The 72,089-nt window shown below is 35.0% G+C and overlaps 2 protein-coding genes across 2 annotated transcripts; one reads left to right on the forward strand and one right to left on the reverse strand.

Annotated features, from left to right (window-relative positions):
- Positions 1-12,948: 12,948 nt before the first annotated feature.
- LOC131641345 (G-type lectin S-receptor-like serine/threonine-protein kinase RLK1) lies at positions 12,949-15,667 on the reverse strand. The gene is made up of 3 exons (XM_058911651.1): positions 15,557-15,667; positions 14,787-15,460; positions 12,949-13,897 (listed from the first exon to the last, which is right to left on the reverse strand). The coding sequence occupies exons 2-3, from the start codon at positions 15,257-15,259 to the stop codon at positions 13,225-13,227; spliced, it is 1,146 nt and encodes a 381-aa protein (XP_058767634.1). The 5' UTR covers positions 15,260-15,460; positions 15,557-15,667; the 3' UTR covers positions 12,949-13,224.
- A 20,201-nt stretch (positions 15,668-35,868) lies between these two features.
- Positions 35,869-39,636, forward strand: LOC131641344 (G-type lectin S-receptor-like serine/threonine-protein kinase LECRK1). The gene is made up of 3 exons (XM_058911650.1): positions 35,869-35,975; positions 36,106-36,498; positions 38,400-39,636. Exons 2-3 carry the CDS (start codon positions 36,242-36,244, stop codon positions 39,544-39,546), a joined length of 1,404 nt encoding a protein of 467 aa, XP_058767633.1. The 5' UTR covers positions 35,869-35,975; positions 36,106-36,241; the 3' UTR covers positions 39,547-39,636.
- The last annotated feature ends 32,453 nt before the right edge of the window (positions 39,637-72,089 follow it).

Here is a 72,089-nt window from a genome sequence, read left to right on the forward strand (position 1 = left end):
TGTAAACAACACTTCAACTTCAATGCATGTGGTAATAATTCCAGACATCAGAGTAATGTTGTTGATTTTGTCCACTCACCAATGGTTCCGCTTTTAACCAGGTTCTCTTTCAAACCTTGAATCGTCACTGGCCCCCTCTTTTGAACCTGAGAATCGTCACTAGACTGAGGTCCGCACATCTATCACTGGCACACATTGTCACAGTATAAAAATTAAAGTTAACCTATTGATTAACTTAACTCAAAAAGCAAGAGTCGCCATCGAACTTTATTATTTCCAAAGGATAGGGAAAATATCAATAAAACCCAACAAAAGAAAAGATTTGGTTACGAGGGTTGGTTCTGTAAGGGGAAGCTATTAGCACCCCTCACATCTATGGTACTCCATATGAACCTCATGAAAATCTACATTCTTAGGTTAAACTGATATGTTTGTAAAACGAATGAGGTGATGAGAAAAGAAATCTTTTTATTATTTTTGTATGCTCGGAAAGACATCACATCTTGTGCCTACATACTCATTATGTGTAATAGGGAAGTCAGAGCATTTACAGTTCGTGTAAAAAAGAAAACACAAAAGTTTGTTTATTTGTTTTTAGTGGAAAAGACATTTTATTTCCTTCGAGTGGACAACACCATTTTCCATCCATAAGTATGAGGGAGTGTGTATTTGCATCATCTTGATATAGGGAAATTTACTTGGACTATCTCACAAGCATGTCTCAACATTCAAGTGGAAAATATCAATCACTTCAACCACATCTCTTAGGGGATTAGGGTTTGCATCACTACAAGAATTGGACTGAGGCTTTCTTTTATGAAAATGATTTAAAATAAAAAGTGCAAAAAGACTCAAAAAGAAAGTTTGATGATGTTTTTCTGTTTTACGGGGTTTTGAAATTGGTTAAATATGCTTAAGTTTTTAGCATTTATTAGAAAAATATTTTTGAGATCACTTGAGAAATATGGCCTTATCTTCATTGACAGACCCATCATTCATAACGTAATAACGTAAAGGCTTATGGTTGCCATTTCTTCAATAAATCCAGACTTCTCTTCAGTCGCTTCAGTGAATGTATCATACTCTAACAGTAACATAAATATCATGTTGCAGATTATATCTAATTTAAGCTCAGAACCTGAATCGAACTCATCACTTGAAATTTCCTCATCTTCACCTATTTTGGCCTTTAGTTCTTCATCTTTCGCCTCAAGTGGAAATGGGGGAAATATTCTTTGATTGGCAGGCCTTTTTGTTGACAGACCTTCATTCGTAGCATAGATATTGCTACTTTTGCTCAAACTTCCTGCTTCGAAAGAAACTTTCTTTTTCCCTGATGCCTTCTCCATTTTGTGCTAGTCATGGGATTATTTTCCAAATAGTTATTGGAATTATAAGAGTACTTCTTAGATATTTGGGAGTTGTCATGGTACGAAGATCCTGCACCGATTTCAATTAACTTCCACTTGCCTCTGTCAGCTGTTGATATGCCTACAGGTTCAATCCTCTCCTTAAAGGGAACAATGAAAGGAGGGACATATGTCATGCTTTGCAGGGTTTTTTGAAGCACACCTCTCTTGTTGAACAAAAACTCTCTACTTTATTTGTCGACCACTTCTTCTTGATTGATAAGGTTTTAACTTTTCTAGATCCTTGGCAGCCTCCTTATCAAAGACGACACTGCAACATACCCAGAGCATGACCTCAAAGTCTTTTAGCCTACACCCATTCAGAAAATCAATAAGTTCTTACTTAGCTTTAAGAAAAAATACATTCATCTAATCTTCTTAACTGGCTTATACCTCATTCGTGTCAATTGTCATCAACGATATCAACCACTAGCACATCTATAAGCTCGACAAGATATCCTTTTCAACTCTATGATTAGCATTTTCCTCTACTCGAGTCTTTTTCTTGCTGCAAACTTTAGCCTCCTATGTTTCAAAGAATTCTGCACAAGATCCTTGAAAATAATATATTGAGGTTTTTCATGACCAAGGAAGTTATGAAATTTTCAAAATCCTTTTTTCTTTCTTTTTTCTAAAGGTTGTGTCTTAAGCCCCTTAGGGATTACGATTTGGCCATTAGAGACTAAAAGAACAAATATTTTATCACAACTATTAACATGAAACATGTACGTTTTAATGATAAACTTCTCGGTTTTAGGCTTGACATGATTTTTCTTGTTCTGAGGTTTTAGTAATTTACATATATAGGAGGTCCTTGGTTTAAATCTACTGCATTAACCTTACTTTCTTTGACATACTCACAATCTATGTAAGATAAATTTTCTATTTCATGTACTTTGACATAAGCTACTTTCTCTTTTTTATTGTACTTACTTAATTTGGCTTTTTTAGCCTTCAGACGTTTAACTTGCCGAATTCTATCTGCTAGCTGGGCCATGTCTCACAAGTATTGAGTATCTAGCTTCTTCCTTATGAAATAGTCAAGATCCCTACAGACAATTTGACAAACTCATGCTTAGGCACTTGAGTGAAGTACCTTGAGTTCATTATCCAAACATGTTGAGATAGTCGTCTATTGTTTCTGCCACCTTTCGCCTCACACTAGCTAAATCCTTAAGGCTAATCTTAGATTAGGCCCATGTAAAAATACTCATGGAACACCATTTCTAGTTGATTCTAATTAAATATGGAATTTGGAGGTAATATGGTGAACCAAGTAAAGACATTCTTTGTTCAAGAATTCGGGAAATACTTCATTTTTAGATTTCTATCATTGGCTATATCACCGGTCTCAGTCTAATACCTAACAACATGTTCGACTATGGACTCATTGGTATCACCAGCAAATATGGTGAGTTTGGGGACTTTCCACCCTCTAGTAAGTTCAGTTTGTCGCACATATTTCGATAGTGAAGATACGTACAATACAACAAATAAAGCTTTTCAGGACGAAGCTTTCATGTCATCCATAAAAAAATCTAGGTTTTATTCCAATATATATATATATATATATATATATATATATATATATAACTTGTTGCCTCGATTTTTATAAAAACCGAGGTGATATACCATTCAAGACATGCTTCAAATTCCAGCTAATGCACTTTATGTTCTTATTTGTTAACAACTATAAAATAAATGATTTAACCCTTTGGTTTCTTTGAGAAACCGAAGGGTTAAAATAATCAGATTTTACTATAAATACTCGCTAAAAATATTTTACCATAATACTATCTTATTTGTAGCCACCCCACCGTCAAATGCATCATTTTTAGGATGTATTGCAAAACTGAAAAAAATGTTCTCTACCTTGAACAAAATATTTTTTTTTCATCTTTTGCAATCCACCTCAAACAACGATGTTGATGTTGTTGTTGTTGTTGTTGTTGAAGGTTTTGAACAACTAGGATTTATTCCTAAAAGTCTTTATTGATGTATTGCAAGTGCTGAAAAAATATTTTTCAATTTTTGGAACAAACACCTGATTAGAAGTTGGATGCATTCCAAGCATGCAAGTTATATACGCTAGTGAAATAATTGATAATGATAGCATCAACAATCAATCTTGGTGAAGGCATGTCTGACATTCTAGACATGTCTCTATGGCCTTGTATGGGACCTAAACATGCTTCAATTTTTATATTTCGGGTAACAATCTTGATATTCTGCGAAAAATTGTTGCATACAATGTATTTTTGATATTCTGGGTAAACAATGTAACCATTTTAAAAAAAAATACTATAACCCCTCGGTTTTATTTTAAAATCGAAGGGATAGAGTAAATGGTTTTATTTTAAAATCGAAGGGTTAGAGTAAACTAAATTTTTTATTTAAAAAATGGTTATATTGTTTACCTAGAATATTAAAAATACACTGTATGCAACAAATATTGTATGAGACCTTTGCTCAAGCTGTAATTGTAATATTATGGGTAAACTATATAATATTATGGGAAGATTTGTTTCATACAATGTATTTTTAATATTCAGGGTAAATAATGTATTTTTGATATTTTGGGTAAACAATGTAACCATTTTTAAAAAATACTATAACCCCACGGTTTTATTTTAAAATCGAAGGGTTAGAGTAAACGGTTTTATTTTAAAATCAAAGGGTTAGAGTAAACTAAATTTTTTATTTCAAAAATGGTTACATTGTTTACGTAGAATATTAAAAATACACTGTATGCAACAAATATTGTATGCGACCTTTGCTCAAGCTGTAATTGTAATATTATGGGTAAACTATATGATATTATGGGAAGATTTGTTTCATACAATGTATTTTTAATATTCAGGGTAAATAATGTAACTAGTTTTTTTAAAATAAATTTATTATACTCTAACCCCTCGGTTGTTTTAAAACCGAAATGATAGTTAAGTTTTTTTTCTTCCATATTTTCAATCAACAATATTAAACAAATATTTGTCGTCCATTTAAAGGTTATCAACGCTCAAGAATCCACCATTAGTGATTCGCGTGAAACCAATGGGACTTCTATTATATAAGTTCTCTTATGATATTGGAAATCTAAATGAAACATATGAAACATACAGAAACTTAGAAAAGTTCTCTTCGATGGATTCCAAGAGCAAGAAATCATATGAGTTCAAGGTTTGTTCTATTAAACTTTTATTTGTACCGAAAATATTTTTTATTATATATTTTAATTATCTTACCTTTTTTTTCACCAGAAACAAATACATGCAAGATCCGTACATGAAAGAGTTTTCCAGTATTTGATCTTGTCTAGAATATCAAGGAATTAAAGATCCAACGTATGATCTTCATGGATAATTAATGTAATATTCTTTGTAAGTACTGCAACGAGTTTTTTAAAAAAAAATGTAGGGTTAAATACTATTCACCCCCCTGCCAAAGTAGCGAGATTCGGTTTTCCTCCTTATCACCCCCCTGCTAGTCTAGAATATCAAGGAATTAAAGATCCAACGTATGATCTTCATGGATAATTAATGTAATATTCTTTGTAAGTACTGCAACGAGTTTTTAAAAAAAAATGTAGGGTTAAATACTATTCACCCCCCTGCCAAAGTAGCGAGATTCGGTTTTCCTCCTTATCACCCCCCTGCCAAAGTAGCGAGATTTGGTTTTCCTCCTTATTAAAAAAAACGTTAGCCTTCGCCCCTTAGAAAACAAGATTCTGTTTCCAGGAACCCCCTATTCCATGCTATGACTGGGCGCCTGATTTCTTTGTTTGGCTGCTGACGTGGCTTCCTTTGAAAAGGAATAAATAAGTTGCACAACCCAGTATTTGAACCCAGCACGAAGGGGTTCACATGCATTCCCTCTACCACTAGGCTATAGAAGCTTTCATGTTTTACATATGGAAGGATCTGTATATGTAACATATTTTCTACTTTTCTACTTTTTTTTCAATAAAAGTATATATTCATATTTATAATGTATTATTTATTTATAAATTTATTATTAATATGTATATATTACTTTATGTATTATTTATTTATTTATTTATTTTACATAAACGTTTTTTTAATAATTTTATTTAAATGTTTTTTTAATAATTTACGTTTTTTTAATAATTTTATTTAATTTACGTTTTTTGAATAATTTTTTTTTAATTTACGTTTTTTTAATAATTTTATTTAAATTTATTATTAATATGTATATATTACTTTATGTATTATTTATTAATTTATATAAAAGTTTTTTTAATAATTTTATTTAAATGTAATATTAAATAATTTATATAAACATTTTTTTAATAATTTTCATAAACATTTTTATTCAGTTTTTTTAATTTATATAAAAGTTTTTTTAATAATTTTTTTTAAATGTTTTTTTAATAATTTTATTTAATTTACTTTTTTTTAATAAATATATAGATTTAAATTTTTATATTTTTTAAAAACATATATTTTTTAAATTTTTTATAAACTTTTAATAAATATAAACGTTAATAAAAACGTTAAAAACGTTTAACATTTTTAAATAAATTTTTAAAAACGTTAATAAATTTTTAGATATTTTTAAATATTTTTAATAAAAACATTAATAAATAAATATAGATTTAATAAAAAAAAAGCTGTACATACAAATTTTTTTTAACATTTTATAAAAACGTTAATAAATATTTAAATGTATTATTTAATAATTATATTATTATAAAATATATAAATGTATTTTAAATGTATTTTTAAATATTTTATAATTATATAATTATATAAATGTATTTTTAATGTATATTTTAAATATTTTATATATATGTTAATAAAATAAAAACGTTAATAAAAATGTTTTATAAATTTTTTAACATTTTAAAAAAACTGGGCAATTAAAATAGTTATTAAAATATTTAAATGTATTTTAATTAACGGTTTTTTATAAAATATTGAAATATTAAAACTGTTTATTAAAATGTTAAAATCATTATTTAAAATTATTAAAAAAAATGTTTATTAAAATCTTTATTAAAATATTAAAATCATTATTTAAAATTATTAATATTTAAAATATTTAAAATACATTTATATAATTATATAAAAAAACGTTAAAATATTTTAAATACATTTAAACATAATTATGAAAAAAGTTAATTAACAACGTTAATTAAATATTTTATAAAAAACATTAATTAAAATACTTATAAATATTTTATAATTATATAATTATTAAATAATACAGCTTTTTTAATTTATATATTACTGAAAAAGTTAATAACAAACTAAATAAAAGAATGAAGTATTATTGAAAAACTAAATAAAAGAATGGAATATTATTATATAGAACATTTTTGCAAATATAAACAACAAAACATGCATGGTTTGGTGGTAAGCTAGTGGGAATGTAACATTAGTGACCTGGGTTCGAAACATAGGTTTTGCAAGTTTGATTATTTGCAATTTTGCAAGCTTTCCAAAACCATGCCCAGTCAGCAAGATTCCCCTCGCCCAGTCAGCCAAACAAGGGACAGGGGGTTGGGGTTCCTGGAAACTGAATCTTGTTTTCTAAGGGGCGAAGGCTAATTTTTTTTATAAAAGTACAGAAATTTGGGTTCGAACCCATGCCATACTAAACCTATACCTTAGTGTTTTAAAAATCAAGGTGTTAAGTCATTACTTTTCATGACGCCATTCGTTTCCTCGATTCTTTTGCCGAGGTGTTAAGTTCAACGTTAAGGCCATTTTGGGCCAAAATCAGTCCGATCATGTTAGTTATATTTTTTTGGAAGTTCCTAAGTATTTGGTCGGCATCCTGGTTTCTTTGCATCAAAACTACCTCAAGATCATTTTTGCCTTCGTTGCCTTCAACTACCTTCGGTGGGGGTTGTTCGACAAGTGCCAAATTATTAGGTACTAGTATTACTGGCGCTTGGGGCGTACCAAAGAAGTCAGAAGATCTGCCTATTTGACGGGCCAATTACTCGTAACTCTTGTTTGTATTTTGAATTAATGGTTTGAAAATAATACATATATGTTTCGCAAGCATGTTCACCATCTCATGGTTACTTTCATCCATTTGTTGCCTCATGGATAAAAGGGAATTCATAGTTAAGGTTGGCATACCTAGATGGGCATATGCAATTCCTCCTTGTGGTTGTGCCATTTGACCAAGGTTGTGAATGGCAGATCTTGATGCCAAATGTGGATTTAGGAGTGACGCTATTGTCGCAACATTATCTGCAAACATCGAAGCGTAGATTTGCAAACCTACCATCATGGTAGTTATCATGCCATATGTGTAATCTCTTGTACCCTGAGGTAGCATAAAACTTGGAACATTAGGGATCCTAGGATCCCCTACAATGACATGAGTAGCGTTGGGGTAGTTGGGATATTCTCTATTGGTGGTAACTAAACTACCACTCCTGGAATTGACGTCGAAGTGGTTACTAGGATTAAGATTGAGCCAATTATTCCAATGGGATTTAATGTTCCTGGAGTTCCAACCGTCGACGAAACCAATGGTTATGTGTGTGTAGCATTATTTTGAAAAAGGGAAGTATTTGTTGGATGAACCATTTCAGCCAGAATCCTACCACTTCTTTAATGCATAAGAAACCTTACATTGAAAGTATTTCATGTAAAAATGAAAATAACAGAAAAATATAACACTTTCTCGTAAAAGTTTGAAATTTAGCACAAAAAGTCTCACTGGGCGTGCCAATTTGTTCGTATGTGTTTATAGCAAATAATCACGAGTTTAGTTCATTTGTGATATTAACTTGAAAATTCTTGGAATCAATCTGTGCAAAATAAATGTACAAAGAAAAGTGTCCCCAAACTGAATTTAAAAGTTTGTTCGAAAACAAAATGGACACAAACTTTAATTGGAGAAAATTTTGGATTAAAGTAATTAACGAATAGTGCAATAAATGACATTAAACAATAAACGTAGTAAATGACATTATAGAAAAATATTTCATTTTAGGATAAATGAAAACAATAAAACAAAGGGACGCAGCCTCATACATGTTCCTCACAAGCTATTTCTCTCTTTGAATTGGGTACTCTGGTTCTCTATTGAAATATATGAATTTTGGAACCTTGATTACAATGTATGATTCTTCTATTTATACTAATCTAAAGATAACCATTTTATTCATAAAAAAATGACATGTATCGAGAACATGCAATTCAGTCTTTTGAAGAACCTCCACATTGTAATATCGACGGATGGAGTAGAAGTCTTATGATATAACACCCTTCTCCCGTTGAAGGAGAAGTAATATGCCTGATAGTGATATCGACGGATGGAGGATTGCTTAAAATATTGAAAACAATGTAGTTAGGTCTGGACGAACCATATGAAAATATATGGACATTATAATATCGAAGATAATAATAGTATATGTGAAATGAAACACCTCCTCAAATATGAAAATTTGAAGTTATGATTGAAAAATAAATGAGATAAAATATATTTACCAAAGATGTAGTATTAGCAAGAAAATGTGAAAATGAGTTTCAAAAATCCCAAACTTGAAATAAGAAATAAAGAAAGTGGAAATGTAAAGACAAACGAGTTATGGAGTCACCTAGAGGGGCACCTGGCTTGAGAAATACTCCCTCTGGTCCTTATTATAAGAGAAAATCCACTTTTTAGATTCATTCAATGATTAATATATCTAGTCCATATATAGACCAAATACATTAATCACTCTATGAATCTAAAAAGTGAAATTCCTCTTATAATAAGGACTAGAGGGAGTAATATATGGGTACATTTTTTAATGAAATTATTGAAGTCTAGTGTCTAAGGAGTAAGACGCTCCATTCCTACACCCACAAGGGAATGATTGCAAAACAACTATGTTAAACGAAAAAACATAATAATAAGGAATAATTTAGTAGAGGGGGTTATGACAGTAAATCAAGAAAATAAGATAGTTACTACAAGGTAGGAATCAAAATTGATTGCAGAGCCAAGAGTTGTCATAGGAAACAAGCTTCACTTCAGTCACACATAATCAGGCTTGGGGGCAAGTGTTCCTAACCAATAAGAAAATGTCATGTCTAAACTCGGCATAAGATGATGGTGTTCGATGTAACATACAATAACAACAATTCAAAAATGTGTTTAAGATGAAGTTTTTTAATTTAACACATACAAGAGACATGTGGTTTTTCTTCTAAATAACGTTTATGCAGCATCCTAAAAATATGATATTGCATGCAATGCTAATTTGTAGTAATACAATAAAAAATATAATAAACCATTGAAATTTATATTTAATTTTTTGAGTGACATGTATCACTAGTTAAGAGAAGAACTAAGATAAAAAAGTGAAAAATAAGATCAAAACTACATTTAAAAGGGAAGAAACTTTAATCAGAAGAACCATAGAGGTAGGGATTTGGAGGAATTTCAACTTTAATAATTCCTTCTAGCATTAACAAAACATTCTTCATTGGGGCCTAAGAGATGGATCTTCTTGAGTGCACCAAATAGAAATCATGACAAATTTTTGCAATCTACTCATATCATTGATTGCCTCATCATCATTTACCAGAAGAATGTCCATTTTTCCAATCTTGTAGCAGTCATATGCCCAATGTGTTAAAATCCTTTTTTCTTCAATAACATTATCACTCTCTACATTTTTCCTACAACAAATAATCTCTAGTAACAACACACCAAAACTATAAGCATCAACCTTAGTAGTAATCGGTGCACTTCTAAACCAATCAGGTGCAACATAACCTTTGGTTCCTCTAATTCTGGTTTTTGTGTGACTTTGATTAATCAATAAGAGTTTTGCTAACCCAAAATCAGAAATCCTAGCATTGTAGTCATCATCAAGAAGTATATTTTGTGGTTTTATCCCGTCAAATGCTTAAAAATTTCTATGTTTAATATATTATTATACTAATTGATTTGCATAAAAAAAATAATATATGAAATTATCATAATATGATTTAGTTTCCAATTCAATAATAATGATTTAATACAATTTTTTTAAAAGAGACACAATATATAAGTTACAATTGCTTTATTTATGTCATTTTATTTATCGATTTATATTATTACCTTAAAATTAGTGTTATATTACCAAATTTGAAACATCATTTTTCACTATTTGTTATAAATAATAATCTACATATCTAAACATTTCAGATTTTTTTTTATCAAATTAATGCAATATTTTTTTTGTTGGGTAATATTTTTTTTAATTAAATGCTCCATATATTTTCCAATTTAAAAAATAAATTTTAAAATTTACCATCAACATTTTTTTACCATTAAACAGAATAATTAAAAATTGGAAACATTCAAATATTAAATACAATAAAAATTAAATATAATAGCTATGAGTGAAAGTGGACACATTAGACACATCAATTTTCAATTTAGTTTCTATCTCCATCACATATTTATGTTAAACATATTTTCAATTCGTTAATTATTATAATTTTTATTTATTGGAAACGAAATAAAGACATCTAATTGAATATTATATTATTATCTAATTTAATAACATATATCAAAATTATATTTATTATACTACTTATTTGTCTTAAAATAAAAGTTATATTTGATAAATTATTATTTATGTAAACAATATTTGATTTATAAATTATATTTAAATTAACAACAATTATAAATATATTTATTAATTTTGATTTTATGTATTTATTACTACCACAATTCATTAATGACTCTTATGATATTTGATAATCAGAAATAAAATAAAATAAATAAAATAAAATAAATTGATAAACACAACATAGGAGTAGACAATATAGTGATATATTATGATATTACAAGTACAGCACAACATAGAAATAGACAATATATTATCTACACAATGAATGCATTTGTTTGTAGGATTTATTGGTTCATTATAGTAGTGTTTGAGAATGAAACTTCCTTCTAATCAAACTAAATGCCAAAAAAACAAATCAAAAATTATAATTTCATAAACCTCAAAATAAACAAATAAAAAAATTATAATTTCCTAAACCTCAAAATGTTCTCAACGTAGTTAAGAACCAAATATTCCAAAAAACGTGATAGAAGAAATGAAACCACAAATCGCAGATGGTGGACAAATCGAAATTTCTATAATTATCCTATTCATAGTAGCCTTGTCACCTCAATGATATGAAAATATAACAAATCCAATTATAATAAAAACTCGTTTGTACTTCAGCCTCCAATTTTGGGAGTTTCCCATGCTTCACCTTCCTTGCTTAGCCATGTGTTATGGCTTCATAGAGCTTCAAAACCTAATACAAAATAAAATAAATTGATAAACACAACATAGGAGTAGACAATATAGTGATATATTATGATATTACAAGGACAACACAACATAGAAATAGACAATATATTATCTACGCAACGAATGCATTTGTTTGTAGGATTTATTGGTTCATTATAGTAGTGTTTGAGAATGAAACTTCCTTCTAATCAACAACTAAATGCCAAAAAAACAAATCAAAAATTATAATTTCATAAACCTCAAAATAAACAAATAAAAAAATTATAATTTCCTAAACCTCAAAATGTTCTCAACGTAGTTAAGACAATAATCAAAACCAAATATTCCAAAAAAACATGATAGAAGAAATGAAACCACATATCGCAGATGGTGGACAAATCGAAATTTCTATAGTTATCCTATTCATAGTAGCCTTGTCACCTCAATGATATGAAAATATAACAAATCCAATTATAATAAAAACTCGTTTGTACTTCAGCCTCCAATTTTGGGAGTTTCCCATGCTTCACCTTCCTTGCTTAGCCATGTGTTATGGCTTCATAGAGCTTCAAAACCTAATACAAATAACAAAATCGATAGATTTAGAAAAAAAAATTGTAAAACCATTCCAGAACCAATAGATTAAAATTGAAAAAAAAAACAAAGGACTCATCAGTGGTGAGTCACGCGAAGAGATGGAAGAGGGAACAAATTAAGTTTTGGAATTACAAAAAATTTGCAACAACAAACAGATGGAATGACAAAAAAAAAATACATCTTGAAAAACAAATATGAAGAAGAAGTGATACTGTTGCTTAAAAGGCTGCAAGAACAAAACAAAATTTACTTGATTTTTTAAATCAAAATCAAAACCAAAAATAAAAATTGTACATCTTGTAAAACAGATAGGCAGAAGAATGAGAACCTGAAAAAAAGATGGAGTGAAGAGTGAATTTCCATTGGTTTAGTAGTAGATATATAACCTAAGAAATGTATAGAAATGTTATAGCATTTTTCGGAGGATTTTATGTTTTCAACGTAAAAACGGTTGATCAAAATCATGGGAAAAGTATATGTATTGAACATTACATTTAATATAGAAATTTGGAAGGCCAAAAGTTATTGCATTTTTAGGTAGAGGATGATTTTATGTTTTCAACGTAAAAACGGTTGATCAAAATCAAGGGAAAAGTATATGTATTGAACATTACATTTAATATAGAAATTTGGAAGGCCAAAAGTTATTGCATTTTTAGGTAGAGGAGGATTTTATGTTTTCAAAGTAAAAACGGTTGATCAAAATCATGGGAAAAGTATATGTATTGGACATTATATTTAATAGGAACATTAACATTTAATAGCTAATAGGGTTTTGTAATATATATTTTAGAAAATAAAAATAAAAATAAAATCCCAACAAAAATTAAGAGGGTGACATATCACCCGTAATTAATGTCAAATCAATAATATTGAGTTATTTTGTTAAAAGTCTTTTCTACCCATGGAATAAGAAAAGTTTTAGTAGTTTTTTCAGAGGGCTTTTAGTGTAATTTCCAGATACTTTTGTTTTTATATATTAATAATAGATAAGGAGAATCGTAACTTGTCAAATATCAATTTGTCACCAACATTTAATGGTTCATTGTATGGATCAACGACACCACTTTTGTTGTAAACGTCATTTTGAGTATTGTAGTATGTATTTGTTGGAAAGTTTACTAGGTTAAAGAGTAAACCATGTCCATTTTTCTGCAAACAAAGTTCAAACAATCCACGTGAGAAGTTGAACTCTCCTTGTCGAGAATATAGGCACCTATTTGAATTCAATTCTTGACCAAGAACTAATGTGTCAGTAGAATCACTGAAACTATTCCATAATATAGCACTATTTTGGTCTAGTAATTGAAAATTTCCATCATCCTTCATTTGACCAATTGAGATTTTACTTGAATTAAAATATGGTGATCTCCATAACTCTAAACCTTTAGGGTTGGTGAGCATTAACCCATAAGAGTCATTTAATACCAATCTTGATCCCTTAGGAGCAGGGTTGTCTCCATTTGCATACCAAATGATGGAATCATTTAGTATCTTGTTATACCATATTGCTAGTAAGAAAAGCTCATTCGGAAGTTTGTAAAACCCAAATGCAAAATCTTCTAAAGAAGAGAGCCATCGATTTGTCCCATTGCCAGCAGTGAGAGAGTAGCCTACACTCACACTTTGATCAAAAGAACCCGTGCTACAGTATAAGAATTAATAAAATTAATAATACAAAAATGTTTAAAAATATATATATCTCTAAATTTTCAATATAACCCTAATCATTTTATGTAAATTATATTTGTAAATCAATATTATGCGAATAATTTCTAAGTTATTTTACATTACTATGTCCTTTTGACAAATATTTACACCCAACGGTTAACAAGATAATTTAATAAATTTTTTTACTAAAATATATTATAAAAGTATACTTCATTATAATTTATGTAAATACTTATAATTGAGTATCTATTCAAGTGAAAATAAAAGTTTAATTCAATAAAAGAATTTAATATTTTTTTTTATAAATGATTAGTATTTTAGTTATTTGATTAGTAATTTCTCTTTCGTTAGAAATTGAACCGTAATCTTTTAACTCATTTTCTCTTGGTGTTGCTTCCACAACTACCAATCAAGATAAAATTTGGGAACATGACAATAGAATTAAAATCATCCATCATTTTCTTCAATAACTTGACAAAAGAATTATTCACAAAATCAAAGAAAAAAGAATTCTCTAGAGTTATTAATTTCTCTAGATGATAGGTCTACTGTTAAAGATAGATTTGCTATATTCTAGTATGATCAATTTGAAAATTTTGAAATGATATTATTTTTTCTAGTTCATCGGTTGGAAGAAAATAGAATTTTACATTAATCAAAGATAAACTCATTAACATAGTTTATAAAGAGTAACACATCTTATTTTAAAAGTTAGTTTTGTAAGGATTAATTGAAAGTCAAATTGTAATAATTTGATTCACAATAGTAGCGTATAAACAACTTTTTAATTAAATTTATGAATAAAATTTTGAAAGAGTTTGTAATAAATGATAATAGATAGAGAGAGAATTGCATGGTCTAACCTGGAAGCTGGGCAAAATATGATTTTGTAAAAATTAGTTGAGCAAGTAAATGTTGTCCCATTATCATAAGGGTGGCTATAGGCTTGTGGACACGCTGTCTTGAAATTGAGAGAATGAGCACTTGGGTCGCAAGTCTTTAAAGTTGAATTGTTACTCTTCAAACAACAAAATTTTTGCAAATTTTCTCTAGAGCATGCTCCCTGACATGCCACAACACTCTCATTTACCATCACCTTAAACTCTGTTGGACACATATTATTAATGTCTGTAGGGCAACCTGCACTGCTGCAATTCAGTCTGTCACCAAAAACATCAACAGGAGCCACCGCTATGGGGATATTGAAACCTTCTGTAACACAAATGTTATAAAAATCAACACCATTGATGCCTAAATGGAATTCTGCTAGTGTGGCTAGCGGCGCGCCTCGCATTCCAATGCATGACTGCTTCCCAGTACCGCAATCACCGGTCATGCACGAGAAGTTTCCTCCGGTGGATAAATTATTAATGCAGTGTGTTCGGCCCCAAACGTGACCATTCCAAGTCGAAGGAGCCCAAACTGTGGAACTGTTGCCCGTGTCTAAATGGAAGTGATTAAAAAGACTTGTGTTTCCAGCTGTAGAAATTGAAGCTGGCCATACTCTGAATTTGCATTGGTTCACTAGAATGAAATCCTTTTGAAAAATGATGTTACCATGCTTATTATTTAGAATATATTTATAATAGAGTTAAAATGAATAGATATCTATAAGCTTTTATGTGGTCATTACCTGATACCGGTAGAAGGAGGATTGCTAAGAAGATTGAAAACAGTGTTGTTGGGCCTGGCTGAACCACATGCAAACTTATGGACATTATAGAGGAGTGGGATTATGAAGATTTGATGTTTTTGTTATTTTCTCATGAGTGATTTATTTATTTATAGGTACAACTTTGTGCATGGGGATAGTTGAGTTCATGGTTTTAAATTGCGGTTGCGGTCGCAGATGCGGTTGCGGTTGCGGGTGTTGCGATAGCGGTCAATGCGGTTGCTGCGATACGCATTGCGGCTGCTGCGGTGTGAATATTTATCGGGAGAAATTTGAAAAACACCATTAGAAAACTCTAAACATTAATGTTTTACGTTACAATTCACATGTAAATTGAGTTTTTGAGTTCTCAAATGTTGAGTTATGATGAAAATATGTGAAGAAACATGAGTTAAGGTGTTTGATATGAATTCTAGTGTTGTGAGACGTGTTATTACAAATCACACCGCAATTGCGGCTTGATGCGGATGCGGAGACTACCGCATCAGCAATATTGCGACTGCAATTGCGGTTGCGGACCGCAATTTAAAACCATGGTTGAGTTACTGTGTTTCATTTCGTTTCAACTTAACCCATGAGTCACATGTACTAGTCAAATGTCAGGCCTACCAATTACATCAACCGGCCCAACGAGAATATATATATATATATATATATATATATATATATATATATATATATATATATATATATATATATATATATATATATATATATATATATATATATATATATATATATATATATATATATATATATATATATATATATATGAGTTTAAAGATAGTGCATTGTCGGTGTAAATCAGTTTTACACATACAACCAATCAAAATGCTTTAATTTGCCATGTAATTACATTTTTTTTAAAATTAAAAATGGGCTTTATTCTGATGCATGTCTCTCATTGGTTGACAGTGTAAAAATACTTTACACTATCAGTGCATTTCCTTTTTTCCACATATATATATATATATATATATATATATATATATATATATATATATATATATATATATATATATATATATATATATATATATATATATATATATATATATATATATATATATATATATATATATATATATATATATATATATATATATATATATATATATATATATATATATATATATATATATATATATAATGGAACTGAATTTTCCAACAAAGTTGTAGGAGACATTTTTTAAATAGAAAATGGAATTGTCACTAGTACAAAAATATTAATTTACACCTGTTTTTTATTAAATTTACACCCGTTATTTTTAATAAAAATCAGGTGTATATCCACAGGGTGAGAAATATCTAACGAATTTACACCCGTTATTTTTAATAAAAATCGGGTGTAATTGGACGTAATTACGTTTTTAATTACACCATGTTTTAATAAAAATCGGGTGTAATTGGACGTAATTACGTTTTTAATTACACCATGTTTTAATAAAAATCCGGTGTAATTGGGCGTAATTACGTTTTAATTACACCCTGTTTTAATAAAAATCGGGTGTAATTGGGCGTAATTACGTTTTTAATTACACCCTATTTTAATAAACATCGGGTGTAGATACGTTCTTAATTACACCCTATTTTAATAAAAATCGGGTGTAAATACGCCATTTATGAATGAACAATTATATTATATTTAAATCTATTTACACCCTATTTCATATACACCATTTAGTTATATTTCATTTTCAGTCATAATATTTCAAATACTATAAAATCATACACATAAAAATCATATTTTAACTAAGTCATAATATTTTTAATATTAACCAAAAAATATACAAAATCATGTACAGTCATAATATTTCAAGTACTATAAAATCATACACATAAATATCATATTTTAACTAAGTCATAACACTTTCTTCATATATAAGTTTTTTTCTTCTTCTTTGGCTTTTGTTTTGGCAACATTTCTATGTCTTTATCCTCTTCAACCATTTGCATTTGATCTTGTAGATTTTGCTCCTCAACCTTTTTATTTTCAACCAGTTGCAAAAATATTTTAGCCCAAAGTTGCCCAAAGATATCTCAAATGTTGAAACAAATATTAATTTATAAATGATACATAGAAAAAAATAATTAAAAATAGAATAAGATATTTTCACGAAGTCCTTTAATTTTGTTTCTAATTGTAAAAGTTCATCGGCAACAACATTGTTAGCTTATTGAAGCACACAACAACAGACAATCACAAGCATACAGAAAGGGCACAGAAAATTATGAACCTTTGCTCTCTGCCTTAACCTTCAAAGCCAAATTCACAGCTGCATCAAAATACTCTGCTACCTTAACGAAATCCTCCTCAACAAATCCCCTTGAAGTAAGAGCCTTTTTCTTATATGAAAAGTTAAAGTAGTTATCGGGTTACCTTTTTCTTCAGATTCACCAAAACTAGATGATTTCCAGTCCCACCGGAAACAAGTTCATAGCCTTTCTCACTCAAAGCCTGCAATATATTCAGTGTTAATTAATACACAACAGATTAATCTCTTTGGTCCAACAAGGAGACTGGCTCTTGTGTTGATTGACTCCAGTATCTATGAGAAGAGACTGCTGAGTTATCCTTTCTAATGTACCTGTGCAAATTTTGAGCTATTGCTGAGAACCTGCTCTTGATATGCTCTATACTCTGGAGTTGTAGCCTGAATCCACAACAGAAAAATCAAAAGATATTATCACTTAATGAATATGCATTACATATGGTACACACACTCAGTCAGTATCACTATAAAACTCGGTCACTCTTCAAATAAACAAAAAAACGTTAAAAACTTTTCTCTAGTTTTATGATTTCTATCAAGAAATGCATCATGATAACAAAGTCTATCGATTTAAGCTACATGGTACTCAATAGTGCTTTGCGCGAAGAGGTGTATTGGGAAAAATCCTAATCACACGTAGATTGAATATAGAACCCAAGAACAATTAACAACGACAACAAGAGAAAGTTGAAGGTACAGAAAAGAAATTTACCTTTTGTGACATTAGAATGGTTAGTTTATACCAAGCAAAAACTTCTTGTGTAAGTTCATGCCTGAGAGCAGCAATTTCAACTTCTGTCCTGCACCCCGAGTCCATCATTTTAACTGATTCTAATTACCTTCAATCCGGACAGAAGTTGAAATTCAAGTTCAGATTCAAACTCAAATTATAGTTTCGAAAAAATCTATACTTGACACTTCCAACCATTGCTCCTGTGATGTTGTTAGGATTTCTGTTAGGGGTGTCGCGCCACTTCCAACCACCAGTGCATGAGTAATTTTTGTGATTATTTGGAATTGATGCACCTCTGTGAAGAAAAAACCTGCTATAATCAGAAAAGGGTAATGTGAATATAAAAAATTCCAACTTCCTTTCAAGTAGAAAGCATTAACTTGAGAAGTCATCAAGCCAGAATTAGAAACCTCAGTATCCTTATGTAGAGGTTGTCCAAATGCATCTGATAAAACAACATCTAAAGAAAAATTCCTGCGACATGATGTCTGTGCCAAATTATATAAAGGCAAGGATGAAAATAAAGTTTAAACTAGATGGGAAAGTTAACAGCATTAAAAACTTGGCATAACTTGTAAAGATCTCAAAAGTATAATCATATGAAAGAAAATGGTGATTGTCAATAGTTGCATTTCTAGAAATGCAATCAGTATGTGAACACTAAGAATATTAATAATTACTAACATTTCTAGAACTACAATCAGTATTGTACCTAAATAAAGTAGCTCCACTTTAATTGGGTTTGGCCTGTCATATTGCAAAGATTCATAGTGAGGTATACTTACCTATGTCTTATATTATAAATGATAACCATACTTATCTACATGTCAATTGAAGTCCCCGTAGTTAGAAAAAAAGTCCGAGCAGCAAGTCTCTAAATGGTCTTACGTCTGCTTGAATCTGGGTCCTGAAATTTGTCTCTGCTAGGATTGCCCCAGCTAAAAATGCTCTAAGCTGCATTGCGACATTACATTCAATTGTCACACATGTATTCAATTTTAGGATTTTCCATAATTCCAAAGTCAACCCAAGAATGAAACATTGTATTGAAAAATATTGAATCGTATCACTGAAGCCCAGTTTCTGAGTGAGTAGTAAAGTCCCAGCAATAGTCAGCAAGCAAAGAGCAACAAAAGCCTCTGAACTTCTTGTATCTGCAACAACCTGAATTTCTTCAACACTTCATTTAATATAACATTCATTTATTGGAAACATATTATCAATTAATTTAGTTGAGTTAAAAGTATACCTATCTAAAGCAGCTATTTATATCATAACTTAAAAATAGTTAAAGAAATAAACTAGCTACTCCTAACTAGCACATACTCCTATTGTTGGACAATAGTTTCTTCTTGTTTTTTTATAGCCTAACTAACAAATTTGGAATCGAAATTAAAAACCTGTAAGAGAATAGTGATGGTCTCAATTAAGCTCCCAAGCGCGCCGTAGTCGATCCTCCGAACTCCAAATTTCTGGTTTGACTTGGTTCACCGCTGCATCAACTCTTGTTTGCTCAAATATTTTCCAATTCAACGCATTAATATTCAATCTTAGAGCCACCCAAATGCAGACAACCATTTCACATGTTTTTATGACATTGCATAACATGATAAGTTACTAGAGGAACCAAAAGTGCATTGTCAACATTAAACCTAGAACTTACTCATTGTCTTGCTGCTACAAATTGAAAATACAATCACTAATGATCTAAATAACAGGGGTGGAGGGAATAAACAGTCTAATAAAAAATACTAACCAATTCTTAGACGAGGAAATTCTCTATTATCTCTAAAGTGGTAAATAACACTCTTCAGCCTGGATAATTGAAAACAGGAGTAAAGTAAAATAATAATTATATACAAAATTACAAATTATATCATATCTCAACAATCATGTATCTCATCACATTATCTACAAATATAAGTACACAAACAATATAACCTGTTAAAGTTTGACCAGCCCAAGTTCTGCTAGGTCCTTAATCATGTTCCTCTGGAAATCAGTCAAAGTATTTATATTATATGCCTAATCATTGAAAAAAATCAAGTGTCAGAGGCACATTAAATTGCAGTTACAAAAGAGACCAAAACAAAACTTGTAGAAGTAATGACAATATAGAACTTAGTAATTTCATGTACAACAGATTCTTAGCAAGGCACAAGAACATATTACCTCCCCAATGGCATGAAAACTAAGCTCAAGCATGAATGATATCAAGTCACCTGCATCAACACCTCTCTCCGACACCAAAAGTAGATGATGAAGAGCGTGTAGGAATCAAATAGCAAAAAACATGTACATTTAAGGTCTTGTCAGCATGACTTGGGCTTACAAGTTGCAACAAGAAACACTAGTTCACCATAAAACAAAGTCACTGGAGAGTTTAGACTTCATTTTAGTAAAAATTTAAACAACACGTTGCAGATTAATTAATTCAAATAATTTGCACTATATAAGAATCCTAAAATAGTGCAGTGCGGATATAACAATTTATGGCCCTTTGACAAGAAAAAATGTTAGACATCTAGGCATAACAAAACAGGATAATCCTTCTCTGTCACCTAGCCAACACTCTAGTCTCTAGGCATCTGAATCTCGAAATACAGAAGAGAGCTGCTTGACATTATTGAAGCTTCTCTACTATAGGTTTGCTGACTAGCCACTGAGTATTTATAAATTTTGGGCAGGTTCAACACTATTTGGCTAGGGCTAGGCCCTAACAACACTACATTCCTCCAAAGGAACTTTGCCATAAAGGAACATAAATTGATTGAGGATCATAGTAACCTGTCTGATTTGTATGTTGAACCATTTGACCAATGTCTAATCCAAGTCCTCTCCATTCTAGGTAACTGACTTTGATCTAGCACCTGCTTTAGTAGATACTATTCAGTTTCAACCTACCGTTCCAGCTCTAATGGGAAAATACCCTACCTGTTCCCTTCTCTTTCCCACCTTTAAATAACAAATCATAATTCGCCAACCACAACCTGTTACAACAATGAATATCAACACAACAACAATTCCACAGTAGAAATCAAACAAAAAAAGAAAGAATTCAGTTCAGGCATTTCATCGAACACTTGGTTTTCATGTTAAGAAATGACGAATTTGTTAATAAACCATAATTGAACAACAATCACACAACATCAATCGAAGAAGAGAGATGAAGAAGATTGAAACTTAAATTCACTGAAAAAAAAACGCACGTACCGAATTCCATCATGAATCCGCGTCGGCACCATATTCATGTATCATTCGTTTCTCTTAACTTCATTCTCATTTGCTTGTTCCATTAATCAGCATATGCTCTGCCACGAATTGGATTTGGTCGAGGAAGAGATTGAAAAGGACGTTAGATAAGCACTTTTAGTCTATGTTTGGTTGGTCGGTTGAAAGCATCAAAATCAATTCTAGCCCAATAAAATCAATTCCGGAGTGGTTGCAATTTCAAAACAGGATGCTTGCTTTTTCTAGTTCAGAATTAATTTTTTATGAAGCTATAATTCTTAGTATTTTTGAAATCAATTCAATGAAATACATTAATATTAATATTTTGAGTTATAAAATTAAATAATTTTTTTTAGTCTAGTTAAATTTACACCCGTTTTAAATTTAAAGGGAGTAATTGAGATCTAATTATAATAATACTTTTTAGTTTACACCCGTTTTTAAAAAATAAGATGTAAATTGTCATGTGTTAATACTTAACATGACATTTTATTTACAAAATTGCCACTGCGTTTCTTATTTACACCCGTTTTTAATATATTGGGTGTAAATGTTAAAATTATATTGTACTTTTTGCACTAGTGTGTAATTCAAATCTTTTGCGTGTTTTTTGTGAGCAAGATATTATAATAGGGAGAACAAAGGGATCTCCAATCCGATTACACGAGAAAGCGGGAAAATCTGGGAAAAAAGTTACAAACCAATTACAATTACGAGAGGAAAAACAACGGATCCTTATAGAACTCGTAAAAAGAAAAATTGAGATGTGTAATTTTCCCACAAAACGTCAACTTCCAAACAAGCAATTTGATATTCCAAACAGTATTATTAACACTCCACTTATCCTTTCGGAAGCAAACCCCATTTCTAAGCAACCATAGGGTCCATGAGGTTGCAAGTCACACAACCCCCAATTTTCTATCTTTCACCTTGTTAATTCGGAAGAACCGGTGCCATTCCAAAAAATTCGACAAACACTCTTCCTCACTACCCTCCCCTTTACCGACCCACAAAGCTTCCTCCCTCCAAACTTTCTTAACCACCCAACAACTAAAAAAGAAGTGTTGCATATTCTCCAAACAATTACCACATAAAATACAATTTAAATTGTTTAAAGAGAAAGGAATACCTCTAAGCACAAAAAAGTCCTTTGTGGGAAGCCTATTGTGAAAAAGTCTCCAGCCAAAGGCCTTGATTTTGAACGGAACCTCCAACTTCCAAAGAATTCCAAACGCATCATCACACCTATTTGGTGGACCAAAAGGAATCCGCAAACGCTCATAAAACGCATAGCAAGATGCAATCGAAAAATCCAAATCCGTATTTCCCATCCAAACCACTGAATCCTTGCCTTCCAACAACCCATCAAAAGCCTCCAACCTCCCCTTCAACATACCAAAATTCACCAAGGACGCGGTGTCCCCCAAAAGGTCAATAGAAACTCCAAGATCTCCCCACATCCACCTACCACCCACCCAACCTCCCATTGCCACCACCGAAACTTTCTTCAAACTAGAGGCCTCAAATAAATCCAAAAATTTCTCTTTCAAAGAAATTCCTTCCAACCAAATGGAATCCCAAAACGGAGTGATAAAACCATTATGAATGGTGAATCTACTACATTCGACAATGAGATCAAATAAAGAAGAAGAACCAATCTTTAACAAATCCTTCCACCAAAAGGAAAAAGAGGATGAAACTTTAAAATCTTTTCCAACACTAAACGCATTTGAAGATAAATCTCCATAACGCGTTTTCAAAATATTGTACCACAAAGAATTTTGCCCTTTAAGAATTCTCCACCTCCACTTGTTAAGAAGAGCCATATTAAACAAAGTAATATTTTTCACTCCTAACCCCCCTTTAACAAAAGGTAAATTCACATCATCCCACTTTACCCAATGAATTCTTCTCTTTTCCTCCACTCTCCCCCATAAAAACTTACTTTGAATGCTAGTAAATTTCTTCACCACTTTCCTCGGCATTTTGAAAAAAGACATAGTAAAAATTGCTAAATAACTAAGCACGGACTTCAAAAGAGTAATTCTACCTCCCAAATTCAAGAAGCGATTCTTCCATCCTTCCAAACGATTCTTCATATTTAACACAAGAGGATTCCAAGTAGCTTCCTTCCTAGGATTGAAAAGTGAAGTTATTTTTCTTATAGGAATTCCAAGAAAAGTGAAGTTATTTTCTTCCCTCCTACAAGACAAAAAGATAGAAGCAATATCCAAAAAGTTGTCACTAACATTAATTCCAATAATTTTTCTTTTGTGATAACTGATTCCAAGACCCGACACAATATCAAAACCTCTTAGAATAGCCTTGATAGCCCACACTTGCTTCCAACTCCCCTCTCCTATCAATAAAGTACCATCCGCAAATTGTAAAATATCAACACTACACTTTCTCCTTATATTGAAACCAACATATTCACCTATCTCTACCGCCTTGCTAACCATTCCCTTCAACGCCTCCGCTACTATGACAAAAAGAAACGGCGATAACGGATCCCCTTGCCTTAGACCTCTCTCTACCACAAATTCTTTCGTAGGGCTTCCATTCACCAAAACCGAGATTTTACTCGAAAATATCAAGGCTTCCATCCACCTTAACCATTTACCACCGAATCCCATCTTTCTCAACATGTATCTAAGAAAACCCCATGAAACATTGTCGTAAGCCTTCTTAAAATCAACCTTAAAAAGTAAACAACTATTACCTTCCTTTTTGCAAAATCCACTACCTCATTGGCCACCAAGACACCGTCCAATAATTGTCTACCCAGAATAAACGCGGTTTGACAATCGAAAATAACAGAGTCCAACACCTTCTTTAATCTCGAAGCCAAAAGCTTGGAAATGGCTTTATACACGCATCCCACCAAACATATTGGCCTATAATCATCAAGATCCAAAGGATTAGATTTTTTAGGAATCAATGTCAAGAAAGAAGAAGTTATAGCCTTTTATAAAATTGCTCCATGGTGAAAGCATTTAAAACAATTATAAAAATCCGCCTTCAAAACTCCCAACAATTTTTGATGAACAAGAATGAATATCCGTCGGGCCCCGGAATTTTTGATCCCTCACAATTCAAAATGGCAACTTTGATTTCCTCCTCCGAAAAAGGTTCCTCAAGAAAAGATGCCCAAGACCGGTGTTCCCCTAACCAACCCAGAAAACTTCTTTTCGAAATGATTTTTAACTTCCTCTTTAACCTCCTCTACCGAATCCACCAACCCTCTATCCGTCAAAATAGAGCCAATGTGATTTCTCCTCCTCCTAGCTTTCACTACCCTACTATTTATATCTCCATCATTCAACCATTTTAACCTCGCTTGTTGGACTAGCATATTCTCTTTTATCTTTAAATTCATCCGAAAATGTCTAGACGCCCTCTTTTTCCTTTCCACTCCCGAGTTAGATTCCACACGTCTTCATCATCAACCCTTTCATCACCTTCATTAATAGAACGCACATCATTCTCTACCGCCAAGTCGAACTTACCAAAGATATTGATATTCCACCATTGAAGTCTTAATTTTAAAAGCCTCAACTTTTCCTTTAGCATATAATCGCCCCTTCCACCCACCTTGATAGATAATCATTCCTTCTCCACAAAAGAAATAAAGTCCTTATTCGAGAACCATTCATTGTTAACTTTTAAAGGCTTGGGTCCCCAATTATACTTATAAAAAATCAACCATATCAGACAATGATCCGATATATCACGATCCCCAACAAATTGCTCAACCACTCCCCACTTGCTAACAATATTATCCGCGAACCAAAAAACGATCAATCCTACCCGTCTCCACCAAACCAAGAATACTTCTTCCCCTTGCAAGGAATATCCACCAAATTACTTGAATCAATGAACTCCGAGAATTCCCTCCATTCTCTACTAGCATTCAACACCGAGCCACCCTTACTTTCATTTCTATTCTTTACTGCATTAAAATCACCTCCAATGATCAACTCTCCGTCCGTGAAACGAGATTTAAGGGCCAATAACTTCCCCCATAATACTCGCTTCTCCGTGAAGGAACACGAAGAATAAACATTAATAATATAGTACACATCATTCTTCTAAACAGCTTTCACCCCTAAAAACCCCTCCCCCCCAAAACTACAAAGAACCTGAACATTGTTAATGTTACACAATGATAACAAACCCCACGATGCTCCACTTGAAGCCATATACGAAAAATCAATACAATTATTCCTCCAAAATTACCAGCCATATACTCAGAAATCAAACTTAATTTAGTCTCTTGAATAAGAAAAAAATCACCATTACCTTTATTCATAATGTGACTGACCCGTCGCCTCTTGATACCGCTGTCTCCCCCACGAATATTAAATGAGCCTATAATCATTGAAATATTTTGTTGTTCTCCTTCCTTCCCCGCTTTCTATTATTTTCCGCTCTTTCCATCTCATTGATACTGATGACATAGTCCTTCAATGGGTCCACGCCTTCAACCCTCAAATCCTCAATAATCTTCCAAAGTTTCTTTCCAATATTAGAACCCAAACTATCCTTCAACTTCCTGTTGCTTCTAGCAATAATAGATTCTTCATATTGACCTCCATAATGCAGCCCACCCTTATCTCCCTTTATTGCCCTTTGAGAAATTGAGTCTTTGAAAGAAACAGAAGAAATAGAATCTGAATAAGAGGAAAACTTAATTTTGTAATGTTTTTGGCTATGTAAGATTGGTCATTTGGTAACTTGACATTAATTGAATTGACTTCACTTAGAGAATGAAACTATGAACTACTACGTATATGTGATCATTAGCTCTTGAAATTAATTGTATAGGAGTCAAGAGTCATTAGCTCTTGAATTTAATTATATAGGAGTCAAGAGTAAAACATTTGTAAATGAAATCATGGTGATTACCTTTGGTGTTTACAAATGAATGATATATGAGTCAAGAGTAAAACATTTGTAAATGAAATCATAGTGATTACCTTTGGTGTTTACAAATGAAAGACCAGTAAATGTGGAAGAGCCAACTTGATTAGAAGTTGTAGAAGATAAAACTTAAACAATAATTGAATTTTGAAGAAGATTCACAAGCTTCTCAAACTGTCCTTTGTTGGTGCACAAGAATCAAAGATGATAACAAAGAGAATAAACAAAAGGAATAACAGCGCAAAAGAATGAGAGAATAAATATTTTCGTATATTAATGATAGCTACTACAAGGCTATTTATACAAAAGAAAATTTGCCACATAATCCCTAATAGAATAAACTTAGTGAACAAGTCTAAGGTACAAATAGTACAATACTAAGAAATACTAAAGTACCCTTACTAACTAAATAGCTAAGCTAACAGGACCTAGAAGGTAGAACTTTTGGTCAACACTATCTTTTGAGTAACCATCAGAAGATCAGTCCACATCAAACTTCTGATGCTCATCTTCTGAATATGAAATACTCTTCGATACCATCCCTTAATTCATAGCTGACAACACCAATTCCATCCCTTAAGAGAAGAAATTGATTCGTCTTGATTGCCTTCGTCAGAACATCTTCCAGCTGCTTCTGGGTGCTACAATGCACAACCTCTAATGTTCCATTTCGGACTTGGCTTCTCAAGAAATGATACTTGGTCTCAATATGCTTGCTTCTTCTATGTAACACCGGATTCTTGGCAAGATTGATTGTAGACTTGTTATCAATCATCAGCTTCAGAGGCTTCTTCACTTTAATCTTCAGATCTTCTAATAAGTTCAAAAGCCACACAGTTCTTTTTTTCTAGACTCCAGAGTAGGCTCATGATTCATTGTAGTCAAGTGCATATTGTATGCTTGTCATTTTTTAAACTAAATACTATGCATGGTAGTGTTGGCATCTGATGTCTTTGTGATCTCATGTTTTCTTCATTGCTATACTTACTATGTATAATTTATTCATGTCTAAAAAAATATCCGTATCGGATGGTTTCTTGTGAGTATTGTAGGTGGATACATATTGAAATAAGATGATTACTGTCGACGAAGACAGAATGGATGCGACCCCTGGTCTAAAAGATGAAATTCAGAATGTGAAATAGATTGATGTTATTTCGGTTGAAATACTGCTTAGGTCTTTTAAGTCTCAGCTACTTATGACTACGGGTGGCAATAAAATTCATTAAGGCAATATTCATTCAATCCATCCAATATTTTATCCATCTAATTCATCCATTAAACAAAAAATTGTTTAATGGATTGGATCCAATCCATCCATTTAACTATATAGATGGATTCAATCCATCCATCTCATTTAATAAATCCAATGGATCATATTTTATTTTCTAAAACTTTCATATAAAATTGTTTATTTTTTATTTTAATTTAAAATCTCACTATTTTTTCCTTTTTTTTAAAAAAATTTTATTTTAAATATATCTCGACTTTCTTCTCTCTCTTAAATATTTGATTAATCAATTTATTTTATATAGTTGATTTTATAAAAGTCTGTAACTAAAAAAAAGACATAAATATCTAATTAGATATTGAATGAGATAATAAATTTGTCCTATAGTGATAATAGTGTTTTCTTTCATTTTTTCATATGCGAAGAACTAATTTAAATCTATATATAGCACAAACCAATATATGTAGAGAGAGATTTGTAATAGTTAATTTACTGAGATGATGAAAAAGCTGTTGAGAAATTTTCTTAATTAATCAAGACTTTATAATGATCTCATCTTCTTTTCATATAATATATATATATATATATATATATATATATATATATATATATATATATATATATATATTATATATAATATATATATATTGGAGGTGGGCCCGCCCCATGTTTATATATATAACTAAGTATATATATGTGTAAAAGGAATGTGACGTTTAGTCACATAGTATCACAACTGTGTGACAGTCACCACTTGCAAAATTGACGGACCGCATGCAATTGAAAGGAGACGTCTGTCTCCTACTTTTTAGGGGGCCACGTCTCCTAGTGGAGACGCCCGTCTCCCCATTTTTCTCAACTACGCAACACACGTTTTCAGTCTCCTCTGGGCAGTCAAGTAGTGTATCTATAATTACGGAGAAAAAAAAGGACCAGCTAGAACGAGCAGTTACCACAAAGAGCACTATATAAAGAACCAGATATTCACGTAAAAGGGGTTGGACCATGCTTAGTCCTAGCCACCATTTTTAGTTAAGTATTATTTCCCTTTCATTCCAGCATTTTTAATTCCAGCTTTTATTTCTACTTTCGTTCATATTTTCTCACAACAATTTCTACACCAGAAATTGTTGTGAATCTTTAACGGATCTAACCTTACGTTAGATTTGGTTTTTAATTTCCTTGTTTAATTTACACCGAATAATTTCTGAAGAACAATCCAACCAACCTGTGGTGGAAGTTCAAGTACTCCAAGATTCAAGTTTTATTTCAGATTTATATTATTCAGGTTTATTATTTAACGCCTTTATTTATTTATATTTATTGCATGATATATTATATGCCAATTAATATGCCTAATATTATGAACCGAAATTATTTATGCATGTTTAACCATATTAATATGGCTGGCTAATTTATTTAGATGTCGGTATGTAAAGTAATTTAACCGTAGGGATCCGAAATAAATTGGCTTAATTATGTTTTATTAAATGTCACTTGTTTTTGGTTTGTATGTCTAATTTAATTAGTAAGTCTTAAAACCAATAGAGCGAAAGTTTGAGGGGTTAAGACGGTCAAAGGTTAAAATCAATAGAGCGAAAGTTTGAGATCTTTAACTGGATAGTAGACATAGGACATTAGTTTTAAGGATGGTGAAAGCGTATTAGAACTAATTAGAACTTATTTATTTTCAAAAAGTGTTTTTAAACCCGCGCGGGATGGCGAAAGCGTACGTTAGGGATATTAGCATATTCCGAGTCAACAGAGCGAGAGTTTGAGATTAGGAGATTTAAATAGATAACGACTTCATAAAACAAGCATTTTATTAACTATGTTGCTCCACTTTCTATGTGGGACTATTCATGAAGCATTTATTGCCATTCTCACATTTGTCATTTTGGAACATAACTTGATGGAATTAATCCTCATAATTTCCAACAATCCCCCACTTGTTCTAAAAATGACAAATCTAATAATTCCAGAAATATAATATAAAGAGTGTTAATAGAGTTAGGTATCTTTCGATTTAAAACTTAACCTTAATGAGGACAACACAAAGTTTAATCAGAATATTAGGTAGCAAAGCTTTTAAACCATGAATCCATATGATTAGACCGGTGTCGCCTTACACACACTCTTTAAGGGTTCTTCCTCTGCATAACTCGCTTAGCACTTATTTATGGCCATGTGCTATCCTGTTTCATGAATTTTCCATGACAGAAACTCCAACTCTCATTTTGAGACGGCACCATCTCGAAATTCACATAGGTGAAGTTCATATTGTGTCCTTTTCCACAAGACACATACCCTTGGTATTGAACTTCATTAAGAGTTTTTTTTAAAGTAAACTCAACCCTCGTTTCAAAGTCAACATTATCACGAAATGTTTGACACTTATCCAAATCAACGACTTGTTGTTACCCATTGAAAATCTTGAAGTTAATGTTCTGTTAACATAAGATTGGGTTGCCACCGTTGTCGGAACTCTTACTCAAGGAGTTTCAACCCCATGCCTCTCGAGGTTGTTTTTACTAAGTCTCTGGCCAGTGGCTTAGTAAACGGATCAGCCAAATTATAGCTTGTTCGTATATATGTGAGTGAAATGATTCCATCCTTAATCAACTTTCTCACGAACGAATGCCTAAGTCCTATATGCCTAGACTTTCCATTATACACTTCGCTGAATGCTCTTGCTAGAGTGGCCTGGCTATCGCAGTGTATCATAACTTTTGAAACATTGTCTTTAGCCAGTGGAACTTCCAAAAGAAGATCCCTCAACCATTCTGCTTCTTGACCAGCGGAAGCGAGAGCCACAAACTCTGATTCCATGGTCGAAAGAGTGATGCATGTTTGTTTCTTGCTCCTCCAAGAAATTGCTCCTCCAGCTAGTGTAAATATCCAACCAGTTGTTGATTTATGATCTCCAACATTTGATATCCAACTCGCATCAGTATATCCTTCTAATATGGCAGGAAACTTACCATAATGAAGGCCTAGATTTTTGGTCTTCAGTAAGTAGCCAAAAATTCTCGTGATTGCCTTCCAATGTTCATTGCTTGGATTGCTAGTAAATCTACTCATTTTACTAACTGCAAAAGATATGTCAGGTCTGGTACATTGCATTAAGTACATAAGACATCCGATTGCACTTGCATATTCTAGTTGAGCCACTGCTCTTCCATCATTCTTTTCAAGCTTGATTACATGATCAAATGGAGTGGTTACTTCCTTGAATTGTAGGTGTTTGAACTTATCAAGCATTTTCTCAATATAATGTGTTTGATTAAGTTCATAACCCCCACTATTTCGCTTGACTTTTATTCCTAAAATTGTGTCAACAAGTCCAAGATCTTTCATCTTGAAAGTGGAAGTTAGAAATTTCTTTGTTTCTAAAATCCCATTCATTTTGTTGCTAATTATTAGCATGTCATCAACATAGAGACACAAAAATATTACAGTGTCTTTGTACACTTTTGTATATAGGCACTTGTCGCAAGAATTAGGAATAAATCCATTTGACAATATTGTAGAGTCAAATTTTTGATGCCATTGTTTTGGTGCTTGTTTTAATCCATATAAGGATTTGACTAGTTTGCACACCTTTAGTTCATTTCCAGGAAGTACATAGCCTTCTGGTTGTTCCATATAGATTTCCTCATCGAGATCTCTGTTTAGGAACGCTGTTTTAACATCCATTTGATGAACTATAAGATCATTCAAAGAGGCTAAGGCAAACAACAATCGAATTGTGGTTGTCCTTGCTACTGGTGCATAGGTATCAAAGTAATCTATACCTTCCTTTTGTCTGAATCCCTTTGCCACTAATCTTGCTTTATAAGTGTTTAAGGTACCATCACTATGATATTTCCTTTTAAACACCCATTTGCATCCAATGGGCCTTGATCCCTTTGGTAAGTCGACAAGTTCCCAAGTGTGGTTGGACATAATTGAATCCATTTCATCTTTGATAGCATCCTTCCAAAAAGAGGAGTCCCTGGAAGTTATTGCTTCCTTATAAGTTTTAGGATCATCCCCTACTTGAAGTATGACCGCAATACTTTGAACGAATTTTGTACTATTGCCTTCGACCAGATAAAACGAAATGGATTGAGAATCAATTTCGTCTGGTCCTAAGTTCTTTGTTTTCCGGACTCTTTTGCTTATCCTTGGTTCGGGTTGTGATTCAATGATCTGAGGAGTGCCTTCAGGTTGTATTTCTACAATCCGAGAGGAATCTTCTTCACAAGATTCTTTATTTGTGGCCGACTCCGATTCTTTATCCTTAGTGATAAGATTTTCAAAGAATTCTACATCCCGGGATTCAACAATAATATTAGACTCTAAATTTAAAAGTCTATATGCTTTACTATTTTGTGCATATCCAACGAAAGCACATCTTATCCCTCGAGGACCCAACTTGGTTCTCTTAGGATCCATATTTTTATAGTAAGCGACACACCCCCACACTTTGAAATAACCAATATTCGGTGTCATGTTTTTCCATACCTCATATGGAGAAATACCAGTTTTCTTTAAAGGAATTCTATTTATTATGTGACAAGCAGATAGTAACGCTTCGCCCCATAAATTGAAAGGTAATTCTGAATGCATTAACATAGCATTCATCATCTCTTGATATGTTCGGTTCTTTCTTTCGGCTATGCCATTTTGTTGCGGTGTTCTAGGCGCCGAACATTCATGTATTATGCCATGTTCTTCACAAAATGCATCAAATTCAGTAGAGAAGTATTCACCGCCCCTATCACTTCTAAGGACTTTTATACTTCTACTTAATTGATTTTCTACTTCTGCTTTATAAATCTTAAAGGCATTAAAAGCTTCATCTTTATGCTTTAAGAGATATACATATGTGTATCTAGAAGCATCATCAATGAAAGTGATGAAATATCTGTTTCCCCCACGGGTTAACATGCCATTAAATTCGCACAAATCTGAATGTATAAGATCAAGTAGATTTGTCTTTCTTTCAACACTTTTGAAAGGCTTTTTAATCATCTTTGATTTAACGCATAATTCACATTTGTTAAAATCATTGATGTTACATGATATTATTCCAGATTTAATTAGTCTCTTCATTGAACTAATACCAGTATGTGCTAATCTATTATGCCATAAAGAAACAGAATCAAGCATATAAGCAGAATTAGAAATTTCATTAATCATATTGTTGGTAATACATAGTTTGATCATTCCCTCAGCGGAATATCCTTTTCCAACAAATACACCATTACGGGTCAATATAAGTTTGCCCGATTCATAAACAGATTTAATACCAGGTTTTCCCAATAAATCCCCACTAACAAGATTCCTATTCATGTCTGGGACATGAAGCACATTGACAAGAGTAATTTTCTTTCCGGAAGTGAAGTTAAGTTCAACCGATCCAGTTCCAACAACCTTAGATCGTACTTCATTTCCCATTTGTACCTCTTGTCCATCATTTGTCTCAGAATAGGTTTTGAATGCAGCCCTGTCATAGGAGACATGCACCGTGGCACATGTATCGTACCACCAGCCCTGAACTTTGCCCTGGATTGCCATAATCTCGCTGACAGTAGCGATTATGTCATCATTTGAATGAACAACATTGATCTCATTCTTTGATTTGTTGTGCTTGCAATCTCGAGCATAATGTCCAGGTTTTCCACAAACAAAGCATCCGATCTTTGGACCTTTCTGACCCCCAGAATTCTTGAACTTGTTAAGTTCCTTTTTTGGTCCTAGATGACGCTTGTTGCTATCATGCTTCTTTCTTTCTTTGTTGGTCACAGCATTGGCTTTGGAAAGACCTGCAGATTCTGATTTTTCCCTTGCCTTCGATTCCTCCTCGATTCGAAGGTGTTTCTGGATTTTCTCCAAGGAAAAATCCTCGGAACTGTGCAGCAATTTCTTTCTATAGCCTTTCCACGAAAGTGGCAATTTTGCAATGATTGCACCAACTTGAAAGGTTTCTGGGATGTCTATTTTCACTGCTTTGATTTTGTTCACTAGGACTTGCAATTCGTGCACTTAGGGAAGAATTGGTTTGGCGTCTACAAATTTAAAATCAAAGTACTTAGAAATTAAAAACTTTTTCGTACCTTCTTCTTCGGCCTTGAATTTAAACTCGAGGGCTTTCCATATCTCAACCGCGGAGGGATTGTCCGTATAGAGGTCGTAGAGACGATCAGATAATGTATTTAGGATATGTCCACGACACAGCAATTCGTCCTCCTTACGTTTCTTACGTTCTTTTTTGACTTCGTCAGAATCATCATCTGTTGGTTCTGGAATTGGCGGCAAATCAGGATCTAAGACATATTGAATCTTCAAGGCAGTCAGAAGGAATGTCATCTTGTCTTGCCATCTGGTGTAATTTGTTCCATCAAAGCGATCCAATTTGACAAGATCCTAGTTCATAACTTTGATGCTTGAAACTGCAGCGTCGGAAGCCATTGAAGAACTAATACTTTTAAGATTGTTAGAAATATCGGTGAGATCGAATGGATCCAGGCTGAATCGCGAACGGAATCACTTTCCTTAAAAGTATTTCAAGCACACTCTCGATTGTCTTAGAGTTGGAACGGCCTGAATACCCAGGATAATTCAGCCTTACTCGAGTCTGCACAAGACCGGTGAAGAAACTCGAATGCAAGGAAGCTGTCTGGATAATATATTAGAGGATAATGATTTTGTGTGTGGATTCCGAAAATAACAAGCTTGTATTTATAGCCCATGCAAAAGTGTGTTTCATAAGTTGCAACTCTTCATGAAACAATATTATTTAAAATATATAATTGCAATGGTTCATAAAAATACAATGCACCACTTCATGGAATGTTATGTATTTTGAATTCAAATTCAAAAATCAAACTTTAGGCAATAATTAAAACATATTCGCAGTATGCCGGCCGAAGGCCGGGTCAAGTGCCGTCTACAAGCCGCCACTAGCGCCTCTACGCCCACGCCCGCGGACCCGGTCCCGGAGCCGGTGTCGCCACACCGGCGAGGGTGTTTTTGGTAGAGACAAGTGGAATAAGGCTTGGGACCACCACATATGACTATGTGACACTTTATCCTCTTTGGCTCTTTTGGAATGTACATTGTTCCAAGTGATATATAAATGCTTTTAAAGTTTGCTCCACTTTCTATGTGAGACTATTTATGAAGCATTTATTGCCATTCTCACATTTGTCATTTTGGAACATAACTTGATGGAATTAATCCTCATAATTTCCAACATATATATATATATATATATATATATATATATATATATATATATATATATATATATATATATATATATATATATATATATATATATATATATATATATATATAATGAGGAATCAAATTACACTCGAATAGTTACAGCATAAGTTACACTCACTCAATAACTTCACATCGAATAATTATTTTTCAAAATTAACCGTTGGATTAAAACATATTATCGTATAGATTATACGTATAAAATTTAAGATTAATCTATAATAATTTACTATGTCTTCGAATTAATGTTATATGAAAGTCTATTTTAATGTTAATCTTTGTATATCTTGATGACATAGTAAATTATTATAAATTAATCTCAAACTTTATATATATATATATATATATATATATATATATATATATATATATATATATATATATATATATATATATATATATATATATATATATATATATATATATATATATATATATAATTTGTTGGGCCGGCTGATGTAATTGGTACGCCGGACGATTGAACTAGTACATGTGACTCATGGGTTAAGTTGAAACGAAATTAAAAACACCAACTCAACTATCCCCATGCACAAAGTTGTACCTATAAATAAATAAATCACTCATGAGAAAATAACAAAAACATCAAATCTTCATAATCCCACTCCTCTATAATGTCCATAAGTTTGCATGTGGTTCAGCCAGGTCCAACAACACTGTTTTCAATCTTCTTAGCAATCCTCCTTCTACCGGTATCAGGTAATGATTTAGACCAAAAGTATTTCATGCTAGTGAACCAATGCAAATTCATAGTATGGCCAGCTTCTTTTTCTACCTCTCGAAACACAACTCTTGAAACCAACAACTTTAATTTAAAAATGTGGGACAGGTTCACAGTCTGGGCTCCTCCAAACTGGAACGGCCACGTTTGGGGCCGAACTCTCTGCAAAAATAATTCAGCCACAGGGGGAAACTTCTCATGCATTACTGGCGATTGCGGTACTGGCAAGAAATCATGTGATGGAATGCGAGACATGCCTCCTGCCACACTAGCAGAATTCCGTCTAGGAAACAATGGTCTTGTTTTTTATAATGTTGATGTAGTAGAAGGTTTCAATATCCCCATAGTGGTGGTTCCTATTGGTGTTTCTGGTGAGAACGTGAATTGTAGCACTGCAGGTTGCCTTACAAACATTAATAATATGTGTGCAAAAGACAATGGGACAAACACTTTTACTTGTTCAACTAATTTCTACAAGATCATATTTTGCCCAGCTTCCAGGTTAGACCATCAAATTTTCTCACTATCTAATATCATTTACACACTCTTTAAAAATTTTATTAAAAAAATGTTTATCTGCTAGTATTGTGAATCAAATTATTACAACAATTTATTCCTACTTTTTAAAGTAAGATGTGTTACTCTTTATAAAAAAAATTTATGGCTTTATTTTTAATCAAACGTGAAATTTGATACAAGACAATTGTTTGATTCCAGCCTTCAAAAAAGACAACGATAGTAAAAAACGGAACTTCTGAACATCATCAACTTAGCAAGATCGTAGAATATAAAATCGTAACTAAGATCGGAAGATCCTACCTAATTATATATATTGTAAGATAGGGAGATTAACAAGATCGTAAAACATAAAATTGCATGATATATGTTACTAGACAAGTGTACCAGTGATAAAATGACTCTTTTTCAAATTCTTTAGACATGTATGTTGAGTTTTTATATGTTATTACTACCACATGGACAATTTGTTAGACATTATGGACATATTTGGCCAATTTCTAGTCATTAGGGACATTTTTTTCCAATTCGACTACAACAAACGATTCTACTTAAGATTGGGATCGTTGAGGGTGAGTGAGATCGTAAAATCTTAAGATTTTAAGATCTAGATCGAGATCTTGACAACCATACTATAAACAATCATGTCTATAATATTCCCCACTATCTTAATATTATCTACTCTATTACCATAACTTTTATCAATACGCTACTTCCAAACTCCATAAAAGATCTAAGTTGCGGCTAACTTCAATAGAGAAGCTCTCCATCCTTTCCCTTTGCTACACCGAATTAACCAATTAAGTTCTTCATCCCATTCTTTAGGGATATGCTTCACTTGAGTCCAATCAAGTACTTTGCATCAAATAATCTTGAGGTCACAACAACCATAAAATAAGTGATTTATGGTCTCCTCTTTTGAACAAAAACAACTGTTACTGTTAACCAACCAGGGCCGGCCCAACTCGTTTAGAGGCCTAAAGCAAATTTTAAACTGAGACCTTTAAAATATATTTTAAAATATTAATTTTGTGGTTGCTTAAAGTTGAACTCAATACCAAAAGAAAAAGAGGCCTATATTTTAACAACTCAACAATAATAATATATGTAACTCAAGTGTCATTATATATTTTTATAACTAAATGAAAAAATTTGAGGCCTTTTTTAAGCCTAAATTTTTGAGGCCTAAAGTCCTAGCTTGGATAGCTTGGCCCTTGGGCCGGCCCTGTAACCAACATTCCATATATACTTGAACAATCTATGTTTGGTGGCTAATCCACCATGGAAAGCAAGCCATAATGTCATCAAAGTCTTAGGTCTTGCAGCATTGTAGTGGAATACATTACGCTAAGACACCTTTAGAGCATTTGCTTGCATCAGCTTATACACATCCTTCCTTCTAAACCTATCATTGTTTTGCAACTGATCCCTTAATCCAGAGGGATGCATACAATATTCCACGCAATGGGACTCTTTATGCTTATATGAGAACCACCGGGAAATTTGAATTTTAAGTAAAAAAATGCTATTTTTCTTTCACATGTATTTTAAATTAACTGATGAACTAGAAAAAATAAAATCATTTTAAAAATTTTAAATTGATCAGACAACAAATAACCTTAGACCTATCATCGAGAAAAATAAATAACTCGTGAGAATTCTTTTTTTATTTTATTTTAGTGAATAATTTTGTTGTCAAGTTATTGAAAAAAATGGATAATTTTAATTCTATTGTCATGTTCCTGAATGTCAGTTCAGTTTGTAGCCATGCAGGGACAATAGGAGAATAATTTTAATACTATTGTCATGTTCCCGAATACCTTTAACAATATTTATTTTTAAATTTTTTGTTTAGATTATTAATTTTATTAATTTTTATATTGTAGCATGGGACTTTTCGATCAAAGTGTGAGTGTAGACGACTCATTCACTGCTGGCAATGCGACAAATCGATTGCTCTCTCCTTCAGGAGAGTTTGCTTTTGGTACTTTGATTATCGTCATGTCAATTATTTTGGGATTCTCCATCGCTATAGTTATAACATTGGTTGGCGCAATTTTTTATTGGTACAACTCAAAGAAGAAAAAAAGTAGCACAACCAACAAAAAAGTTGATAGAAATTTGAGAATTTTTTCTTTCAAGGAAATTACAAAAGTAACAAACAATTTTAGGGAAGAATTAGGAAGAGGGTCTTGTAGCATTGTATACAAAGGAATTGTAGATGTGGATACTTGTGTCGCAGTTAAAAAATTGGACAAGTTATTTCAAGATAGTGATAAGGAATTTCAAACTGAAATGAATGTGATAATCAAAACTCATCATAGGAACCTTGTACGTCTTCATGGGTATTGTAGTGAAGATCAACACAGGATTTTGGTGTATGAGTTAATGAGTAATGGTACTTTAGCAAGATTTCTTTTCACACCTTTGAAACCAGACTGGAACCAACGAGTTCATATTATCATTGGGATTGCAAGAGGTCTTGTTTACTTGCATGAAGAATGTTGCACCCAAATAATCCACTGTGACATAAAGCCACAAAACATCCTTCTTGATGATGACTACAATGCCAAGATTTCAGATTTTGGGTTAGCAAAACTATTATTGATTAATCAAAGTCACACAAAAACCGGAATCAGAGGAACCAAAGGTTATGTTGCACCAGATTGGTTTAGGAGTGCACCTATCACTTCTAAGGTTGATACTTTTAGTTTTGGAGTGTTGTTATTAGAGATTATTTGTTCTAGGAAAAATATAGAGGATGATACTGTTAGTGAAGAAAAAAGAATTTTAATTGACTGGACATATGATTGCTACAAGACTGGTAGAATGGATATTCTTTTAGAAAATGAATATGAGGCAGACAAAGATATGAGTAGATTTGAAAAATTTATCATGATTTCTATATGGTGCACTCAAGAAGATCCGTCTCTAAGGCCACCAATGAAAAAGGTGTTATTAATGCTAGAAGGGATTGTTGAAGTTGAAATTCCTCCAAATCCCTACTTGTATGGTTCTTCTAATCAAAGTTAGTTCTCTTTTAAATTTAGTTTTGATGTTGCTTTTCACCTTTTCTTACAAAGTGTATTTGCTCATTTTTGTTTTTCTCTAAATTAGGGAACATACCACTAAAAAACGAATATATTACGTCTATATTTTTCAAAAAAAAAACACTTTCGTTATATATTTTTTTAGCAGTGCATGCAAAATTTCTTACGTTTAAAAAAATATATTTGTTCACATTTATTGATATTACAATCTTTAGAGTTTTTAAGACTTTTAATTTACAGTAACTACAATTATCTTTTAACTATCTGCTTGTCATATTTTAGATTATAATAATCTACCTAAAGAATTATGGTAAATTTTTAGATATATAACTTTGAGGTAACAAATTAGTCTTAGTATATATGGATAATTTATTATGATAATACAAGATGTTCTTTTGTTTTAGTTGAGATCTATATTACCGATCGCTGGGCTTGGTAGGGAGGACCACGGTTCGATCCCCCGCAACTGCGATCGGGAGGGGTTTGACCCACTTGATGCCAGAGCTGATCCCCCGAACAGGACTATACCTGTGGTGATAAACAAAAAAAAATCTATATTACCAATTAAAATTAGGATTCACATCACTCTCATGCTCTCCTTGCACATTGTCCATAAATAGGAGAGACCAAAACATTATCTCCCTTTTCTTTCCATCTCCTTTGTTAATTTTTATTCTCTGTGTTAAAAAATCCATATTTTGCATTGATCAGAGGATATTGAAAGAAGAATTTAGAAGAAAAAATGTGAGTTCGAATCATTGGAGATTAAAGATAAAATAGTAGTTATAAAACTCTTTATATTTCTATTGTTTAAGCCAAATTAGGGCTTATATGGGGTGGATTATTGAATTCATTTTTATTCTTTAGGTGAAGGGGTCTCTCCTCTCTTGGTATCTGTGAGTTTATTTTGTGACATATGTCGCGGGGAAAAATCGTATCCTTTTTTCGGGATGAGACACCTGATGCCTTCTTTGGGCTCGAGTGCTCAAAAAAATGATTTTTCTTTTGTTCCGACCAAACTTTTTATTGTTTCCAAAGTAGGAAAAGGAAAAAAGCTGCAATAACCTTAAAAGTGGGGGGAGAGATCTTTGGGTAAGAGGGTTGGTTATACGAAGGGAAGGTATTAGCACCCAACGTATCTATAGTACTCTATAGGTTTCTTTTCTATGTTTTTTTCATTCCATGTTATTGAGAGGTTCTGTCGTGAGATAGGTGGGACCTAAGGTGTTTGTTTGATTATGCCCGCAAAGATCATCGCGATCCTCTGCATACATATCCCTTAGAGGGAATCAGAGCATCTGCAGCTCGGGGTCTACGGGTGCTAAGGTTTGAGTGGTTTGAGGGAGAAGTTTTGCTCGCCAAGGATACGACCTTGTGCCTACGTATTCTCAAAGGGATGTTGAGAAAGTCAGAGCAATCGTAGTTCCCACTTATGCTAGTGGAAGCAAAGGAAAAGAGACAAATGTCATCTCAATGTTCGATGTATCTAATCTATATTATCACATACATCTGTTTGATTTTTTGTTTGAAAATCTTTTCATTATAAGCCACTGGGCCATGCCACTTATGGTGCTTAGAATGATAAAGATGTTTTTTAGCCAGCCTTGTGGCAAAAACTTTCAATGAAGTCAGCCTTGTGACAAAAAGTTTTGATTAATCAGCCAGCCTTGTGGCAAAAGTTTCAATGAAGTCAGCCTTGTGACAAAAACTTTGATTAATCAGCCAGTATGGTGGCAAAAAGGTTTGATTGACTAGCCAGCCTTGTGGCAAAAAAGTTTGATTGATTGATTGATTGATTGATTGATTGTGATGATATAGATGAGATACTCCTATCATAGAGATGATAAATGTCTAATCTCCTAGGGTATTTGATTTGGATATTGGGGATGCTTATAAGAAGCCCGTGGGTCCTTGTACGAAGCCCAAGAGGAGGCTATTCGAGGGTCCTTGCATTGTAAGCCCAAGAGGAGGCTATGGGAGGGACAATCCAGGGTCCTTGCATTGTAAGTCCAAGAGGAGGCTATGGGAGGGACAAGTCGTTTGTACAAAGCCCAAGAGGAGGCATGGTATAGTTGGTTTGAGCTCTTAGAGCGATTTCACCGGGAAACCATACTCTATGTCCTAACCTAAACTAGGGAGATTCTTTGCACGAAGCCCAATAGGAGGCTATGGGGAACCTAGTGTTGTACTAAGTTGAACAAGTATATAACATAATCATAAGTATGAACAAGTACGAACAAATATGAACAAGTACATGAACAAATATGAACAGTTATACATATATATGACAAAGTGTGTGTATAAAATGGAGTTTATGAAGGAAATATACCTGTAAGCATGATCCATTTGTAAACACGGGGGCTCGGGACTTATACTCGGGGAGAGACCCACTTGAGTTTATTCAAAGCTATGTAAACAGGTATTTACAAGGGGCTTGGGACTTATACCTACATGGAGGCCCATGGTATTTTTTGGGAAGATTTAAAGAAAACCTTCATTTTTGATTTGTTGTTCAAAGTTAAAAATCAAATTGATCGAGGTATGTACAAAAAGGTGAATGTACAATGAAATACCTAATTTCATGTACGGGAATGGGACTTATACCTACGTGGAGGCCCATGTTTTATTTACATAAAACATGGTTGATTGTTTTTTGAAGTTTTATTATTTTGAAAATGATTTGAAAACTGTTTGAAAAGGTTTTGTTTTGAAGAAGTTTATTGTTTAAAGAAAAACTGTACAAAGAAAAAAGGAAAGGGACTTATACTCTCTAATATTTGAGAGGCCCCACATCGTTTTGAAAATCAATTGATCAATCAAAGAGATTTAATCAATAGTTTCTTTTGAAAAGAAAAATAAAAAAGAAATGGTTTATCGTTTTGAAAAGAATCGTGATCGCTTGTTTTAAAACGGTTTGAATTTTGACAAAAGTCATTTTTATTAAGTTAAAAAAACAAATTTTAAAGCTTAATTAAGACCTAAAAAATTAGGGTTTGATCACAAAAATATTTACAAGTGATTAGGTTTGAAAAATCAAATAAAAACAATATTTAAAGTATTTAAAAACACTTAAAAACATGTCATTTTAAACCTATTTAAAAATGTATTAAATAAATATTTTTTGGTGATTTTTTTTGGTATTCATAAAATATATATATTAAATGAGGAGTGTACAAAAAATGAAATTAAAATGAGTTAATTTGATTGGTTAAAATGATTAGTGAAGTTGTTAAGAAAATGAAAGAAAAAAAAGTGTTAAAAAAAATGGTTTTGTCTCCACTAGGGCTTGAACCCACGCCCTCTTTCTCACCAGCCAAAACACTTGCCAATTGGACCACGCGCGTGGTCTGTTTAACATTTGCAATGAATGAATTATATTTTTGAATCAATTCCTAATTTCAGTTTCAAAATATGGCGCCAAGAACACAACCCTAACTTGAATTTGAAAAATCTGAAAACTGAATCATTTTGATCAAGTGAATAGCCTATCTTGCTCAATTTTTCACAAGGAACATGATGGTATCGTTTAATTTTATTTATTTTCACTCTAAGATCATTAATTTTCTGATGAACACGAAGAACCCTAATCTTATGATTCAATCTGAAATCGTGTATGTGCAAGTTATGATGCAATTGATTGAGGGTTAATGATCCTCATGTGTGCAGAAACAAGATGGTATGTTCATATTTCATTTATGATGCATGGAGAATAGAGTTTGAAGTTCAAGTGTACTTACCTCAAAAATGGAAAAACTGGAAATCGAATTCTTCAGTAGAGGTGTTAAAGAAGTTGTTTGATGATCTGGATAGCTTCAATGGACCTTAGGGAAGGTGTTTGAATGCTTGGAGTGGATTGAAAACATCTGGATCAGTTGGTGGAATCCGATCTGCAGTAGGACCAAGTATGAATCGAGCTTGATGATTCTGAGGTTATTGGCTATATGTGATGGATTGTATAGTTCATATGTGATATATGGATGATGTTAGAAGTGATAGTTTGGACAGATATGAGCTAGAATGGATTTTGGCATGATAAGGCTAGTGTTATGCATATTTGGGAAGTGAGGTAGTGATTTTGAGGTTTAGGTGTTTTTGGGGTGTGTGGATGGATCAAACACATCCCATATGATGTTTATGAGTTGTTGGAACCACCATCTTGGCCAGAACTTCAATGGTTTAGAGGTTGGGATTTCTACCTCTTTAAAACTTAAGAAACTTGCAATTCAAGAAAGAAAGAGAAAACCTATAATTTGTGAGGTTTTGGTGTGAATTTGGAAGTGATTTGAACCTCTATTTATAGGCCATGGATTCTGAATACAAGCCCTTGCAAGTTGATCAAAGAAGTGATAATTTGGCTTAAGAGATAAAAAGGAATCTTTTACATTTAATGCAAAATGGTTAAAGTAACTTAACCATGGTCATTCTTCAAGCTTCTTATCCTCTTCCATTCTGATCTTCAAATCAGAAAATATCTTCAATTATTGTCGTGATGCATCATTACTTGCATTATTTGGCAAAATGGTTCATAACTTAGTGAAAATGGCTTGAAATTTCAAGTGAAAATGATCACTAAATGCATAATTCAAAACCATAGCTATGCTCCATATTTTTTCATGATCTTGGACATTTTGGAAAGCTCATATTATGTACTTCAAAACCCTAGTTGAAAGTTTCTTCAAGACCCTTAAGGAAATGGGTGAAAAAGATCCATGAACTTTGAAGAAAATGAGATTTTAAGTGAAATTTTCAAAAGATACCAACTTTGAAGCTCCATATCTCTTAAATGGTTGATCTTATGGAAAAAAATTATATGTGACAAAGTTGTTCATTGGATCAAAATCTACAACTTTCATGTTGGAAGTTTTTCTTCAGTTTATAGGTGAAATTTTGAGTTATTCCCTTCCAAAGTTTGGAAAAAACCATTGAAAAACACTTAGAAAATTTTCTAAGTATGAAAGTCAAACTTTTGACTTTTTGATTCTTGATTGATTTTCTTGATTTTCCTTGATCAAATGACTTCATATATCATATATTGATGATTTGAAACTTCAAAAGTCATGGTTGACCAAAATTCCCCAAAAGTCAATGGTGATCTTGTACAGTTGACTTTTTCAGACGAATCGCGTTTCTGGAGATTTCAAATGAATCAAGCTATCCTCATCAAATGAGTGGTATGAATGGATCATATTGAGGTATTGGAGGATATTGAATCATAGTTTGAGTTGTGACATCATGTCCTGATTAAAAAGTCAGTTGTTCAGATGAATTAGGTCAAAAACCCTAATTGTCGACCTGATGAAATTGATGACTGTGGATCTTGAATTGAGATGTAATTTCCATTGGATGTTGTCATAGGGATTATTTGAAGATGATTGAAACCTTTGATTGACTTCCTGGGGATTTTTAGGGTTTCCCAAATGTGATCCCTGATTTCAGTCCCTGATAGTTCAAAAACCCTAATCTGATGATTTGAAATTTCACTGTTGATCAATCCTTGTGTAGGAGATGTCTTGAGCCAATAGATTAGGCCAAAATGATGCACTTGGGGTCTTGAGGTCATTTCCCAAGTCATTAGGTCAAATCCTGAGCAAAAGTCAGGGGTGTGCTATCTTCAGTCAAAACCCTAATTTGGTTGATTCAGTGCCTTTGAGCTTGTTGAAATGAATCTTTGGGGACCAAATGTTGATTGTTGATGAAGATGATTCATTTGAGATGAAGGGGAAACAAAACCCTAATTGATTGTTGCTTGTACTAATGAGTGATTTCTTGTTTAAATCCTGCTGAGTCACAAGTAACAAACACAGGCTATGCAATTTGTTAGAGATGCAAATGATGCATATGCAAATGATATGAGGTGGTATCTTAGGTCAAAAATTGGGGTATGACAGATGCCCCTATTTAAGTTTCTTCAACCTGAGATATGAAGATTGGAAATCTTCGTTTTGATAGGGTGGAAGAGACTTAAATATCAGAAGACGCGAATTTTGGACCTAAGATACCAAAATTGCGAATGATGCAAGGATATCTTTACCGAGGGGATATCAGGAACTGACTCCACTGGGGACAAGAGATCGGGAAAGATGTCTCAATCCGTTTTAGGAAGAGAACCCGTTTTTTGGGAAAGCAAGTGTATGCTTCACCAGGGAATGATAGCTTTGTAAGAAAAGCTTACCTATCGACATTATCGACTATCAGCACAGGGATAGACTTGTTAATAATGCAAAGGTGAAAGGTATGAAACTGTATTACCGACTATCAGCATTGTGATAGACTTGACATGGTAAAAGAGTTTCAAAGGTTCGGTTAATATTACCGACTATCAGCATGGTGATACACATGTTTAATAATATAACCAAAACAAAAAGGTTACCGACTACCAGCCTTGTGATAGTGGTTCTGAAGACAAGATCAATTATCAGCCGAGTGATAAAATGATTCTGGAGACTTTGTTAGGCAAATTACTGGTTATTCATCCTTGTGAACAGTAATAAGGCCCTGATTGTCAAATGGTCTTCATGATTGATTTCCTTGAGAGGAAAAAGTCTTTTGAAAGAGACATAAGCTGCTCAGATGATGAGGCTATTGCTTATTGTCTGTTTTTCACGACTCTATTTGAGGAATTGGTATTTTGAATCTCTGGTAAAGACAAGGTTCTAACCATGAATGAATTGGAAAGAAACAGTCAAACAAGACTTTGTTCCCAATGAGGAATGAACTCGACTGGGGATTTTCTCCTTCTTTTTGAGAGGAGAAACTAAAGCAACCTTCTTCCACGAGGAATGATCTCAGTGAGGAACTGTAGAAAGAAGATGTTCTTTCTGCTTATGGGTGACAACCTACTGGAGAGATGACATGCCCATACCTGTTTCTTTTTTCTTCTTCTTTTTCTTCTTTTGCTTTTTCTCTTTTTTTGGGATAGATATATCCTGAACAAGTGATTTTAGGCAGACATTTGAAAAATGCAATGATGCATAAATGATGCAAATATGTATGAATGATGAATGTCATGAATGTCGCATGCATGCTAACAATACTGACAGATAATGAAGTATACTGGAGAGGGACCGACGTCGCAATACAACCAGATACTTGGCAAATGTTCTTCAACACGGTGTAGATAACACAGGTGATGAATGGTGTTGCGTGCTTTAATCTTCTCTGAGGATGATAAGCATCTTTTCTCACTAAGATGGAAGAACTTCTTCACTGGAGATAGAAAAATCTTCGTTACTGGGGATAAAAGACCTTCTTTACTGGGGATAAAAGACCTTCTTCACTGGGGATAGAAGAGCTTTTCCTATCATAATCTTTGATTCATCCTATGGGGATAGCTGTTGATGTTCCTTCTGTTGTTCACAACTCAAAGGAAAGTTTCGCTTTTATTTTGAAAAAGGAAAGTAAATTCATTTAAAACTTCTTTTTTTCTCTTTTTTTTTTCTTTTCAAAAGTGAATAACACAATTAAAGCGTCATTTTGCAAGCTAGAAGAAATCAAGAATTGCAAACAAATGGGCACAAGGCTCAAATTTATTTAATAGGATGGTAATCAGCTAAAGGCGTGATTCCATGGAGTATTTACAAAAGTTGGAAATGGTAATTATGCGGAAAAGGCTACATTGAAAGCAATAACCACTATTCCCCCTAACAACTTTGAGTTCCAACTGTGCTTGTCGCTTCAGATTGGCGATGATTTGATTGTAGATCCTTTGATGAAAAAGACTCTTCAGGTGACGAAGTACGGACTAATGCAGTTACTTTGTCATAAATCCCTAATTTTTTGCCTAGATTGCCCTTTCAGGTTTTCAATCTACCAGGATGAATTTTTCTGTTTATTGTCTCTAATTTTTGCCTGGACCGCCCTTTCAGGTTTTCAGTCCACCGAGACGCTCATTTTTGCCTAAGTCGCCCTTTGCGGGTTTTCAACTTACCGAGCTGTTCTTTTGTTCTTTTTTAGACAAAGTATTTCTTGACTGCATCAACATTCACAGGATGTGGGAGTTCATCACCATCCATGGTTGCAAGAGTCATGGCGCCGCCAGAAAATGTTCTTTTGACAACATACGAGCCTTCGTAATTAGGAGACCATTTGCCCCTAGAATCTGGTTGAAAAGACAAGATCTTTTTAAGCACGAGGTCGCCTTCTTGAAATTCACGAGGTCGAACCTTTTTATTGAAGGCTTGTTTCATCCTTGCTTGGTATAACTGTCCATGGCATAGAGCAGTCATACATTTTTCTTCGATTAAGTTCAACTGATCGTATCTGCTTTGACACCATTCAGCCTCTGATAACTTAGTCTCCATGAGGACTCTCATTGATGGGATTTCAACTTCTACGGGGAGCAAAGCTTCCATGCCGTATACTAGAGAAAAGGGAGTTGCCCCTGTTGAAGTACGCACTGAAGTACGGTACCCATGTAAAGCAAATGGCAGCATTTCGTGCTAGTCTTTGAAAGTGACGACCATTTTCTGGACGATCTTCTTAATGTTCTTGTTAGCAGCTTCAACAGCGCCGTTCATTTTTGGTTTGTAAGGAGAAGAGTTATGATGCTCAATCTTGAATTCCTCACACAATTCTTTCATCATTTTGTTATTCAAGTTTGAACCATTGTCAGTAATGATCTTGCTGGGAACACCATATCGGCAAATGATGTTATTCTTGATAAACCTCACAACCACTTGTCTTGTAACATTGGCGTAAGATGCTGCTTCGACCCATTTGGTGAAGTAATCAATTGCCACTAAGATGAAATGATGACCGTTTGAAGCTTTTGGTTCGATCATTCCAATCATGTCGATACCCCACATGGAGAAAGGCCACGGAGATGAGAGAACGTTGAGTAGAGTCGGTGGCACATGGATCTTATCTGCGTAGATCTGGCACTTGTGACATCTCTTCACGTGTTTACAACAATCAGATTCCATTGTCAACCAATAGTATCCTGCTCTTAAGATCTTTTTGGACATTGCATGTCCATTTGAATGAGTTCCAAAGGACCCTTCATGCACTTCATGCATTAACATGTCTGCTTCGTGTCTATCCACGCATCTGAGCAAAACCATGTCGAAGTTTCTTTTGTATAACACGTCTCCGTTCAGGAAGAAACTGCCAGAAAGCCTCCTTAGAGTTTTCTTATCTTTGTTTGATGCCCCAAGTGGGTACTCTTGAGTTTGAAGGAAGCGTTTGATGTCGTGGAACCACGGTTTATCATCGATGACTGCTTCAGTTGCAAACACATAGGCGGGCCTTTCAAGGCGCGTAATTCTGACTGTAGGCAGATCGTTCCAATGATTGACTTTGAACATGGAAGATAGAGTAGCCAAGGCGTCTGCCATTCGATTCTGATCTCGAGGTATATGATGCAATTCAACCTTGTTGAAGAAAGTCAACAGACGTCTTGTATAATCTCTGTAAGGAATCAAACCAGGGTGGTAAGTTTCCCATTTGTCTTTGATTTGGTTGATCACAAGGGTTGAATCTCCATATATGTCGAGGATCTTGATCCTTAAGTCAATGGCTTCTTCGAGACCCATGATACAGACTTCATATTCTGCGATGTTGTTGGTGCAATCAAATAGCAGTCTGGCAGAGAATGGGATATGAGTACCCTTGGGAGTGATGATGATTGCCCCAATTCCATTGCCAAAAGCGTTTACTGCTCCATCAAAAATTAGGCCCCATCTTGATCCAGGCTCAGGACCTTCTTCAGGTAACGGTTCGTCACAATCTTTCATCTTCAAGTATAAGACATCTTCATCAGGAAAGTCAAACTTGAGAGATTGATATTCATTAATTGGTTGATGCGCCAAGTGATCGGCGAGAATGCTTCCTTTGATCGCTTTTTGGGCACGGTACTCAATGTGATACTCAGATAACAGCATTTGCCATTGGGCAATCCTTCCTGTTAATGCAGGCTTTTCAAAGACATACTTGATCGGATCCATTTTAGAGATTAACCAAGTAGTATTGTTGATCATGTATTGGCGGAGACGTTTTGAAGCCCAAGCCAAAGCACAACATGTTTTTTCGAGCATGGAGTAACGAGACTCACAATCTGCGAATTTCTTACTCAGGTAATAGATGGCATGCTCCTTCTTACCGGTTTCATCTTGCTGTCCAAGCATACAACCCATGGATTCTTCCAACACAGTAAGGTACATGATTAATGGTCTTCCTTCAACCGGAGGAATCAATATTGGTGGTTCTAACAGGTATTCCTTGATACTGTCAAACGCTTTCTGGCAATCTTCAGTCCATACAACCCCTTGATCTTTACGGAGAAGCTTGAAAATCGGCCCACAAGTAGCAGTCATTTGAGAGATGAATCTGGAGATATAGTTCAATCGTCCGAGAAATCCTCTTACTTGCTTTTCAGTTTTTGGTGCAGGCATCTCTTGAATAGCTTTGACTTTGTCGGGATCTACTTCAATACCTCTTTGGCTGACAATGAAACCCAAGAGTTTTCCAGATCTAACCCCAAAAGTACATTTATTAGGATTCAAGCGAAGCTGATATTTCCTTAGTCGTTGAAACAACTTCAAAAGGTATTCAATATGTTCTTCTTCTGTGCTGGACTTGGCTATCATGTCGTCCACATAAACTTCAATTTCTTTATGCATCATGTCATGAAAGAGAGTAGTCATCGCCCTTTGGTAAGTTGCGCCTGCATTCTTCAATCCAAACGGCATCACTTTGTAGCAAAAGGTACCCCATGGGGTGATGAAAGACGTCTTCTCCATGTCTTCGGGAGCCATCTTGATCTGATTATAACCAGAGAACCCATCCATGAAAGAAAAGACGTTGAACTTAGCGGTTTTATCAACCAACATGTCAATATGTGGTAATGGAAAGTCATCTTTTGGACTGGCCTTGTTCAAGTCACGATAGTCAACACACATTCTGACTTTGCCATCTTTCTTCGGAACTGGCACTATGTTGGCCAACCATTGAGGATACTCGGAGGTGACAAGAAAACCTGTGTCGAGCTGGTTTTGAACTTCTATTTTGATCTTGTTAGCCATATCAGGGTGAGTCCTTCGCAATTTCTGCTTAACCGGCGGACATTCTGGCTTCAATGGCAAGTAATGCTGAACAATATTGGTATCCAACCCAGGCATGTCTTGGTAGGACCAGGCAAACACGTCAACATATTCTTTGAGAAGGTTTGTCAACTTACTCTTGATATCAGCATCAAGCAGCGATCCAATGGTCACTTCTTTTTTGTCTTCTTCAGAACCCAAGTTGATCTTTTCTAAAGGCTCTTTGTGAGGCAAAATGGCTCTTTCCTCGTGTTTAAGTAATCGAGAGATCTCGTCCGGGATCTCCTCTTCCTCCTCTTCTTTGGCTTCGAACACAGGAAACTCAAAGTTGGGAGAGGGCATAGGGTTATTGCATTCAATGGGTTTATCAATAGTAAATCTGCACATGTGATTTATATTTGTTTCAGAAAATTTATGAATGCAAGAGTGTATGCAGATTTTTTTGAAAAAGTTTTTTTTTTTTTTTATTTTGGTTTTTTAGGATTACCATTTCCAGAAAAAAGCAAAAATAAAACTTATAATGTAGGGAATTCAAAATGACACTTTATTTATGATTCATCTTTGAAACAAAGCCCTAAACACAAACTCATTTGTCTTGGGCAGGACAAAGAGGGAAACTTTTAAAACAAAGCCCTATACACAAAGTTATTTCGGCGGAACATTTAAAAGCAAAGCCCTATAAAACATCTCTCTGCTTTGGGCAAGGCAGGAGGTCAAAATAACAGCGAGGTGATTACTTTGAGCGGCGAACAACATTCCGAACGTCGACAACTTTCCAGTAGCATCGAACTCCTCTGTGTATTATGTATTCAGGAAAATTTTCCTCAGAATTATCTTCAGTATTGACATTGACTGCTGGTCGAGCAGGATTTGAAGGTCCTGGTTTGTCACCCTTGTTCTTTGCAGAGTTGAAACGGTCTTCTTCTACTTCTTGAAGAGCATAAGATGAGTCACAATCTTCAGAATTTTCAGGATGTATTTCCCAGTCTTCAGGATGAAGAGACTCATTGTCAGCGACACTTTCCGAGTCGACTGCGGGGCCATCTTTGAAGGATAGAAAAACACTTAGAAAGGGGGGGATTGAATAAGTGTGACTTTAAATCTTGGACGATAAAAATAAATTGCACAATTATTTTTATCCTGGTTCGCTGTTAACGAAGCTACTCCAGTCCACCCCCGCAGAGATGATTTACCTCAACCTGAGGATTTAATCCACTAATCGCACGGATTACAATGGTTTTCCACTTAGTCCGCAACTAAGTCTTCCAGAGTCTTCTGATCACACACTGATCACTCCAGGAACAACTGCTTAGATACCCTCTAAGACTTTTCTAGAGTCTACTGATCAACACGATCACTCTAGGCTTAGTTCACTCCTAAGACTTCCCTAGAGTATTCTGATCAACACGATCACTCTAGTTACAAACTGCTCAGCCAACTGCTAAGACTTCCTAGAGTATACTGATCACACGATCACTCTAGTTCCTTACAACTTAATGTAATCTATTCAAGAGTTTACAAATGCTTCTTAAAAGCGATAATCACAACTGTGATATGTCTCTTAACGTTTAAGCTTAATCTCACTAAGATATTACAACAGCAATGTAGTGAGCTTTGATGAAGATGAAGATTCTGAGTTTAGATTTGAACAGCGTTTCAGCAAGTTTGATATAAGTTGTTTTGGTGCAGAATCGTTAACCTTGCTTCTCATCAGAACTTCATATTTATAGGCGTTGAGAAGATGACCGTTGAATGCATTTAATGCTTTGCGTGTTCCGTACAGCATCGCATTTAATGTTATACGCTTTTGTCAACTACCTCGAGCCTTGTTCACGCTGTGTCTACTGACGTAGCCTTTAGTAGCTTTTAACGTTCCTTTTGTCAGTCAGCGTAGTCTGCCACCTGTACTTCCTTCTGATCTGATGTTTGTGAATACGACGTTTGAATATCATCAGAGTCAAAACAGCTTGGTGCATAGCATCTTCTGATCTTCTGACCTTGAAGTGCTTCTGAGCGTGATACCATCTTCTGATCTTCAGTGCTTCTGATCTCATGTTCTTCTGATGCTTCCATAGACCCATGTTCTGATTCTGCTTCGACCATCTTCTGATGTCTTGCCAGACCATGTTCTGATGTTGCATGCTGAACCATTTGAGATACAACTTCTGAGCGCTGAATTATGCGTACTCTTTATATATATTTCCTGAAAGGGAAATTGCATTGGATTAGAGTACCATATTATCTTAAGCAAAATTCATATTATTGTTATCATCAAAACTAAGATAATTGATAAGAACAAATCTTGTTCTAACAATCTTCCCCTTCATCTTCAAAAATGGCATTTATGTGATAATAACCATCTTCAGGATTATTAATCTTGGCAGATGCATTGAAGTCAGTAATTTCAGGCTGCTGAGAAAATTGACAGTATTGGTAAGCCTCTTCTGGTTGACTATTATATTCAAAGGAATCTCCCCATCCAGTTGGTTGAATATCTTTAATCGCAATCTTTGAACTTTCAGGTGCAGTATATTTCACCATATAATCATATTTTCCACTTGGTTGTCCCAAGGTGTCCCAGATTTCTGCAGGAATAGGCGGAATTCCTTTGCCTTTGGATTTCTCTGAAGGAGGGTATGGTTCTTCCTGAGATATGTATCCTGAGTCATTGAGATAACATTTCCATTCTTCTTCAGTATCGGAGAGGCCTTCTTCGATGCATTCTTCGATAAGGACATTGACCTCTTGAGGAATTGGGTTAAGGAATCCTCCACTAATGAATGTTTCTTTGATCGGACGAAGGGTTTCATCCTTATTGGTGCAGTTTGAGAATGTTGGTGAACATCCGAGTCCTGCTCTGGTTTCATTCTTGGTCGGGATCACAACTTGCCCCCAGCCAGTGGTAGTTCCATCTTTCACTACTTTTACCGCCTCTTTGTAAGAAGAGACCGATGCTTTCTTTTTGGAAGATTCGTCTTCTAAAGATAGACCTTGGAACTGAGTTCCTTCCACATCATCAGCACTAATGAAAGAGAAATTGGATAAATGACTCACCATCAAGGCTTGTTCTCCACTTATCGTTACCAATTTTCCATTTGTTACAAATTTTAACTTTTGATGGAGCGTAGAAGTTACTGCCCCTGCTTCATGGATCCATGGTCGTCCTAACAGACAGCTATAAGCAGCTTGAATGTCCATGACTTGGAAGGTGATTTGAAATGTATGTGGACCAATTGTCATGGGAAGGTTGACTTCGCCGATAACAGATTTTCGCGATCCATCAAATGCTTTGACAACTACACCACTGAACTTCATAGGCATTCCTTGGTAAGATAAGCGAGCAAGAGTCGTCTTTGGCATCACATTCAAGGAAGATCCGGTGTCTACCAACACATTGGACAAAGAGTCTGACTGACAGTTCATAGAAATGTGCAAAGCAAGATTGTGATTTTTACCCTCCTCGGGGAGTTCTTCATCACAGAAGCTTAAATTGTTGCAAGCAGTTATGTTGGCTATTATCCCATCAAAATGGTCAACAGTCACATCATGATCTACAAAAGCCTGATCCAAAACTCTCATCAGGGCTTCCCTGTGGGCTTCTGAATTCAACAACAATGAAAGTATTGAGATTTTTGAAGGAGTCTGCATAAGCTGATCCACAATCTTGTATTCACTTCTTTTGATAAGCTTCAAAATTTCGTCAAAGTCAGGATTGACATTGGTTCCACTGGATTGACCAACATCAGTGCTTGTATTACTGATAGGAATTTCCACAGGATTCCCCACTGGTGTATTGATAGGATTTTGTCCGGTAGCAGGAGCAACAGGCTGCTTCGGAGGTAGTGGAGTATACACACGTCCACTTCTTGTTACGCGACTCACATCGGCGATATTCACGACAAATGAAAGAGTAGGTAAAGGAACTTCTTGTCCATTCTTTATCATTGTAACATTGTAGTTGTATGGAACTGCCTTATCAGAGTTATAGGGAACAGGTCCAGGTAGACAAATGATCAAAGGAGCAATAGGAACCTTTGGCTTGTTGTAGGTAACTTCTATGCGCTCAGGCATGTTGAAATGAGGAACGATGACGTTAACTTTAGGCATTTCCGAGTTGATATCTGAGACTAAAAGCTCATGCGGATAACATCCTATCATGTTAACTTCATTTTCATTCCTATTTCTGTAGATCTGAATAGTACCATTATCCAACAGAACTTGGAGATCTCTTCTCACAATAGAACATCCATGAGGATCTACACAACATATGCTACAGGAACCGTAGTGATGCTGGCGAAAATTCTGCCCTCGACAGAGAGTGGCGTGCATTTGTACCAAATCTGCTCTTGAGAAATTGATATTATAGACTCGGTATGGACCAGGACATCCATACACCATGTTTACAACATGCCCTCCATGATTGGGCAGCGGATTTGCTTGCACATTTGGGTTCAAATTTCTGAAAGAGAGGAGATTAGATCTAACCAACCTCTGAACTTCATATTTCAAAGCTATGCAATGCTCAAGATCATGGCCAGGTGCTCCTTGATGATAAGGGCATGAGACCTCAGCTTTGTACCACCATGGTAGTTTCTCAGGTACTGGTGGTGGTGCTTTAGTTTGAACAAGACCTCTTTCAATCAAAGCAGGGTACAATTCTGTGTAGGTCATTGGAATCGGATCAAACTGTGGAGCTCTTTGTACACGGTTCTGATTATTTTTAAACTGTTGAGCCTGTTGTTGAGACTGCGGGGTAAATCCCGGATTCGGTGCTGTATTAACGGCTGGTGCAATAGCAGCTACCTGTCGTTGACGATTGACATTTCCTCTTGGCCTCCCTTGGGATACCATGTCAACACTTTGTTCCTTCTTCTTTGGGAAACCACTTCCGAACTTTTTGGTTCCGCTTGAAGATCCACCTTCTTTAGTTAGACGTCCGGTTCTAACCCCTTCTTCTAGACGCATCCCCATGTTTACCATTTCGGTGAAATCACTTGGAGCACTAGCAATCATGCGTTCATAATAAAACGGACTGAGAGTATTCAAGAAGATCTATGTCATCTCTTTCTCTTTTAACGGTGGATTAATCTGAGCAGCAGTTTCTCTCCATCGTTGGGCATACTCTTTGGAAGCTTCATGGTCTTTCTGAGCCATGGATCGAAGCTGATCTCTGTCTGGAGCCATATCCGAGTTATACTTATATTGTCGGACAAAGGCCTCACCTAGGTCATTGAATGTTCGAATATTAGTGCTATCCAAGCCTGTGTACCACTTCAGTGCGGCACCAGTCAAACTGTCTTGAAAGTAATGGATAAGCAACTGATGATTATCTGCATAAGTAGACATCTTCCTAGCATACATCACAAGATGGCTTTGTGGACAAGAACTACCTTTGTACTTCTCAAAATCAGGGACCTTGAATTTAGCAGGTATTTGTACACTGGGAACCAAACATAGTTCCTGGGCATTCTTTCCAAACAAATCTTTTCCGCGGATAGCTTTAACTTCCAGCTGCATCTTGTTAAACTGCTCTTGGAGATCTCCCACAAGATTACGCTGATTTGTGCTATCACCTTGATCATGATAAATCTCATTGCCATCATAAGGAACAGTGTGAACCGTAGGGGTCGGAACCGTCATAGTGGGTTGAGAAAGTGCCATAGTGATTTGGGAAAAAGTTACCCCTGAATGTGGAATAAACGCCGAACCTTGTGTAGCAGGCGCTTCAGTTGTGGTTGTTTGAACCCCGGAGAAATTATGGCGAAAACCTGCACCAAAGCTGAAAGGCGGGCCCCAACCTTCTGGCATGGAGAAAGATGGAATGCTGAATGCAACGGTAGAAACTGGAGTAGTGACTTCAGATGTCGTTGTTGCTTGACTGTTTGGTGGCGGCGGCTGATTCTGTGCGGCCATTAGGGAGTCAACCAGAGTAGTGAGACTTTCCAATTTTTCCTGAAGGGTGGTCACTGTACCACGAAGCTCAATATTCTCTTGTTCAGAGTGTTCCATTACTCTTCTTCTGCTTGAACGAGTATTGTATCTGTGATCTGATTGCGAGCGCGGTCGAGAAACTTTGAGACGCGACAGCTTGACGATCTATTGGAGAAAGATCCAAAAGATGAGACTCTATACAACGGACTCGATATGCAGAATGATGTATGCAAAAAGAAAATTATGATTTTTCCAAACATTTTAAAGATTATTTTCTTGCAAACATTTGAACACAAACTATTCTTTTATTGAATAAATGAGAAATGTTACAACATTGGAGCGTAGCTCCTTACAAAAGCAAATGATAAATAAAAAGCTAAACAATCCTAAGCATCTTCATCAGACGAAGAACCAAATGCATTGTGCAGCTTGAGCTTCATGATTTCTTTCCCATAGTAAGCTTTCAATTCGGCCTTTTCGGTCCTCAGTTTGTCAACAACATTCTTCCAATCATCAGGAGTCGGAGCGTTGCTTGTTGAGCCTTCAAGATTCTTCTTGCTTTCTTTGATGTACCTCTTGATTGCAGCGTCTTTCTGACGGATCTTCTCATCTTTACTCATGAGCCATCCATCTTGATAATAGAGAGTTTCTTCGTGATCTTTCACTCTTTTCTTCAACTTTCTATTTTCCACATCAGTTCTACGAAACTTTTCTTCCCAAGCGTCTTTTTCTACCCTCATCTTAGCCAAAGTATCTTGGTATTCCTCCATAGTGGGAATGTTGGGTCGTTGAGACACTGCAGGAAACATGGGTTTTTCATAAGCATAAGGCATTTGGAACTCTTTTGCTCTTTTCTTTACCCAGTAGGTGTAGGCGTCCATGGCAATGCAATTTCTTGCCTCACCTTTTTCTTTCCATCGGACGTCGTACCAAGCTCTCACCATTCTTGTTTTCAACCTTTGAGGATTATCCCCTTCTCGGTAGAAGTAGCCTTCCACTGAGGGACCAATGGGTTTAGTTGAATTTGCATACCCGAGTTGTCGTCGGGCTAGGACCGGGTTGTAGTTAATTCCTCCTTGCGTACCAATGAGGGGTACGTTGGCGAATTCTCCGCAACTGTCAATGGTTTATGTACCACAGCGAGCCAAGGTATACCAATGAATATCATTGTTAGTAAGAGACATAAGTCTTCGAGGCCAACGCAAACCTTCTCGGTTTTTCGTGAAAATAGGAGACTCAGGTAAGTGTGAAACAATCCATTTGAACAACAGAGGTGCATAACATACAATGATTCCACCGCCTTGGCGATTCCTATGATGGACAGAGAAATACATGTCACCAAGCAAAGTTGGAACAGGATTTCCATTCAAAAAGATCTTTATGGCATTGATACCAACAAAATCGTTAACGTTGGGAAACAGAACTAACCCATAGATGAGCAAGGCTAGTATAGCTTCAAAAGCTATCATGCTACCAGTTTCGATGAAATCAAAGTCTTTATTTAGTGTGAAGTTAAACCCGGGAGGTTTCCTTTGGTAGTCCAATTACTCTCTACTTCAGACTTCTTCAAGTGGATACTTGCTGCAATGACGTGTGACCTAGGAATGGCTTCCAAACCATTGAAGGGTATTTTGTCAGACACAGGAATACCCAAAAGATTGGCATATTCTTCCAAGGTCGGTACCAACTGGTAATCTGGAAAGGTGAAACATCGGTAGACGGGATCATAGAACTGAACCAGAGTTTTGAGAAGTCCTTCATCAACATGAGTGTTCAGGATAGGCAAAAGCTTTCCATAACTTTTCCTAAAATCAGAAGGATTTTGTACAGAAGATGCTAATTCTATCAGTTTTTCCACATCAGGCGCTTTGAAACCGTACTTTTTGGTATACCTTTTTACCCCTTCCATAACTTAATCCTATAATGTTTGCAAAGAAAATTCTCTAAATTTTTTTTGGAAAAAGATGGGTTTTTTAATGAATGTATGAATGCATGGATGCATGGATGCCACATATTCAAACATGGTAAAGCAAACATGGTAGCGCAAACATGGTAACGCAAACACGGTACTACAAACATGGTACACAAACATGGTAACAAACATGGTACACATAGGTTCAAAGGTCCAGCGTCACGAGCATGAGGTCAGAGAACCAAAAATGGGATAGTTCTAGTTAATCACCTGCACAACATGTTCTACTGATACGTCAGAGTCTACATTTTTCTTTCGGATATTACCGGCTTGCCAATTAAACTTGTGAGCCAGCAATATTCTCAAGAAAAACTCGTCTGAGTGTGGTTCTCCGCATGACAACTAATCCAAGTCTTCACCTGAATAGTTTCTGCACCACAACCTAATAAGGCCAGGATGGGTTGGGGTTCTACGGCCAACTCAGCTTCTACAGTTCAATGAAAGTAATAATGTCTTCGCTACGAAACATGCTAAACATATATTACCAACAAGGAACCTCCACTGAGCGGAAGGATTCTCACGTACGCCTGTACATGACTATACCCTCCACCTAATACTTAATCCGAGTGTAGCATCGAGTATCAACCGGCTTCAGTCAGGAATCCGAAGCCAGCCATCTCGCTACTTCTTATAAGCCAAAGTCAAGTTCGACTAAGGTTCTAAGGGCGAATTAGTGCTCATGACACCACGCGGTAGCCAAATGTCTCATCGATCAAATTCAAGGGCCATCAGGACAAACCAAAGTGTCACACTAACGGGGGCCACCTGTTCAACCATAACGATACATGTCGTACAGTCTCCCTGATCTCATGCCACATACCTAAGGTACTTAGATCCGGGTTAGGATCTTTCACACAACAGAATACCCAAAACAGCCCTGCAAAAGTAAAGCAAGCAAAACAAACAATAGAAAACATTTAAGTGAATCCTAAACTTTTAAGGTAACCCCTCTTAATCGAAAAATCCCCAGCAGAGTCGCCAGTCATACGGTGAACTGCTTTTTTATCGATCGAAATGTCGCGGTTAAGCAAGAGTCGCCACCGACTTTTATTTTATCCAAACTAAATCAGAAAGGCAAAAAGAAACAGAAAAAAACCTTTTTAAAGAAATCTAAGTTCGGGGGGTAATTTATGCAAAGGGAAGGTATAAGGCACCCTTTGCATCCATGGTTTTCCATGGGCTCTTAATTGCTTTGCTTGCTCGTTTGTTTAGAAAATGTAGATGAAAGAGATAGGGACTTTAGCTCGTAAATGAGCGTAGCCCTTTTGAAAAATTGTGAGAAAGAATATGAAAATTGAGCATTGCAAGGCAATTCGGGGCAATTACCTTAAACTCAGATGATAGGTCTCTTTTTAGCCTTTCAGAATGAAAGGGTCAATCCTTGCCATAAGAGGGCAGGAAGCCTTTCGTTTGGAGGTAGAAGGGTCATCGAATTATCGTTCGCTCAAAGACTGACCCATGCCATAGAGAGGCAGGTAGTCTAAGAGGAAGGATCAGAATAGTCTTTCGTAGGCAACCAGAAGATACCTCAGCCTTTTTCGTAGGCAACTTTCGAGGGTCGAGGTCATGTGAGCGTATCGAAGGCAGCATCATTAGGGACCATGACCTTTAATCGAGGCAACATGGCTGAGGTATCCTCGTATTCGAGGGACGGGCTATTCTGCACAAAATACAAGGCAACAAGGCAACAAGGCAACAGGCAACAAGGCAACAGGCAACAAGGCAACAGAGAGATTACCCAAAAGTGTGCGTGTGTGCAACATTCACGTGGTTATGTTCAGATAATATTTATCTTGTAATTAGTGATTTTAATTGATTCAGAGTTGCACTCCCTAAATTACTAACCACGCATTTAAATAATATAACCAAAAACAGATATGGGGGAGGGAAATTGTAACCAGCGGATCCCTTAATAGGGTTTGACACAAGTAATAATTAAACAGAAAAAATAAAAGGTTAGAGTTTAGGGTTACCAAACTCGTAGCTTTGGCGATCAACGAACCCTGAAAAGGCAAACAAACCAAAAATAGGGTGAGCGTATGGCTAATTCAGAGGCGAACACCTCTAACCCTAAAATAAGAAGGTCGAGACAATAATTTGAAATGAGTAGGTCGAGACAATAATTTGAAATGAATAATTAAATGAAGGGCACTTAGCTTTTTGCATTTGATCTGACGTGGTTGATAGTCGGGGGATGCCTTAAGGTTAAGGCTGAAAAGAGGCAAGGCAGAGGCAGAAAAATTGAATGTAGGCAATATTCATTTAAAAAAAGGCAAACCCTAATAAAAGAAAATAAAATAGATTTTGAATTTTAGAATCGAATACTTAGCTTCGGGTTTTTGAAGGCGCATGATCGGGAGGATCTTTGAAGAGTAGACCTGAAAAGGCATAAGAAGAAAACATTCAGTGTAGGGCATGATCATCGTAAACCCTAATTAGGTTACGAATTAAATAAGAAAACACAAATGATTTAAATTAATTAAATCGGTGAAAAATAAAACTTGGATTAAATTACCTAACAATTAACAACTAAATTAAACTAGTTATTTAATTCTTTAAATCAAATAAAATTAGTAATTGAAATTTATTTACTATATAAAAAAAAAAAGAAGTTTTGTTTTTTTTTAAAAAAAAGGGACATTTAAAAGGAATTATGAAAAAACATTTACTAAACAATAGAAAATAAATAAAAAAAACATGTTATAATTAAAAGTAAATAAAAAATAATAAAAAATTAACAAGACTCAGCTTATGATCATGTGTGGCTGTCTGTGAAGCCCCATGGTGGACCTGCGTCCCTTGTACACTGGATTTGATATGCGTAGAGATCTGATGGTGTAGCTGTGACGGCATACCGTGATCTTGCCTGGGCGTGTATCATAGAATCTATGAGTCTGCACAAGTAAGAGAAACTGAACAAAAATAAGAGGAGACGCTGGGTATCGAACCCAGGTCTCGATGGTTGCAGGTTCACTCCCTCTACCATACGCGCTGTCTGCTTTAGTTGATAATAGCTGCAAATAAATATATAATAAAAAGAAAGAGAATGTTTAAAACATTAAAACACGCGCCCAAGGAACAGTCTCCTTCTTCGTCGTATATTTTTCCAGCAGATATAAACACTTTTACCTATGGTTGCATGTTTGTGTTAGAACAAGATTTGTTCTGATCAATTATCTTAGTTTTGATGATAACAATAATATGAATTTTGCTTAAGATAATATGGTACTCTAATCCAATGCAATTTCCTTTTCAGGAAATATATATAGAGTATGCATAATTCAGCGCTCAGAAGCTTTGTCTCAAAGGGTTCAGCATGCAACATCAGAACATGGTCTGGCAAGACATCAGAAGATGGTCGAAGCAGAATCAGAACATGGGTCTATGGAAGCATCAGAAGAACATGAGATCAGAAGCACTGAAGTTCTGATGGTATCACGCTCAGAAGCACTTCAAGGTCAGAAGATCAGAAGATGCTTTGCACCAAGCTGTTTGACTCTGATGATATTCAAATGTTGTATTCACAAACATCAGATCAGAAGGAAGTAAACGTGGCAAGCTACGCTGACTGACAAAAGGAACGTTAAAAGCTACTAAAGGCAACGTCAGTAGACACAGCGTGAACAAGGCTCGAGGTAGTTGACAAAAGCGTATAACATTAAATGCGATGCTGTACGGAACACGCAAAGCATTAAATGCACTCAACGGTCATCTTCTCCAACGCCTATAAATATGAAGTTCTGATGAGAAGCAAGGTTAACGATTCTGCACAAAACAACTCATATTAACTTGCTGAAACTCTGTTCTATTCAAAGCTCAGAATCTTCATCTTCATCAAAGCTCACTACATTGCTGTTGTAATATATTAGTGAGATTAAGCTTAAACGTTAAGAGAAATATCACAGTTTGTGATTATAGCTTTTAAGAAGCAATTGTAATACTCTTAGAATTGATTACATTAAGTTGTAAGGAACTAGAGTGATCGTGTGGATCAGAATACTCTAGGAAGTCTTAGAGGTTATCTAAGCAGGTTGTAACTAGAGTGATCGTGTGGATCAGAATACTCTAGAAAGTCTTAGAGGGTATCTAAGCAGTTGTTCCTGGAGTGATCAGTGTGTGATCAGAAGACTCTGGAAGACTTAGTTGCTGACTAAGTGGAGAACCATTGTAATCCGTACGATTAGTGGATTAAATCCTCAGTTGAGGTAAATCATCTCTGCGGGGGTGGACTGGAGTAGTTTAGTTAACAACGAACCAGGATAAAAATAACTGTGCAATTTATTTTTATCTGTCAAGTTTTTAAAGCTACACTTATTCAAACCCCCCCCCCTTTCTAAGTGTTTTTCTATCCTTCAATTGGCATCAGAGCACCGGTTCTAAGGTGCAAGCACTTAACCGTGTTTAGAAAAGATTCAGGAAGAGAAAAACGCTTCAGTAAAAGATGGCTGATGAAACTGCAAAGTCTACACCTGCATCTACATCTGGCTCTGCTGAGCAACACAACGGTAACAATGGTTATACTAGACCGCCGGTATTTGATGGTGAAAACTTTGAATACTGGAAAGATAAACTGGAAAGTTACTTTCTTGGTCTAGATGGTGATCTATGGGATCTTCTGATGGATGGTTACAAACATCCAGTAAATGCCAGTGGCGTAAAGCTGACAAGGCAAGAAATGAGTGATGATCAGAAGAAGCTTTTCAGGAATCATCATAAATGCAGAACTGTTTTGCTGAATGCTATCTCTCATGCTGAGTATGAGAAGATATCTAACAGGGAAACGGCCTATGACATATATGAGTCCTTGAAAATGACTCATGAAGGAAATGCTCAAGTCAAGGAGACTAAAGCTCTCGCTTTAATCCAGAAGTATGAAGCCTTCAAGATGGAGGATGATGAAGACATTGAAAAGATGTTTTCAAGATTTCAAACTCTTACTGCTGGATTGAGAGTTCTTGACAAGGGATACACCAAGGCTGATCACGTAAAGAAGATCATCAGAAGCTTACCCAGAAGATGGGGTCCTATGGTGACTACATTCAAGATTGCAAAGAATCTGAATGAAGTTTCTCTGGAAGAGCTTATCAGTGCCTTGAGAAGCCATGAAATAGAGCTGGACGCAAATGAGCCTCAAAAGAAAGGTAAGTCCATTGCATTAAAATCCAATATCAAGAAATGCACTAACGCTTTTCAGGCTAGAGAAGAAGATCCTGAAGAATCAGAATCTGAAGAAGAAGATGAACTGTCCTTGATCTCCAGAAGGCTAAATCAACTCTGGAAGAACAAGCAAAGGAAGTTCAGAGGCGTCAGAAGTTCAAAGAAATTTGAACGTGGAGAATCTTCTGATGACAGAAGATTTGACAAGAAGAAGGTCATGTGCTATGAATGCAATGAGCCAGGACACTTCAAGAATGAATGTCCAAAACTTCAGAAGGAAAATCCCAAGAAGAAGTTTCATAAGAAGAAAGGTCTTATGGCAACCTGGGATGAGTCAGAAGATGATTCAGACTCTGAAGATGAGCAGGCTAACTGTGCGCTGATGGCGACAGAAGATGACGGATCAGAATCTACATCAGAATCAGATTCTGAAGAGGTATTTTCTGAAATTACTAGAGATGAGTTAGTTTCCGGGTTAACTGAACTTCTGGAATTCAAGTCTCAGATTAGTCTCAAATACAAAAAGCTGAAAAAGCTATTTGAATTTGAAACAAAGAAGCTTGAGTTGGAAAATTCTGAATTAAAAGAAAAACTTTTAAAATTATCCAATAATGTTGGATCTCCTTCTGATTCAGAAAAATCCACTCCTAGTCTAAACCATATTCTGAAAGAATATGATTTAAGTTTCAGGAAGTTCTTATCTAGAAGTATTGGCAGAAGTCAGCTAGCTTCTATGATATATGCTGTGTCTGGAAACAAAAGAGTTGGCATTGGTTTTGAGGGTGAAACCCCATACAAACTTGAACCTGTTAATGAAATGAAATTCACATACAAGCCATTGTATGATCAGTTCAAGTATGGCCACTCCCATGATATTAGGCACACTTCACATGCTCAAAGTTTTCACATAACACACACCAAAAAGCATGTGACACAACCTAGGAAATATCATGAAACTCACATTAAAAATTATCATGCTGTTCCTCCTATTGCTTACAATGTTAAACCCAAGTTCAATCAGAACTTGAGAAAATCTAACAAGAAAGGACCCAAGAAGATGTGGGTACCTAAGGATAAGATTATTCCTATTGCAGATATCCTTGGCTGCAAAAAGGACAAAGCACAACATGTCATGGTACCTGGACTCTGGATGCTCGCGACACATGACAGGAAGAAGGTCTATGTTCCAAGACCTGGTGCTTAAGTCTGGAGGAGAAGTCAAGTTTGGAGGAGATCAGAAGGGCAAGATAATTGGCTCTGGAACTATAAAGTCTGGTAACTCTCCTTCCATTTCTAATGTACTTCTTGTAGAAGGATTAACACATAACCTCTTATCTATCAGTCAATTGAGTGACAATGGTTATGATATAATCTTTAATCAAAAGACTTGCAAGGCTGTAAATCAGAAGGATGGCTCAATCCTATTTACAGGCAAGAGGAAGAATAACATTTATAAGACAGATCTGCAAGATCTTATGAGTCAGAAGGTGACTTGTCTTATGTCTGTTTCTGAAGAGCAGTGGGTCTGGCACAGAAGATTAGGTCATGCTAGTTTGAGAAAGATTTCTCAGATTAACAAACTGGATCTTGTCACAGGACTCCCTAATCTGAAATTCAAATCAGATGCTCTTTGTGAAGCATGTCAGAAGGGCAAGTTCTCCAAACCTGCATTCAAGTCCAAGAATGTTGTTTCTACCTCAAGGCCATTAGAACTCCTGCACATTGATCTGTTTGGCCCAGTCAAAACAGCATCTGTCAGAGGGAAGAAATATGGATTAGTCATCGTAGATGATTATAGTCGCTGGACGTGGGTAAAATTCTTGAAACACAAGGATGAGACTCATTCAGTGTTCTTTGATTTCTGCATTCAGATTCAATCTGAAAAAGAGTGTAAAATCATAAAGGTCAGAAGTGATCATGGTGGTGAATTTGAGAACAGATCCTTTGAAGAATTCTTCAAAGAAAATGGTATTGCCCATGATTTCTCTTGTCCTAGAACTCCAAAGCAAAATGGAGTTGTAGAACGAAAGAATAGGACTCTGCAAGAAATGGCCAGAACCATGATCAATGAAACCAATATGGCTAAGCATTTCTGGGCAGAAGCAATAAACACTGCATGCTATATTCAGAATAAAATCTCTATCAGACCTATTCTAAATAAGACTCCTTATGAATTGTGGAAGAATAAAAAGCCCAACATTTCATATTTCCATCCTTTTGGATGTGTATGCTTTATTCTGAACACTAAAGATCATCTTGGTAAGTTTGATTCCAAAGCACAAAAATGTTTCCTTCTTGGATATTCTGAACGCTCAAAAGGCTACAGAGTATACAATACTGAAACATTGATTGTGGAAGAATCAATCAATATCAGGTTTGATGATAAGCTTGGTTCTGAAAAACCAAAGCAGTTTGATGATTTTGCAGATTGTGATATTGATATATCAGAAGTTGTTGAGCCAAGAAGCAACGCATCAGAAGCAGAGCTTCTCAGAAGCAAAGAATCTGAAGATCAAGTATCAGCTTCTCTGGACAATCTAAGCATTTCTGAAGAACCATCTGTCAGAAGATCATCCAGACTCATTTCTGGTCATTCAGAAGATGTCATTCTTGGAAAGAAGGATGATCCAATCAGAACAAGAGCATTCCTTAAGAACAATGCAGACTGTCAATTAGGTCTTGTATCTTTGATCGAGCCAACTTCTGTTGATCATGCTCTAGAAGATCCAGACTGGATAATTTCTATGCAAGAAGAACTGAATCAGTTTACAAGGAATGATGTTTGGGATCTTGTTCCTAGACCAGATGGATTCAATATAATCGGTACAAAATGGGTCTTCAGAAACAAGCTCAGTGAGAAAGGTCAAGTGGTAAGGAACAAAGCCAGACTGGTGGCTCAGGGTTATAGTCAGCAAGAAGGGATTGACTATACAGAAACCTTTGCACCAGTGGCCAGGTTAGAATCTATTCGTCTATTAATTTCATTTGCCACTCAACATAACATCACTCTCTATCAGATGGATGTTAAGAGTGCCTTCTTAAATGGTTATATAGATGAAGAAGTTTATGTCCATCAACCTCCTGGTTTTGAAGACTCTATGTCTCCTAATCATGTTTTTAAACTCAAGAAATCATTGTATGGATTGAAACAAGCTCCCAGAGCTTGGTATGAACGCTTAAGTTCTTTCCTTCTGGATAATGGTTTCACTAGAGGAAAAGTGGACACTACTCTCTTTTGTAAAACCTTTAAAAGGGATATTTTAATTTGTCAAATATATGTAGATGATATTATTTTTGGAACATCTAATGCTAGACTTGGAAAGGAGTTTGCTGAGTCTATGCAGGCTGAGTTTGAAATGAGCATGATGGGAGAACTCAAGTATTTCCTTGGAATACAAATAAATCAAACATCAGAAGGAACGTATGTTCACCAAACCAAGTATGTGAAGGAACTTCTGAAGAAGTTTAATCTTCTAGACTGCAAAGAAGCCAAAACTCCTATGCATCCAACATGCATCCTAGGTTCAAGGCTCGTTTGAATGTTGATAGTTTTGGTTCTGTTATGAAGCAATGATGATATGTGGTTTGGTTTCAAAGGGAGATTTTGCGATGAGGTTGATGTTGGCAATGTTGTGTGTTTTATTACTGGTAGTGGTAAAAAGAAAAGGGTGATGATAGTAAAACGTATACACATACACACATGAAAGAAGACTTTTTTAGGATTGACTCTACAAAACACAAAGGGATTTTAATAAAAAAAATATGTACAGAGTAAGGGTGATAGGTTAGAGAATTGGTTAGTCGGTCCTTCCCCCCATAGGTTAGGGTTAGAGATGTATTTATATTACAAAAACTTAGGTCAAACAATAGAAAAGGAAAATATATTTTCATTAAAATCATTAATACAAATTTCATTTACATTGATCTTGGTATCCAAAGTTAATATTTTTTATTTTAGATTCTTGAGCTATAAAATGCATAAAATCAACATTTAAATGAAAAAATAATATTTTTAAAAATACTCTAAAATGGAAAACGAAAATAAGACTTTAAATAATAAAAAACTTATTTTTTTTATTTTTAATAAATAAGTGGAAATAAAATTAGAACTAAATTAAACAAATAAAAGGGAGAAAAGTTAGAAGTGAGATTCGAGCCCGGAACCTTGTAATCGCAAGCCTTAAACTCTTACCAGCTGGACTATGTCAATTATCTGAAATAAAATGACATTAGTAAATATATGAGGGCAAATTTTGGGGTATGACAGCTGCCCCTGTTCAATTATCTTAGACCTGAAGATGTAGAGTGGTTTGTATGCCAGTCGGTATCTGAAGGTAGAAGGTGATTGAACACTAGAATACTAAGAAATTTGCCCTAGCTGAAGGAGGGACTTTTGTCGGAGATGGGCTTGTAGATGCCATCTGGTAGTTGTTGGAGTATTGATTGTTGCGAGGTTTCTGTTTTTAGTCTTTGAATGTTGAGGAACCGTCTGAGGTATCGTCTCAAGTCTGAATTGGATTATTTAAGGAACCCTCAAAGGTATCGACTTAAATTCGAAGCATATCACTGAGGCACCGTCAAAGGTATCGACTCAGATATGAAGGTAGATTATTTAAGGAACCGTCAAAGGTATCGACTTAAATTCGAAGCATATCACTGAGGCACCGTCAAAGGTATCGACTCAGATATGCGGATAGATTGTATAAGGAACCGTCAAAGGTGTCGACTTATATCTGAGGTATGTCGTTAAGGAACCGTCAAAGGTGTCGACTTAACTCTTGATGTGGGTTGTTAAGGAACCGTCAAAGGTATCGACTTAACTCTGAAGCATATCATTGAGGCACCGTCAAAGGTATCGACTCAGATATGCGGATAGATTGTATAAGGAACCGTCAAAAGTATCGACTTATATCTGAAGTGTGTTGTTAAGGAACCGTCAAAGGTGTCGACTTAACTCTTGATATATTAAGGAACCGTCAAAGGTGTCGACTTAATACTTGAAAATAGAGGTGGTAGTATCCTGAAAAGTAGAGGTTAGTTTTCTTATGTCATGATGCATGTGTTTATGTAATGAGTATCTCAAAATAAATGAGAAACTTCATATGTTATGGATTTGTTATGCAGTGATGTATGCGATGTATGTTTGTGTCATGTGGTATGCGAATATGATTTATGTTATCTTCGTCGAGAAAATAAATCTCCAGGTCTTTGTGTTTTTGATGTTTGATTTCGTCTTGAAGATGCTCAGCTGGGGATTTATGGTTTTTGCTTGGGGATGATCAGTAGTTTGATGTACCCTGATTTAGAGATAAACCATGTTGGAGAAGAGCAACATGTTGGATGACCGGTAGTGTTGAATATGTAAGCTCTGTTGGGGAGCCATGTCTTTGTCGGGACGAGTATGTTTGAAGATATCTTCTTAATGATTACTCTGTGGGGATATGATCTTGTGAAGCCAGAGTTGTGGGAAGGCATGGATGCCTTGAACATTGCCCCCAGTATTATAGTAACTACCATTCCTGGATTTGTATTGATTAGGACACACCACTGAGTATTGATCAAGATGTCAAACTGGACTTGCATAGATTTGCCCCAGTTAGCAGGAACTTTGGAAAGATTCGCCTCGCGAGGACTTTATGAGATGTTCAATATGGGCGATATGCCCCCAGTAATCATAGGCTCGTGACAATGTCTCACGTTGATTGGGGAGTAGCTTTTAGATATACTTGGATGCATGCCCCTGATTGTTCGAGCATCCATGAGAGATTCTCGGAATCTTGACTTGATTGCCTCAGATTGATTGGGCAAAACGCGTCATGCCCCTTGTATACGTAAGAGACATGGCTTCTTGGAGAAATTTTGTTTTGTCGGGATAACTTTCAGTCATTAGTTATACTTTGTGCAAGTTCTTTCTGATGCTAACATTTGAAATTATGTAGCAGGATATGTTTAATAATGTATTCGTGAGATGCAATGCATACGTTTGTCTCGAGTTTTTGAAAAAACATTAAAACCGAAGATGTAGAAGCGTGATATTTGTAAAAACATGCTATTTGTAACAATGTGATGTTTGTAAAAGAGAAATATCAACTCAGCATTTTAGGTAAACCTTAAGGAGTCGGGATACCTTTGTTATGACAGTATGCTTTCGAACTAACCATGCTTCAGTTAGGACTTTCAAGGGTTGTAACGTGGCTTGGTTCACAGTTTAAGAAGCAAGGGATAATTGCTCAAAATTTAATTATACCCATCCCCTTCTTCGTGATGTTCTTCAGTCCTAAGCTCAGTTGATTCGTCTTATGCATTCAGATTCCAAGAGACTTTTGGATTTACACCTTTGGTAATGACGATGGTTCACGAGCAAAGAGAACTTTTGAGACGGCAGTCACTTCCTTCTTTTAGTAGTCACAGCATTGTGTTGTTCAGGAATTTATTGACTTCTCTTTTTTCGTCTTTTTGATATCCCTAACTTTTGCCTGAACTGTTTATTTTGAGTTTACAGTCAGCGGGATGCCTTGATTTTTGCCTAAGTCATCTTTTTGATTTTTGACTTAGCAGGCTTTTCTTTGTATATATGTTTTTTCCATCATTTTTCTTTTTGAAAGATACTGACTGCCTTGTTTGATGATTGATGAACCGTCATTGTCTTTTGGTTGACATCTCCAACACTTCTTTGATGTGTGTGGATGAACGCTTGTGATTGAAACCTTTGTTGAAAGGTGTACTAAATGATTCTCTTAAAATAGAATGCATAGCCAAATTAACTGAGAACTACCCTGCCCCAGGTTATAATCAAAGGTTTTAATTAGTACAAGAAAGAAAACTTCTACTTCTTAGGCTCAAAGGGGTTAACGAGGGATTAACATCCTTATATCTCCACTGTTTAGGAATTGAAACAATGCCTGTACATCGTCAGCATAGTCTGTTCAAAAGCATACTATGTGAGGTTGCGGTATCGTTCTCGTCATCCTCCCTTAAAAGGCTTACAGCTTAGCAGGAGTTGAGTATCACAAAACATATGCAGAGTAACGACATAATTTTAAAAAGAGTGATAGCGAAATAATTTATTCAAGACAAACATATGCAATGCACTGATGATGATTATTAAAACAAATAATGTCTATCATAATTGGAGTGTTTAAACAAACAGAATAGAAATTGCAAATGAAAGTAAATCTAATGATCTAAAAAGTTCATCCTTCTAGGTATTAATCAATCTTTTTGTGATTAGGCATAGGAGTAGTGATCACCACAGGAGTCTTGGGATGATAGAATTCAATTTCACCAGCATCGATCATGTCTTGGATCTTATTTTTCAATGGCCAGCAATCATTAGTGTCATGTCCAGGACTATTGGAGTGATATGCGCACCTCGCATCGGGCTTATAGCTAGGAGCAAAAGTGTTGGGCTTTATAGGAGGACTCCTCAAAGTAATTAGCCCTTTCTTCAGCAATTGTTGCAACGCTTCGGCCAAAGTCATATTGATCTTTGCGAATTGGCGCTTAGGTGTACCTGACTTGTGTCTTTGTTGTTGAACTGGTGTAGAGATCAGAATTGTCCCCACAGATTGGTTGGGTCCATTGTGACCTTTCCGATTGTACCCAATATTGGCCATATGAGGTTTCTCAGGTGAATTGAAGTCAATGATCTTGCAATCAATGAGGTCTTGGATCATGTGCTTCAACGGTCCACAATCCTCTGTATCATGACCAGGACTGTTTGAATGATAAGCACATCTTGCATGGTACTTGTACCCAGGAGTGGGATTAGTAGGAAGTGAATATGGAGGCAATAGAGTTATCAAGTTCTGATTGAGCAGTTGTTGCAGAGCTTGAGATAGCGGCATGGGTAACGGAGTGAATGACCGCTTAGGTTTGGACTTCCATTTATCTTGCACACCTTGCTCCCTTTGTTGGTCTTTCTCCTTCTCGGACAGAAGTGCCTTTAATTCTTCTTGCCCCTTGGCCAAGTGAAAGATTATTTTCTGGAACTGGTTGTTCTGAGCCTGAAGATTTTTGACTGATTGCTCGAGATTCATGATGCTGAAATAAACAGCGAGGAGGTGAGGAACCTGTGGTAGAAACCTGTGATGTGATGTTATGAATGCAGGTGCAATGTTTTTCAAGGATCTTTAGGAATTTAGATAGCAACATTAGAAAATGAGTTGGTCACGTCTTTGTTTGAAGGATTCTAAATTTTGTCTTTGAACGTCCTTCTTTGAGAATCAAGCTCACCATATCGAGTGGGTCATCGCCTCTGATTCGGGATACTTCTGAATTTGAAAATGCTTGGCTAGAGGAAAATAAATCCTCTTGCCCCTTGATTGGTACTGTGTCTTTGAATTGAAAGGTATGTGGCCAGAGGAAAATAAATCCTCTTGCCCCTTGATTGGGAAATCAACCTTTGATAGAGGCACCTGAAATTGTGCG

This window comes from Vicia villosa, unplaced genomic scaffold, assembly GCF_029867415.1.
Source record: "Vicia villosa cultivar HV-30 ecotype Madison, WI unplaced genomic scaffold, Vvil1.0 ctg.003681F_1_1, whole genome shotgun sequence".
NCBI lineage: Eukaryota > Viridiplantae > Streptophyta > Magnoliopsida > Fabales > Fabaceae > Vicia > Vicia villosa.

Coding starts and splice junctions, on each gene's coding strand:
- LOC131641345 (XM_058911651.1), bottom strand. CDS start 15,259: ATGACCGGTGATTGCGGTACTGGGAAGCAGTCATGCATTGGAATGCGA. Junction 13,898..14,786: donor ATATTTTGCCCAGCTTCCAG/GTTAGACCATGC, acceptor CTTATACTGTAG/CACGGGTTCTTTTGATCAAA.
- LOC131641344 (XM_058911650.1), top strand. CDS start 36,242: ATGCGAGACATGCCTCCTGCCACACTAGCAGAATTCCGTCTAGGAAAC. Junction 36,499..38,399: donor ATATTTTGCCCAGCTTCCAG/GTTAGACCATCA, acceptor TTTATATTGTAG/CATGGGACTTTTCGATCAAA.